This window comes from Xyrauchen texanus, chromosome 23, assembly GCF_025860055.1.
Source record: "Xyrauchen texanus isolate HMW12.3.18 chromosome 23, RBS_HiC_50CHRs, whole genome shotgun sequence".
Classification (NCBI taxonomy): Eukaryota; Metazoa; Chordata; class Actinopteri; order Cypriniformes; family Catostomidae; genus Xyrauchen; species Xyrauchen texanus.
Genome location: NC_068298.1, coordinates 20,401,235 through 20,473,323, shown reverse-complemented (window position 1 = coordinate 20,473,323; position 72,089 = coordinate 20,401,235). Strand labels below are relative to the sequence as shown.

The 72,089-nt window shown below is 37.3% G+C and overlaps 4 protein-coding genes across 7 annotated transcripts; 2 read left to right on the top strand and 2 right to left on the bottom strand.

Moving 5' to 3' along the window:
- Window positions 1-26,121: 26,121 nt before the first annotated feature.
- zgc:77938 (Alcohol dehydrogenase class-3-like) lies at window positions 26,122-41,179 on the bottom strand. 2 transcript variants are annotated; one of them, XM_052154793.1, is made up of 10 exons: window positions 41,032-41,179; window positions 37,962-38,037; window positions 37,755-37,856; window positions 34,532-34,682; window positions 30,949-31,036; window positions 30,582-30,801; window positions 30,228-30,488; window positions 27,299-27,431; window positions 26,980-27,118; window positions 26,122-26,654 (listed from the first exon to the last, which is right to left on the bottom strand). In XM_052154793.1, exons 2-10 carry the CDS (start codon window positions 37,977-37,979, stop codon window positions 26,630-26,632), a joined length of 1,137 nt encoding a protein of 378 aa, XP_052010753.1. In that variant the 5' UTR covers window positions 37,980-38,037; window positions 41,032-41,179; the 3' UTR covers window positions 26,122-26,629. The 2 variants fall into 2 exon arrangements, with proteins under 2 accessions (XP_052010753.1, XP_052010754.1); XM_052154794.1 differs by lacking the exons at window positions 37,755-37,856; window positions 37,962-38,037; window positions 41,032-41,179 and adding an exon at window positions 35,291-36,135.
- A 266-nt stretch (window positions 41,180-41,445) lies between these two features.
- Window positions 41,446-71,005, bottom strand: LOC127663287 (alcohol dehydrogenase class-3-like). Of its 3 annotated transcripts, XM_052154795.1 has the most exons (12): window positions 70,082-71,005; window positions 61,746-61,789; window positions 51,795-51,855; window positions 51,380-51,458; window positions 51,135-51,236; window positions 50,734-50,881; window positions 48,776-48,863; window positions 48,406-48,625; window positions 48,031-48,291; window positions 44,518-44,650; window positions 44,094-44,232; window positions 41,446-42,301 (listed from the first exon to the last, which is right to left on the bottom strand). In XM_052154795.1, exons 4-12 carry the CDS (start codon window positions 51,395-51,397, stop codon window positions 42,277-42,279), a joined length of 1,134 nt encoding a protein of 377 aa, XP_052010755.1. In that variant the 5' UTR covers window positions 51,398-51,458; window positions 51,795-51,855; window positions 61,746-61,789; window positions 70,082-71,005; the 3' UTR covers window positions 41,446-42,276. The 3 variants fall into 3 exon arrangements, with proteins under 3 accessions (XP_052010755.1, XP_052010757.1, XP_052010756.1); XM_052154797.1 differs by lacking the exons at window positions 51,795-51,855; window positions 70,082-71,005 and having other exon boundaries at window positions 61,746-61,772; XM_052154796.1 differs by lacking the exons at window positions 51,380-51,458; window positions 51,795-51,855; window positions 61,746-61,789; window positions 70,082-71,005 and having other exon boundaries at window positions 51,135-51,248.
- Window positions 52,556-56,836, top strand: tmem144b (transmembrane protein 144b). Its single transcript, XM_052155061.1, has 12 exons — window positions 52,556-52,565; window positions 52,882-53,034; window positions 53,106-53,228; window positions 53,301-53,400; window positions 53,861-53,941; window positions 54,517-54,598; window positions 54,748-54,821; window positions 55,064-55,182; window positions 55,300-55,419; window positions 55,701-55,798; window positions 55,905-55,958; window positions 56,610-56,836. The coding sequence occupies exons 1-12, from the start codon at window positions 52,556-52,558 to the stop codon at window positions 56,691-56,693; spliced, it is 1,098 nt and encodes a 365-aa protein (XP_052011021.1). The 3' UTR covers window positions 56,694-56,836.
- gask1b (golgi associated kinase 1B) lies at window positions 63,644-70,098 on the top strand. Its single transcript, XM_052154792.1, has 4 exons — window positions 63,644-64,957; window positions 66,107-66,321; window positions 66,466-66,692; window positions 67,886-70,098. The coding sequence occupies exons 1-4, from the start codon at window positions 64,123-64,125 to the stop codon at window positions 68,082-68,084; spliced, it is 1,476 nt and encodes a 491-aa protein (XP_052010752.1). The 5' UTR covers window positions 63,644-64,122; the 3' UTR covers window positions 68,085-70,098.
- Window positions 71,006-72,089: the final 1,084 nt, after the last annotated feature.

Sequence of the window (72,089 nt, the reverse complement as noted above, 5' to 3'; positions counted from 1 at the left end):
GGACCTCCTGTTCCCCAGCACGCTCGTTTGTTCCCATCTGTTTCCGAAATGAGACCAGTCCACCTCATGGCCAGCTTGACGTCTCTTTTGGAGCCTGAGAGCAGGATTAGTCATCGGAGAGCACACTGGCGATGACGGATGCCGAGGACTCCACTGGGCTGTCACCTTCATGTCTGCCCACCCAGTCTGAGGCTGACGCAGAGCTGACCGCCATGCTTCCCCTGTCAGCTGCAAGTATCGGGTTGGACTGGAACCCTCCACCCTCCCCTGAGCTATCGTGGCTTGATGATTAGTTCCTGGGTTAAGGGCGCCACTCACAGCCATGCCCCCGTGATGGCGGGGTGGTCCACGGGTACATGGAGGAGATGGTTGCGATGCACTTGTGCCAGCAAAACGTGTCGCTCCCCTCCAGAGCCTGTAGGACTACGTCATCTCTAATGACCAAAGCCTACAGAGCCGCTGGACAGGCTTCAGTGCAGGGCGAGTACACCTCCACCCAGCATGCGGAGATCGCAACCCTTCTTCGCAAGGGCGCGATAGAGCCTGTCCCTCCAGCCGAGATGGTGGAATGGTTCTACAGCCCTTACTTCATCGTACCAAAGAAAGGTGGTGGGTTGCGGCCAATCTTGGACCTGTGAGTTCTGAAAAGGGCCTTACACAGACTCCCGTTCAAGATACTAACGCAGAATCACATTTTTACATGCATCTGGCATCAAGATTGCTTTGCAGCGGTAGACCTGAAGGATGCATACTTTCATGTCTCGGTTTTACCTTGACACAGACCCTTCCAACGGTTTGCTTTCGACTGTCGGGTGTATCAGTACAAGGTCCTCCCCTTCAGCCTCTATATGTCACGAAAGTCGCAGAGGCAGCTCTTGCCCAATTAAGGAAAGTGGGCTTCCAGATACTCAACTACCTTGATGACTGGCTGATTCTAGCACACTCTCGAGATTAGGTCTTTTCCCCCTGAAAGAATAGGAACATATATAAGAATAGGCAAATAATAGCGTTAGATGGCCCTAGCAGGATCTAATACTCTGTGGAGAGAAAACATAGAGAGAAAAGGCGCAGCGTGCTCCCATGCTAGTTATGTTGCTTCCCCCCTCAGGGATGGGGAACTACATGACGTCTTTTTGGGGCATTGGGGGAGGTTACGTGCAGACTGATGCACCTGGTATTATGCACGAAGCAGTTTGCTTGCACCTGCATCAGCAGTTCACGTAACATGGCTCAGGCGTTTTTCTATATGGACCCCTAGTGTCACTACATCGACACAACGTCGAGTGAGTGACAGAAGGGGAATGTCTTGGTTACTGTAGTAACCTCCGTTCCCTGATGAAGGGAAAAATACGTTGTGTCCCTCTTGCCACAACGCTGTACTAGCCTCTGAAATGGCCAGACCTTGTCTTGGCTCCTCAGCACAAAACCTGAATGAGAGTGGGCATTCCTTCTACTTTTATGCCCATATGTCCTGGGGAGTGGCATGCAAATTTCGCTCGTCAATTCTCATTGGCCTTTTCTCAAAAGAATAGAGGCATTCGGGGCTCTCAAGATCGACCCACTAGTGTCATTACATCCACACAACAACTCATTCCCTCCATCAGGGAACGGAGGTTACGAGAGTAATCAAGACGTTTTTTTATCATTAATGTGAAAATAAAAAATAATATGAATTAAATAACAATGTTTTGAGGAGTGCCAACTCTTCTTCATTATGTTGCTATTATTATTTATGGATTGAGAATTTAAATTCACAGTTTGTAAAGAGTTTTTGATCTCAAAACATTTGTTCAGCTTTTTATACAGTATAATTTATTCTAATGAATGTGATATTATCACATTACTTTATCTCTGTGTCTGATTTAGAATGGGCAGAACTCTAGATCTAACAACTCGAAGGTAAAATTAACCATTATTTTTATCATTCCAGTCAAACTTTGCGCTAAAAATCAATGACAGCTGTAACTAATGAATGCTCGCAAGTGACCACGGTATAAGCGGGATAATCCATGGCTAGGTGTGTGTTAAATAATTTTAATCCACTCAGGTGTTTCTTTGTCTCCACTTCCTGCATTAAAATAATTTATTATATGGCTCTGTGGAATGCTCAATTCTGATTGGTCAATGGCACCATCCAGAGGTCAGATATTGCTCTGTAGCAACTGCACATCCGGATATTAAGATGTATCAAACCACTCATCCGTGTTCTGTGAGCTGTCTCTCCTGCTTCACTGTGCAATCTCTACAAGTAAACAAATAAAATAATTCAACTCAAATGGATGTGATATTATCACATTACTTTATCTCTGTGTCTGATTTTGAATGGGCAGAACTCTAGATCTAAGCTGGAAACACTAATCTACACGCCAAATTTAGGATTAGCCTGTTGAGCCAGGTGACCTCTGGGGTCTGCCTCTGATTGGCCACAGTGAAGAAAAGGCTGCAAATTTATTGGCTGTGTGGACTGTGGAAGTGCTTTATGTCTTCTTGTCTCATACATGTAAAACAAGCATCTCTCTATCTCTCAGAGTAGATTAAATGGCTCAAACAGCACTACAGTTGTTTCTTTTCTCATGTATACAGAACTCTTTACAAACTGTGAATTTAAATTCTCAATCCATAAATAATAATAGCAACATAATGAAGAAGAGTTGGCACTCCTCAAAACATTGTTATTTAATTCATATGAATGTATTTAATTATTTGGCAAGTAGTCTTGTAGTAGGCTGAATAATGAGGAGTCAGATGATAATTTTCACAAAATAAACACGAACACAACTCCGACACAATCCAGAGGTTGATTCTAGCTGTTCAGCAATTACTTTCTTCTCAAATTACATAATTTTGAGTTGGGGTTCTGATCACCCTGTCAGGGTTTACTGTGCGATAACAACCGTCTGACACTACATTATCCCTTACTTAACGAACGCCTAACCATGGATTATCCCTTACATATCAAAGATTTATAATGCTTAAAATGGATAATTAGTCAATAATTAAAGCCTTTTTTAACCCTTTAACAATGGGAACATTATTGTAAAGTGTTAAAAGTGCACATTGACCCAAAAATGTGAATTCTGAATTTGGATTGATTATAACTTAAAATAACTGCCACCACAAGGTTTATTGCAGTGGATCTATTCCATCCTATAAATGATTGAGCCATTACAAAATCGCCCACACATCCTTTTCCATCAAGCTCTTCACAAAAGTGGCTGAAAAGGGCTAATCACTCTCATTACTGTTTATCTCCTCCCTTAATCACCTTTGGCAAGATGCTAACAAATATTATCCCATTTTGCTAAATCCACTCTGCATGGCTACACTACCCACTTATGGCAGCTCTTGAGTTTACCTCTGGATTTAACAGGCTTGGGTTTGAGTGGCGGCGAAGCTGGAAACACTAATCTACACGCCAAATTTAGGATTAGCCTGTTGAGCCAGGTGACCTCTGGGGTCTGCCTCTGATTGGCCACAGTGAAGAAAAGGCTGCAAATTGATTGGCTGTGTGGACTGTGGAAGTGCTTTATGTCTTCCTGTCTCATACATGTAAAACAAGCATCTCTCTATCTCTCAGAGTAGATTAAATGGCTCAAACAGCACTACAGTTGTTTCTTTTCTCATGTATACAGAAACAAACTAAGAAATGCTGCTAAAGTGACAACAGTACAATATACCATACCAGACTATGAGCAGTTAGTCGGAGTTATATTCTTTCACAACACTCCCTCACCCCATTACCCCAAGTTTTATCGCCGACTCTTATGTGCATCTAACTATCCATCCACTGATAACCTTTACATGTTTTACATGCTTCATTGAACTACTACTTCTTAATGTCAAGCTCAAGTCACACTTTAAACATGAGGACAAGCATCTGTAGAGTTGTCAGAGGACGATTTCTTTATTTAGCTGATAACAAGCATTTAAAGGATTACGTGGCATCGACATTCAGAGCTGAGCTCTCTTTCTCTCTCTCTTTCTCTCTCTCTCTCCCTCTCTTACTTTATCTCTATTTCTCTTTGTATGGATAATGTTAAGACGCAGTTAATTATGTGACTGCATGAGTTTGAAATAAGAGTAATCCTATAAGAGTGGGCGTGAGGAATATGGCAAAGTCATTTCAAATAATGAAGCATTCTTTGAACATTAATTAATTATCTGCATGTTGTAAATGCCCAAAAAAAAAATGAAAAATGCAATGCTACCTGATGGATCACATTCAGTTTTTAAATGAACAGTGCAATCTTATAGGTTGAAGTTGAAAGATATTTTACTTATAATAAATTATATACAGTAATTTATGAGTATTTTTTAGTACTATGCAAAACAGCTCACAGAAGTACAAATTAGTAGAAGCTTATGTGCTGACAAAATATTTAGTATATTTTGGATATCATATGCATTAAATATGTTTGCATTTTGTTTTTCTTGTGGTGCTTCCAATTAAAGGGACCTGAATACATGAGGGAATTTAAAAAATGGTTGATGGCCAAGAGCTGATGGATGAATGCTGACCTTGATATTTGTTTAATTTTCATAAATTCTTACATAAGCTGGGACAAACATATTGAAACCATGTAAAATATGTAAACATTTATTTTTTAATATTTGAAAAAGCGTTACAACCATATGTATTTTAATGCGTACACCCTTTCCTCTGAAAGGAAGAGTAGAAACCCTTTATATATATATTTCTGTTTTTCATAAGTAATTTAGTAAGCATTGAGTTATAGGACAGGTGATATTTAGGGATAGTGAATGATAATGTTATAATTTTGATTCCATAAAGAGAAAATAAAATGTATACATTTTTGTTACAAAACATTCAAGTCATCATCTCTGGTTAATTTAAAAGTTGAAATGAAGACATTTTTCAATGATAAATTGTATTTATTTATTTACTTACAATTGTATTTCCTTAGTGTTTTAATCTTAAATATGTTCTCCTTCATACTCTGGCAAATTAAGGATCAGTTAAAAGAAATCCAAAACAGTTTGAAATGTTATATCATACTTAAATACATCACAGCACCCTAATGTTCCTATAAGAGCCAGTACATCTCCAGATATCTGATGCAACTTTTGGCTTGGGTCCTGCTGTATCTGGGAGACAGGCTTCTTTCCCATCCTCCCCCAGCTGAGTTGTAATGAACGAGCTGCCTTAGTCAAACAAACAGGCTCTCTGGAGAGACATCACAGCTACCCCTCTAATCCAGGAAGTTGCTCTTATCACAACACAAATGGAGAGTGAAGAAGGGAATATACAGTAAGTAAAACCCTCAGTGAACATATGAGGTATGGCAGACAAAAAAAAATCTAGGGCGAAAGAACCTGTAATATGTGATTACTGTATGTTACAGAGATCATGTGCCTTAGGTAATGTAAAAAATAAAATAAAATAAAAAACTTATTTTTTGTCTGTTGTTTAATAGCATTCATTAAGTATGAATTACATAAATGTAATATGATTACCTATTATAATTTTTTTTTGTTAATATACAATTGAAAATATGAATAAATATGTTATCAGTTTGGTACATATAAATTAATATAATCCTTTTGTGAAAGTGTGTGTGTGTGGGGGGGGGGGGTGGAAGAAGACCATGAAGCATGAAGGAGAAGACCACTGAACAGCACAGAAGTGAGCTGAAGTACAAAGTGTAATTTGCAGCTATAAGCAGCACACTGTAGTAAGTGAAGAGATCACTCTTGATTTACAGGCTTGCATTTAGAAAAGGTGTGTGTGAAATATCACTAAATTTTTAAACAGTGTAATTTTATTACAAATGACTTGACTACTCGTATGATTAAAGTACATAAATTGCACGAGGGTTGTGTAATTCATTTTCTGCACACTAAGGAAAAGCAGATTCATTTTGTTTATGGAATCTGGCTGTCTGAACCCAGATTTTCCAGAGAAAACAAAGCAAAATATATATTTATTTTTCTAACATCAGAATGACAGGTATGCTTACATTTAAAAGGAATTTGTCTTGGTGACAGGAGCTTCCAGTGCACAACAATAGACAGCAACAAGACAGAGATAATAATAAGAAAAAATTTAATAAATGAATGGATAAATAGAAATAGAATAACAATAGGAATACAAATTGGATAGAAAATAAATTATATATAGAATAAACAATAAGATAATTTTTTTTTTTTTAATTTAATCAGAAACGTTTTGTTTTATTTAAAAAAATATATATATAAAAATAACTTGTAAATAGTACAGTATATACAGTATATATAGATGCATGTATGTATTTATGTATATATATATATATATATATATATATATATATATATATATATATATATATATATATAAGTAGTTTAAGTAGTTTTTTATATCTATCTATCTATATCTATATATATATCTATCTATATATATATATATATATATATATATATATATATATATATATATAGATATAGATAGATAGATATAAAAAAAACTACTTAAACTACTTCAAAGAGTTCTCTTCAAAAAATCCTCTACGTGCAGCCATGTCAGCTTTGCAGATCCTTGGCATTCCAGCTGTCAGTTTGTCCAGATACTCAGGTGACATTTCACCCCACACTTCCTGTAGCACTTGCCATAGGGCATGTCTTGTTGGACACTTCTCAGGCACCTTACATTCTATCTGATCCCACAAAAGCTCAATGGTGTTGAGATCCATAACACTCTTACAATTATCTGTTGTACAATGTCTGCATTTCTTTGCCCACCTTTTTGTTTTTCTGTTTCAAAAGTGGCTTTTTCTTTGCAATTCTTCCCATAAGGCCTGCACCCCTGAGTCTTCTCTTTACTATTGTACATGCAACTGGTGTTGAGCGAGTAGAACTCAATGAAGCTGTCAGCTGAGGACATGTGAGGCATCTTGTTTAGTTGTTTAGATGTGGCCTTCCACATCTCTTTCTGTCCTTGTTAGAGCCAGTTGTCCTTTTGTCTTTGAAGACTTTAGTGTCATACAACTTTTTATGAAATCTTCAGTTTTTTGGCTATTTTAAGAATTGTATATCCTTCCTTCCTCAAAACAATGATTGAATGATGAGTTTCTAGAGAAAGTGTTTCTTTTTTCCATTTTTGACCTAATATTGACTTTAAGACATGCCAGTCTATTGCATAACGTGACAACCCAAAAACAAACACAAAAACAATGTTAAGCGTCATTTAACGAACCAAATAGCTTTCAACTGTGTTTGATAGAATGGCAAGGGATTTTCTAGTTCCAAATTAGCAATTGAGCATGATTACTCAAGGAAAAGGTGTTGGAGTGATGGCTGCTGGAAATGGAGCCGGTCTAGATTTGAAAAAAAAATAATAATAACCTTTTTTTAAATAGTGATGGTGCTGTTTTTTACATCAGTAATGTCCTGACTGTAGTTTGTGATCAGTTGAATGTCACTTTGGTGAACTAAAGTACCAAGTATCAATTTCAGTTGGTACTTTGTCACTCTCTCAGTTAACAAATTGCTTATTGTGATTGTGACTTTTGTTGATATGCTGCCATAGCGTTTGTTGAATAATTAAAAAGCATCAGTTAATAATTTGTTGCTGCTGCACTTTGAAATATTTGTCCAAGGGAGACAAACTGTCAAGAGATAGTGTGGCTTAAAACAGCTGTGTTTTTACAACCAGTGAAACTTTACACAGCACAACATTTGTTTTTCTCAAATATTCAAACAACACCTGTCATATCCATCTTAGTTTATAATGGCACACTGTGCGCGTGTGTGTGTATGAGTGAGAGAACCCTTGTTACATTTAATATCCTCTCCCGACATACAATAATTCCTTTGTTCCTTCCTTCGCTTGACTCAATTACAAGATACTAAATGAACATGCAGATAAAATCAGACTGAAAAACCAGAACCAAACTCTTTAGTTTGATTTAAAAGTTTTACTTTAAAATCCCAAAGTTTTGTGGAAATTTACTGCAAGTTTTTACAACTTTAGTTTCTCATTTACACACCACTTTTAGGTTCTAAAACTTGAATGTTTGCCCTGCCATCTTTATTACAGACATTTTGACCCCCTCCGGTGGAAATGAAATTATGCCCCCTGTTGGCAGATGATCTTGTGTGGATTAGGATTTTCAGATCAGATGGGTCAGCTGGGTCCTCCTTTGTCCCAAAAGAGGCAAAAATAAATGTTTATCAGAAAAGCTCTGTCACACAAATCACAGCCAGCCATAAGAGGAGGGAAGGCTTTAGGTATCAGATGTTGTGGGAAGGGGGGGGGTTAAGTCATCCCTGGTGTTTATGTGTGTATGTGTAGGAAAAGTAGTTCACTATGGGACAATAATGTTTGCTGTTTTCCCTGCCACCCTTACGTTGGCTGAGCTCTGTGCTTGCGCCATGTGTACCAGTGTCAGCCAGCACCATATACCCCGCCTCCACCTGCTCATTCGGGCAAAGCTACCACGGCGCCATCTGGTGCCCGGTGCAGCCATGTAAACCATGCCATGTTTGATCAGCGCATATGAGCAAACAGAATGAGCAGGCTAAGCCAGGTGGCAGAACCGGCTGCCCGTTTGACTGGGGGCCTGGGCGTTCAAACCCGGCAGGGGCATCAAAGCCGGCATGGGATTTACAGAGTAACCAGCCCTTAATCCACCCCCTTATTGGCTCCATTCATATTGAAATGTGTGATCAGAAGAAAGAGGCAGAGCCCGGTATGGCCGGAGAATAGTCCAGCACAGCTGCAAGGATAAAGTTGCACCATGAGAGCAGCACTTTATTAGACTGCTAAGGCATCATTGATTGGATTAGAGTTTGGGGGGTCATGTGTGGTAGTCTGTGTATATATGCTGGGTGTTTGGTGCTTTGAGGAAATGTCATTTTTCACATTGTCTTTGTTTGTGTGCATGTGGTAACCTGACTTGAGTACATATTGTGTTTGTGAAAGGTTTGTAGTGTTTTGGGTGGTACAAGACTTGGCAAAATGCAAAAGAGTGAGAGGAACAATGAATGGGTGAAACAAAAATGAGAGCAAAAGCCAAGGCCTTGTTTCTCTGCTGTGGATTGATTTCACTTTGGTCTCTAAACATGATCCTCTCTGGCATTAAGTTGTAGCGTAGGAGAGTTTTTTTTCTTTCTTTCATCATCAATTCCTTTTTGCCAGACAAGTGAAACAAGAATTAGCTGATGACTTAAAGTTTTTCTCTGTTTCTCTCTGTTTCCTTGCTAGGAAGCAATATGTGTTTAGGAGCGATTGAATGTGGCTTACCAGGGATCATAAATCTCTGCATGTGTGTGTGTGTGTGAGTGTGTGAGAGAGAGAGAGAGAGAGAGAGAGAGAGAGAGAGAGAGAGAGAGAGAGAGAGAGAGAGAATGTGGCTACATTTTAAAATAAATTTAAATTGAATTTCTGAATGTAAAGTGCTCCATTTGTCACATTGTCACCCTGTGATCTCACTCTGTCCTCAATTCCAGAAAGTATTATTTCACAGTACATTGTCTTCATATACAGTGTATATATATATATATATATATATATATATATATATATATATATATATATATATATATATATATATCATCATCATCATTATTATTATTATTATTATTATTATTATTATTTGTATTATATTAATCTAATCGCTTATGGCCACATCATTGTAAAATAGCAAACATTATATATAATTATATAAATATGAACATTATGAAGAGCTCAAAGGAAGTCTGATATTGTCTTCATGCACAGTGTGTGTCTTTATACATAAATACTATATTTTATTATTATTATTGTTCAATTTGATTTTATAATTATTTCTTATTAGTTGTTTGCTATTTTTAGATTTAGATTTAATTTAAAACTATTGTCTAATTAAGTAACAAATTAAGATTTTTAGAAGTACAGCTCTGTCAGGTCCTTATAATGTAAGTAAATGGGTGCCAGCAATTCGACGGTCCAAAATCAAATTTAGGCAGCATAAAAGCAATCCACACGACTCCAGTCAATCAATGAGTGTCAATTATAAGGACCTGACAGAGCTCCATCTTCTTCTAAAATCTTTATTTGTGTTCTGCTGAAGAAAGATAATCATACACATCTGGGATGGCATCAGAGTAGGTGAATAATGAGTTTTCATTTTTGGGTGAACTTTATTTTAAATAAAACCTACCAGTGAAACAAACATTGATTTCAAATTGATCTCCATGTTATTCTTTTATTTTTCGTCAATCATTATTTTTATTTGCCTTGGCTTACAATATTAAAACAAACATAAGATTCTTCAGATACATTATTATTTGTTAGTCAAAATGTATGCACGTTGATTGACCTTCTACCCACTAATGCATTCTGGCCAGATCTGAAGAGATCTGGCAACACAGTTCCTGTGAATACTACATTACAAGCTGCAAATACACATGGTTATATAACTGCATTTGAACCTTTTGTTCAAAACTTTTTCCTGGAAAACAGCCTGTTGAGATTCCACTGGCAGAAACACGGCTCCAACTAGCTCAAAATATGTGCATCAAAACAAAGCAACAAGCTGTGCTATGTAGCGAATCAGCTCTATATTCTTCCACCGTTAGGTAGTGAATCAGTTCTATGAAATATTAATAATCAATCATAACTTGTTATAATCGATTATGAATATTTGGATCAGTTAATCGGGTTAACTTGATGTAGCTACATTAACATTACAACCAAATACTCGGTTCATCCCGTGAACACTCAATTTTGGTTATTAATTAATTAATTAATTAATAGAAATGTACATTTCCGGGGCAAGGGAAATGTCTTTCTTACTAAGTATTAAGAGCAAGTAGTCAAAATCTATGATTAGGGACTTTAGATATGAGCTTGAGACACAGACAACTTTACATGTGACATGAACAAGACTTTATTAACTAGACTAAACATTTAAACTACTCTAACATACATATACATACATTCATACAGTTTACCAAGGGAAAGAGGGCTGAAACAGAATACAGGAAGGCAAGAAGTTATAGCATTGTTTGAAGTTCAGCAGATCAACAGCCTGAGCAAACCATCATATTAGTTCTGACACGCCCTTTTTAGAAAGGGGTTAAGGATACTTAATGTATCAAATAATGAGACTAAGTTTGATACTTGCATGTCCCATTTGAATTAAACTGTCCTGATGCAATTTGTTGAGGCTCCAGTTGATCTTTGATGATGTTGTCTTGATATCTTTGGTGAATGGTAAGACAAGGCTGTACGTAGCCTGGCACACGCTTGGGAGTCCTTGGGGCCTTTAGTTTGGCATCATTCAGCGAGAGAGTGAGAGAGCACAAGGCTCAGAGAGCCAGAAAGGCAGGAAGCCAGGGAGGCAGAACAGAGCGAAGAGATAAGAGGTAAGAGTTAAGAGAGCGAGAGGAAGTGGGCGCAGCAATTTTATACCCTCGGGAAACAGGTCCCACCTCTCATTGGCTCGACCAATGAGAAGGGTTTGGGTTCCAGGCGGGAATTTGGTTTATTGCTCTTTGTTGTAAAATTGCCCATTGCATGTGCAAGAAAGAAAATAGGAAATATACTGGTAATACTAATATGTTGTTTGTTATCGACATATCATGTACACAGTCATTTCAATCTTCAAAATACCAAGTTATAGAGACCAAATATGCCACACATATGATTTTGGTTAACCATAGTATGCAAAGTCTGAAACATTAACCCATTAGTTTGCAAGAAAACATAGATCAAGCACATTTAAGGGAAAATGTGAGATGGCACATTAGATACATGTCAATATTTATCACATGGATATATAGAATATATATATAGGATTAACAGGGTTCATTTCTCTTTCTCAGTAAGAGAATGAAGTGAGGATCAGCACTTCTCTGAACATTCCTTTCTCACATGGTACGGGTTCAGAAGGCGAAGTCACGAGGGTCTCTGGAGTGTCTCTCTGGGTCGTAAAAGTCTCCCTTACTCTGGGCAGGAGAATGATTCCTTTGTTCCGTCACGGCTCATTTGCATGTTTATGACAGTAAGAGATTTTGGGCTGAATGACTCAAAAGATGGCAAAACATAACGTAATATCATTCTACGAAGATCTTATATTCGAATTTAGCTAGGCCAAATCGTAAGGTTTAATTTGATACCAAGAAAAGTATATTTAGTACACTTAGAAAGGGAATATACACTGAGGCTATTAAATATGAGGCCTCAGAGTTTAAAACACACAACGAAACAGTTCTAACGAGTTTGATATACCTCAGAAATACACAACATACAGGGATTACACGTATTTCATTAGCAATATGCAGTTCTGTGTTTAACTGAAAAACACACACACACACACACATTTTTACGTTCAAAGTTTCCCCCTTCCTGTCCACACGATAAGCACGTGGTGAGCATGCAGATGTCACATGCGGTTCTCTGTCAATAGTTCATTGTCTCTTTGTCAATACATTTATTGTGCTTGTGGAGGCTGGTTGGCGCTATTTCAGTAATTAGGGGAGTTTTTAACAGTAAGTTCTTGTTTGTTCGTGCATCTGTTAAGGCCACTGATCCTCCGCCATACCTTACAGCTATTTTAAGTGCAAATAAAACTATTCTTCAAATTTCTATACTCCTTCCACCATCCTCTATGTGTTGTAAGATGGAAGGTAAGGTGTTGGTGGCCGGAATGCATTAGTGGGTCTGAGGGTCCAGTCTAATCCATTTCGAGTGTGTTTAGAGTCTCCAGCCAGCAGACCTCAGTGGAATCCCTGTTCAAATTCAGCCGGCACTGCCAACCAGCTAGCCAGCCACAAACTGAAGCCACACTTGATATCTTATTTAAAGCTTATTGAGTAAAAGGACTTTGTGCCAAGCAATTTCACAGTTATTTGCAAAAGATAAACTGTGGATCTGTAATCAGAGCATTGTAATCTGACAGAGTGGAACTGTTACCGTAGCTTAAGCTCAGGGTTTTTCTTCAATGAGGCGATGCTCTGAGCGCAAGTCGAAAGGGCCATCATTTTATTAAATTGACAACACGAGGAATCTCACGTCACATTGCATTTACATTTGTTGTCCCATGTGTATGTTTCATATCAGATGTCGATCGTAATATGTATCAACATTCCGTGTTTTCAAACACATGCCCTCCCTTGTCCCTGGCTGTGGTATGTGTCCTTACTCACCCTGCTTCAAAGGAAGATTTGTTACCCTTTGTGGGAGACTGAAGCATGGACAGGGGTCGGTCGATGAGTGTGTAACAGGGAGTCATGTTCCTCCATGGCAATCTAACGTATTCTTGCTCTGTAACATATAATCATCCTCTTACCATATGCTCACAATGGTAAAGGAAGATAAGGGACCTCTGCTTGTATCTCTCCTTCCTAATTCACTACTAGTTCAATGCTTGAATGTGAGTCCTGTTTGTTTGCTTAGCATTTTTAATTCTGCCCCTCAGATGAATTCATTTCTTAAGCCTACCATTAGTTAGACCTTATGGAAACCCCCCAGACTAGTCTTTACTGCATTATTGCATGTTGATTGACTTGTCTGTTTAACCAACTAAATCACAGTTTTAAACAGAAAGCAAATGTATGATATGAGTTAACTTCATGATTTTGTTCTTGATCTTTTTTTGGTCTTGAAACAATATTCCTGTCAAACAAACATAGTCCTAACCTACCCTTAATAAAATTGGATGGAAATAATCAAGTCTTGTCAAAATAATTTTAACTATTATTATGTTGTGGAAATGATCCTGATGAAATTAAATTATTTAATCTTTTTGAAAAAATTACCAATTCTGACTGGCTAAGGCTAAATTAAAAGTTAACAGTTTATTTATCCTGTATTCACATAAATAATATTTTCACACTTTATCATAATTTGACAAATTACAGCATGTATGGAAATAACATCCAATAAAATAATTCTGTACATAGTTTTAAAAATGTAGTAATTTGTATTTTAATCATGGATTTTCATGTTGATCAATGAACATGTCTTACTAAACAAAATCCTGGTCATTGCGATTATTTACAGCCATGTCTTTTTAGGTAGTCCTTTCAAACTAATTTTATTTATTTTTTAAGAATAAATATTTTATTGATTCCACCAATTGATGCACATGTTTGGCCTGAACACAAAATCTTTGATCCTTTATATAATTTACAGGTAAAAAAAAAAAAGGAATGACAAAAGACCAAAACAGAAATGGAAAGAAAAGAAAAAAGAAAACGAAAAAACTCTGCTCTGAGGCTTTTCGTGTATTACCCAGAGGACTGTCTGTATGAACACACCCCTGATGGAGTCATCTGTTGAAGGCACAGTGCTGTTTTTTGTTTCAGAATCATGGGAGATTTATTGTGGTTTCATTGAACCCACGCCTTCATGTCATACTCTTTTATGATATGTTTTTTCCAGGATAAAGATTTTTAAGTATATCTTACCTGTAGCATGAAAACTTAATTCACAGACCCTGTAACTCACTGTGCTGTGGCAATGTGCACTCGGTAGAACAATGTGCAAATGGGTAGAACAGACATATTGAAAGTATTACTGTAAAAGTGAAGAAGTCACTCACACTGATTGCTTGCACTTTTGAGTTTGACATTTACCATTTCATTTTTTATGTGGTTCACTCCATCTGGGTAGTTTGGCTGACATTTTTATCTTGTCAAAAGTTGGAACTGAACCAGTGTACAGTAATAACACAACATATTTCCCTTTTCACACATCCGCACATACACATATAAATATTTTTTGTTTTGGTGATTTTGAGGTCCTGAAGCTCTGGAAAATGGAATTAATCCTTCACAGTGAACCAAAACACTCAGTTCTTGTATACCGTATGTCCACCTCTATAGTACAACATATATTTTTCAGAGCAACATTTACTCTATTTTTTTATTTTTTATATATTGATTTTTTTTTAGTCCTTTGATTCACACAGCAGGCAACATTTCATCATGACTCAGGGGAAAAAACACTCTAAAGGCTGTATTTTTGATATGCACTTTAGCTCCCTCTTGTGGCCTAAGAAAATGACAACACCATCTATCTATCTATCTATCTATCTATCTATCTATCTATCTATCTATCTATCTGTCTGTCTATCTGTCTGTCTGTCTGTCTGTCTTCTATTAATAATTTTCTTATTGTCGTTGTTTTTACGGATTACGGATTGATCACTCCAGCGTTCCATAATTCAAGGCCTCTCTTAAGTAACTGGTTTTTATATTTCTAAATGACTCCATTAGAGTTTACCTGTAACTCAGGTAATTAACATCTTGTGCAATAGCAATTAAGCACACCTCTCTGTGGGTGGCTTTGGAGCTGAGGTGCTTGAAGAGCTTCCATTATATAAGCCTTCCAAAAGACATGCTCACTGCCGGCCACCCACACACAATAAACTTAATGCTACATTCCAGTTGGGCTGTAGCTCTTCAGTATTGCCACAGTAACAGATGTACAGTTTCAAACCAACAAAGAGAAACAGTTTTGCTCAGGTTTGAGAAACTTAATAGGCCTCAAGGTAAACATTTACAGCAATGATAACCACACAGCAACTTATGCCAGACATGTTACTTTGAACTCATCACAACTTTTTTTGAATGACATAAGGCCTCTCTGATGTTTTTGGGGCCTGGGTCTCACCAGGTGAGCTTTGAGGTTTTTTGACGAGGCAGCCTGTTGGGGCAGATGTGTGGGCACCTCAGGGTGGGAGTTGCCCTCGGGGCCAGCAGGGCTGGATTAGGACTCAAATCCTACTGAGCTCTTGCAAGATGGGTGGGGAACTCAATCATACAGCTTGAATGGTGAGAGACACATGAGTCCCACCAAAAAGCATTTGACTGGTTAACCATTTGGTTATAATACGGAAAAAGTTTGATTTTAATATTATGAATATTATATTATAATATAATATAATAATAATAAATAATAATATGGGCTGGAGCAAAAATTATTGAAACCGAAAGACATCCACAGAACAGGAAATCATGACAGACAGGAACCTGACCAGGAAACAACCATACAGACAAACCATCAAGACAATATGATATTTAAACAACGAACTGTCACCAGACAGAGCACAAAGGGAGATTAAATAAGGGAGCAAACAAGGAGGGTAACAAGGGAGGCAGGTGTAACTAATAACAGGGCAAACGAGGGGGCAGGGTTATCACTCAAGACAGAGGATTGTGTGGCAATGAGAAAGCAAAACAATATGACAAATGATAGATACAAACAATAGACATGAGTGCATGATGCCAGAATGAAATGAGAGCAATATGCACTCATGCTAGAAACCAATAACACAAGAGAACACATGACAAAACCAAAAGTTAAGCCATGTATTCTCAACACAAGACACAGACCAGACAAAACATGAAATCACACCACACGAAACAGAATACAAGTTTCTGGACTCAGCCACTAAGTAAATAAAACCAAACCACCTGAAACGGCTGAATCCAGATACAAGACAGAGACTAACAAGACATGAGTGTCAGGGCTCTGCCACAAAAGTCAGGAAGACAAAACTAAGGGCAAAACCTCTATTAGTTCTATTTAACCAGACGTTAAATGTGGTTAAATCGCACTTTCCCATATTTACATAAAGCCATTTTTATTTTATTATGTGCAATCAAACATATATAATGTTTGTTATAGATTGTGCCTTATTCACCAAAATTTTGTGTAGTGCACATTTTTTATTGATCATGGCAGCTGTAATTTACCTTATGATGGAGAAAAGTGTTATAACTGGATATAAAGTATATCTATATACACAATGTTGTTAAGCCAATTCAGGTATCTAGATCACAGTGGTGGAGTGATGCTGTACAGTCCTAGTAAAGTGTGCCTGATCGCAGAAGTTTGTTGAATCTTCCACAACCTAGCACTCAGAATCAACCCCCAAGATCAGAAATTGCACCATGCAAATTGTCTTAAGGACTGTTCACACCAAATCCATGATGACTTTGCGAGTCTAAAAAAAACCTTCAGATTGTTGGCAGATGATTTGTCAGACACGATGTGAATAGCGCCATAGGAATGTATTGTTACTGTACAAAAGCTTGTTCGGAACGAACATTCGTACCGAGAAAAAAAAATGGACTTGGTGTGAACAGGCCTTTAAGCAAATTTCTGACTAAATATACTTTAGTTTTTAGTTAGTTTTTATATTTAATGATTTAATTATTGAAAGTTTTGTTTGTGCAGTTACTTGATTTGCATTCTTCCTTGTGAATCAGGTGCTAAAACAACGCAGACAGCATGTACAAACTAACAATGCTATCAGAAGGCACAATTCATTCTAGAGAATTCCCTCCTTACATGTTAGTTGATAACTGCTCTTATCAATTTAAATAAAGAGACTGGAAAACTAAGAGGTTTCAAATCAAGGGAAATTCATGTATTTAGTGTCATGCAAGCTGTATTTGAGCTTTTCCTAAAAGCATAGACATAAGCTTGGCTTTCCACACTGAGCTCCAGAGGACCAAATAAAGCCTGTATCACAGAGTGGATATAGGTCATGTTTATCTTCTGTGACATAAACCTCTCAGTCTCACAAATTAAACCACCCTCTTACAAACAATGCAGTCCCATGCTTCTCATGCCCATCAGCTTTTTGTTTTGATGGGGCCTCTGAGCTTAGATTGGTGTTGACTTAGCGTTTCCCATCTCATCTTACTTACAAGACTGCATCTGCACCTGTTCTACCATTTGCTCAATTTGAAGGAATATTTTACCTAATAATTCTGTCATCAATTACTCAACCTCATGTAATTTCAAAAAAGAAATTTGAAAGAATCTCCATGCAGATCTTCCTATAAAATTAACAGTTAGTTACCATGTCAGTCAAGTTTCAAAAATGACTCAGTAAAACACAAAAAAAGTTTCATTAAATGAAGCCATACTACTCGTCAATGTGCCATTTTAAATGTTGATGATGCTTTTCGCAGAGGGGAAGATTATAATTATATTTGGACTTTTGGTCTGTTTCTTACATAAATGTACAAAATGACTTCAAAATACTTATTTAATGATGCTTTTAATTTAATTATTTTTTTAAAAAACTTGACAGACATGGTTATTATGAAGTATCATATTTGGAAAGGGCTGCATAAAGATTCTACTTTTGTGTTCCATTATTGTGAACAGCATACAGGTAATAACATAAGAGGGGTAAATAATGAAAATAAAAATTCAGATGAAAATTAGTTTCCAATGTTTAAAAAATGCTGCCCTCCTCTGACAATTGTGCATCTAATTAGTAAAGCTTAGTTAGACAAAGATCCTTACACACTATTTACATTAATACAATGCACACCCCTTCCGAATTGACCATTTACCTCTCTAATTTTCTTTACAACCTTTTTAAATTTGCAATATTTTGTGTGCCAACATGTAAAGTTCTCACACAGACAGTTCTCATGCAAGTGGAAGGTCTTTATACTAACTACGAGAGAAAAGTGAAGGATCTGTCCCCTAGAACTCTGGTATTGAGGAGGCATTACATATTCACAGGGGAGGATCTAATGCAATTATGAGTGTTTACTTACACCATGTGTGGTCCCCTTCTGCCGCTCTGTGCCACTGGCTGCCCAGACCAGCACAGAGGAGATGAAAGGAAAATGAACGGGAAGCCAGTGTGGCTCTGTTTGTTTTCAGAATTTAGCCCATCTCCCCTTGTGAGAGAAGCTATCTGAGAACCCTGCTAATTAAAGTTTCCTAAGAAGGGAAGGGGGAGGGAAGAAAGTGATGTGTTTGGATATGAACTGAACTCAAGAACGTTTTGAAAGTCAAAAGTGGGCTTCGGCATGGTGGAAAAATATACATTATGTATGATTTGACAGCAAGTAGCCTTGTTAGTCAAGTATGAATGTTTGTTTAAAAGATTAACGATGGCTGCTTTATTAGACACCATCTGAGGAGGTGTCCCTTTAGTGTCTCATTACCGATGCTGTGCACACAAAGGCCACCTAAATTACCTTAACCTCAAATATTGAGTATTAAACATGAGGGGTTTTATTATTTGTTTGTTTCTTATTTTATTTCATCCTTTTGATATTGGTCCCCTCGTGAGATAAGCTGTAAGTTATCTGCTGCAAGGACATGTGTGTAGACCTACTTTTCAAACTTAAACATGCCTTGCACCCTGCTTGTTTGACTTTTTTAATATTTTGACTTTGTACCTGGGGACCATGGTGACATTTAATAGAAGTGTGTTTGCAGCTGAGTTGATATTAAACAAATCTGCTGCTGCTTACATTTGCTCTTAGGGATTTTAAAGTGTAAGCAAGTAAGGTTTCTGACAACCTGTGGGGGAAGCATTCAATATTTGTTAAATGGATAGAGCTTTAGAAGGCACTCACAGTATGAGGTTTGAACACACATTACTTCCCCACAGGCAAACGTTCATATTCAATAAGTGTCATTTTTAAGTTTGAGCTAAAGTAACACTATACTCCTTTTAAAAAGAGTTGACATTCCATTTAAAACTTTTAATATTAAAAAGTTATGTTTTATTTGGAGGCATCCACAAATTAAGCGTTTTTGTGTTCACCAACAGCTAGATGCAGCACAACAGAATGTGACAATGTTGTCAATGAAAATAATGTTGTATATTGGAAAACCATCATCATAAAATCAAGATATACTGTACTAACATACACACAACATACCTTACTGAACCGTGCTCAAGTGGAAATGCTACTGGAACCATTCCGTATTGTGCTCAGAACCATTCGGTCCAAAGTGGATTTAGCCTACTCATTATATCCAACGGAGAGGGGGCCCTTGCATGATAATTTCGTCCTGGGCATTGTGAATGTTAATGTTATCAATGGCCCTGCTCATGCCACGAGATGCTAAAAAAATGCAGTAGGACTTTTTCACACTTCCGTGTTTCTCTTGCCCTCGCAGGGTAAACTTACTTTTGGTATCAACAATGGCTATAGAAACGTGGGCAAGATCTGCTGAAATCAAAGTCTTCACACAAATGGAATAGCGTGTAAATGTTTGATCTAAATTTTTGCTTTGTTGTTGACTCTTCAGAGCTTTAATTAGGATCTTGATTATGGTAAAAGAACATTCTGACAACTATGAGGAAGGCATAACGTGACTGAATCCAGCATATTCAGTGAGAATTTTGAACTGCTACTAGCCCTAGAATACACCGGTGATAAATAACCTGTGAATTTGCTATCCTTTTATTCTCTGTGTCTATTTGGGTCAGCTCTGTATTATCGCAAGTGAAAGCAGCATGTTGTGTGCAGAGAAAATCATTGGCACATGGGAAGTCTGCTCCACTCCCTGTCCAGCTCCAGAAGCAGCGTGTCTGATCTTTCACACCATATACACCTTCATAAACAGGGACACTTCTATCATATCTCTCTCTCTGATATTTCATCTCATTCAATTCTGACACAATCAGAAAACTGAGTGTGATAAATTTAATGTTCGAGTTGACATTCGGGATAATATTCATTTAACTTTTCACATCATGAAGCCAAACCAACTCAGATATACAGGTACAGTACATCTGCCTTTTTTATAGCACACTGCTCAAATGTAAAAATAAGATTTTTTATTGTTATTATTAATATTATTGATATTTATCATTCTTTGAAATAAAAGCATAGAATCATGACAGAAATGTTAAGGAAAAACATCAATTTCGTGACTGTGTCTTTGTGAGAAGTTTTTTATTTTAGTTTTTTTAAATTTTAATAATTTTTGATTAATGTAGCTAATATTCTTACTCTGTTAAACTATTATGGCACTTATGGCTGCTTGTCATCATCTAAAATATGGTGCTGAGATGGGTGCTGGCGAAGAAACCGTCGCAGCGCTGCATTTGAGCACATAAACTCAAAAGAGACTGCTGCCTAATTAGCCGAATCAGTTGAGAAAAGATGATAAATAATGTCTGCGTCTATAATGTTGTGACTTGTTGAAAAATAGAACATATAGAAGAGGTAAGAAGCATTATTAGAAGCAAATGTAAACTTAAGCAATGGCACAAACCCGTAGCAGAAGTAGCTTTACCCTGCGGTGACGTAATTTCCGATTCTTGTGAAAAAGCCAATACCCATTGCAATTGTCAAAGGCACTTCTAGCGCACATGAACCCAAAAACCTTTAAAAACATTACATTTAAAAAACACAAGAATGCGTCCTGTGCAAATGGACTCTTAAGCCAGAAACATACTTCTTGCAAGTACGTGTATGTAGACACAAGCGATTGGTTAACGCATTGTCAATGCGTGAACATGCTGCCGCTCTTGCATTACCAAACTTCTTAACAAACTTCAGTTCTCAAGGGGGCCATAGAGTTACCTTAAAAAAGACAGTGACATCAAGCTGAGTGTGTTAGAATTCCAGTATGTTGCTCTTAATATAAAATCGTCCTTGCTCAGCAATGTTCTCTTTAAACTGTTGCTCTTCTATTACAGTAGTTGACTTGAATGAGAAAACATACAGTAGACATAGACAGTTCACACTAATGTCCTCAATAGCGCCCCTGTCAACAATTCTGAGAATGCAATGCATACTAGCGTAGTGTAATGCATAGCTAAAAGCGTCTGCGGTCACATATTGCGTGAAGTATGTTTTGGGCCTTATGCTGTCTCTCTTGCTGTGTTCTAAAATAAGAAATAAGGAAAAAATGGTAGATCTTGATGTTGTGTGTTTTTAGATCAACAGATAAAGTGACAAATCCATTGGAAATCTCCAAGCAGCATATGGTGTAAGATTTAAGCCAAGGAGCTATTGAACCTAAGGCCAGGCTTAACTGAAAGTAACAGAGAGGATAATTGTAAATATATTTTGCAGCGTTTGTCTCTCTGTTGTGTGGGAGGTAGACTTAGTTGCTCATTTCTGTTTTATTTATCCCCCCACGCTCTCTTTTTGTGAAATTCTTCTGGGTGAATGGCAACAAACATATTTGATGGGCTCTCCTTAGTATGTAAATTCTGTTAGGCAACTAGGCAACAGTTTTTGTATCATTGCAATGAAAACAAGTACAGCTTGAGCCACCTCTTGAATCATGAGGGCTGAGGCATGTCCTCCCATTTAGAAGGCAAATGAAATGTCTTAACACAGCAATTGTGTAATTGTTCCACAAACACACAAGCAAGCACTCACTTTGTGTGTTATTTACATGGCCGTTCCTTAAGATCTATTACACAATATAACCTCAGATCTTCTACAGTAGCACTAGCGAGTTGTCATGAAAAAACTAACAGCATTGTCTCAAACCTTTCAACACAGATATCGCAGTGCTTTTAGAGAGGGAGGATCATTATATATGAAGTAGATATGTAGTCATTTCAACAGTTAATTAATTATGACTTACTGTCAAACTCTAAAAATCGCAAATGGGTTCTACTAATCCATTTTATTTCAGCCAACTTCAGGCAGGGAGATCCGCTCCAGTGCAGGTGTGCAACCTCGGTATTGCTGACCTTTTCTAACCCTTCCAGGCACATTTGATAAGGGGGTTCCCTTGCTAGAACAGTCAGGACTTTGTCACTGGATTCGAGTTTGCTGTGTTGAGCTTTAGGCTGTGGATTCTTTAGGCTGTGGATGCATTAACACTAATGGCCTGGATTTACTGCTAAAACAGGGCCTCAAACAGGGTGGTCTTTCCCGACTTAGGGAAGCATTCTTCCATGGCAGTTTGGGCTTTGTGTTCATCTGAACTAGGCCTTTCTCTTCGGTACTTATTTAAACGGTATCATTGCCACTGAAGCTTGAGTGTACCATCAATTAAGACAATCCCTAGGTTGTGTTTGTTCATGTTCTCTGCTGAACACTTTGAGCTCTGAATAAAACATGAAAGAAAACCTCATAGGAGTGCACCTCTTAAAGCAAAGAAATGCCAAAGAATAGAGACAACCAAAACTGTATTGTATGCCTCACTCAGCACCACAGAAACAACTTGCTCATACAAAGTTAAACATTCAAGGAGGCATTCATAGTTTGAATACTTCTTGGCTCAGGTGTTGATTCTTGCACAGGACACAATTATGTTTTATTTGTTAAATTGTATTTCCACCTGACAGCATGCCAACTCTATATCTTGGCAAAGACTTGGCTCAAGGTATGAAAATATGAATGTACCTGTAAAAATACATCACGCCAATTTCTAAGTAAACTGACATATATTAATGAGCGATTTGAACTTTACAAGTGCTATTGATGCTTTTTTTGCAGAGTAAAAACTTCATTCATATCAAACGAATCATGAGATTGCCGTTTAAGTCTCACAGCTTGCGCAATGTTGTTTGCAGCTGCGCTCTGTGGATTTTGACCCAGATCGTACATGGTCTTACCAGATGACAGACTCTTCATCAGCAGGGACTACCTGGGAAAGAACAGGCCTTCACAATGTTGCAAAAAAAGTATGATTATGGGAGTATGTCATATTTCGAATGCATGGTATCGTGTCTAGATGCAATATACTAATGCCATACTTTTAATGCCATACTTTTACCATACTAATGCCATAATGAGGTCATCATCGTGTGTAATTTCTAAAGGCTGATTTTGAGTAAATTTTATGTAATATTTAATAACGTATAATATGTTGCAAAGTCATGTAGCTACTGAGAATCCCTTAAATTGTAACACACACACACACACAGAACATATATATATATGTATACATATATATATATATATATATATATATATATTCATATAGACAGTATGTTCTGTGTGTGCATGAACATTTTGATTCAATATTGAATACATTTTTAATTGAATAAAATAAAATGTAAAATGAAGTGCACACTCATAACATAAGTTAGCCACAGTAATTGTATTTAGCTGAAAAGTGTAAACACTGTGATTCTGTATAGAGCTACCAAAACATTGCTATTTGTTTCCACATTCTCAACAGTCTGACACAGCAACATTGGCTCAACCAATTTGTAGCAAGACAATCTGATTTTCTGACTAATAGAAAGCAGGTTTTTTTTTGGGGAAAACTGTTTGAAAATAATCATTATTCTATTTGGTGACTCTAGTGGCACAGAAAATACACTTCACCTTTAAGGCCAGAAGATCTGAAAAAAGTTCTTAAATGAAGAAAACATATTTTTTAATTGTGTTATAATTTTGAAATGTGTAAACGTTAAACATACACACACACACGCATATATATGTATATATATATATATATATATATATAGTATGTGTGTGTGTGTGTAGTCAAATTATAGAGTTAATATATTGGTAAAGACTCGCAAAATAGCAGAAACTTTGTGTGTGCATTTGTCTTTCAAATGGTGTGAATGGCCATAGGTGTTTTTATGATCAGCTGAAGATCCACTCCCAAAATTCCACATTGGCTGAGGTTATTCAGGACTAGGATCTATGGCGCCGCCACCTAGCAGAGTCACAAGCAAGCTCTCATACAGACACACAGATGCACCCCCACTCCACTCACATTAAATATAATAATCAAGGGAGAAATCTTTTGATCCCCATCTAAATATTGAGGAAGGCAACTCAGCCCCTTTGACATTTTTTCTCTTCCAGGCTATATTTGCTCAGCAGTATTTACCTATGCTGGCATTTCTGCTGTTTGTCAATTTTCCTTATGAGGCTGTCATGTCTGTCGGAATGATGCACAGGCTGACTACACATTTGGCAGGGTAAATGCCTGATATTTGCCTGGACCAAGCACACGTGAAAGGAATGTGTCTCATATCTGTCATGTAAGCACAGAGAACAAATCGATATTCTTCATTAGAATTGGATACTCCATTGCTTTTTTGTTTTGTTTTTTGGCATTTCCACCTTGTATTTTCTGTCAGTCAAGTCACACCAAGAAAAAAACAGAAGGCGCCTTTTTGATGGGCATGCTATTTAAATTGGCATGGAATAATTTTTGAAGTACAATGGCATAAATAAATGATCATGCCAAGATAGTTGTAAAGTTGGGAGTTTTTGTTACATGGATGTCTGCAGTTACAGTGGAAGAACATTTGCATTAAATCAGTACTCCCTTTCATATGAAACCCATTAAATTGACTTTTCTGGTGAATGTACAAGGTCTGTTGTTCACAAGTTTTTTCGTCATCTTACATCTGTTACAACTGTACTATTCACACATCAGAACCAAAATATCTCAGTCATGTCATTTGCATTCTGTCCTTGCTTTTCTTTTTTTTTTTTGCAATGGTCATGCATTTTCAGAAATCTTAACCTTAGCATTTTTAGTTTACTGAAGTGGCTTTTGGTCCTGTGTATACCTCATTCCAGATGGAGGCTAGATATTTTATCATAAGTAATGGAATCACTTACTGCTCATGTAAACTGTCAAAAAAATTTTGTTCACACACAGCATCAAAACTGAGCTTTTCCAGTAACGCAAAACTTCTCACTCTGAGAAATTGCCAGAGCTAATTTTACAGGTATTTCCCAACAAGTCTTGTTCACACCTTACCTCTAAATGGAAATAATGGTGTTGATGATTGAGAAAAGGCTGTATGTGTGAAAGAACCTGACATCTTTGTCTCAGAGGACTGAGGGGATGCATTCATATAAGCAAGTTAATCTGCATGACCCACTTGAACAGGTTACACACAAACATTCAGAGCATTCTTCTTTTTAAGCAGCAGTTGTGTGATATTTTGAGAAAATTATTCAGAAAGGAAATGAAAGAGAAATGGACTGAAATATCATCCCTATCCACTATTTGACAACTATAGTGGTACTATAGTGGTGTGTTTGTGGCAGTGGTTCATAATAGAGAGTTATTCCCTATCAGCCTTTTGTCTCTATCTTTGATAGGCCACAACTGCTGTTCTAACCCTCACAAGCATGCTATATTAAATCAATACATAATATTACCAAGGTCAAAATGCAACTTGTGATCAGCTACATGTGTTTCCCCTACCCCCATTAACACAGACACATCCATCTTCTGATGACAAAATTATTTCTTTCTAGAGGCTTCTCTCACACAGCATGTCTTGCTAAAAGACAATGAAGGCACAGATGATAATATTTCATGATGATTTGGATTTAAAGGGGAATAATGGTAAATATTTAAGAGACTAGAGTTCTAGTGGTTTACGCTGAGACTGTGTGGTACAAAAAAACATGAACTCTATGGACATTCCGCAAAGTCACAATAAAATAAAATGATACTGGTTAGACTGGAAAAACTTTACTCTGTATGTCACAATGCAGACAACAGTGGTGGAATACTGACTCATGCTGCACACTAAGAAGAGAGAGAAAGTGGGAACGAATAAGGGTTGTTTATCAGTGAAAGCTTGCCATCTACTGCTGATAGAGTGCAGACACAACCAAATCAAATGCATCAGATTAAGATTTACTGTGTGGAACACAACAGATGGACAGAGAGTGTCTCAAGATATATTTCTTACAAATACAAATATTTACAAAGAACTATATCAAGATTCAGGAGTAAAACTTTAATATATCTATATCTATATATAGATATCACAATATGACATTTCCTTTCCTGTGTACAAATGTATTATTTTTTTCAAAATATCTCATCTTTTCTTTTTTGTAAATATGAGAAAACAGTCCATTTCACAAGACTACCAGGTATTCAATGGACAGTTGACAGACAGCACATCATCAATAAACATTTTGAACTTTCAAACACATTTGAAGGAGATGGGACATCACTTCTATTTCACATCTTGATCACTGTCCGAATACTGAAAGAGAGAGAGACTTATTAGGTATATACTGTAGATCTGAAGTGTAGTACTGTGATCTTTCATCATAACATTGAACATATAAATTGATGAATAATTGCATAACAATTAATTTTGCATTTCATGTGTTTTCAGGCATATTGTAAAATACATTGCTTCAGAAGATTATTAGGCACCATAATCTATTTCTTTTTTCAACTGATATTTGTGATATAAGTACATACCAACAGAATAGTTTTAAGCGTATAACAGATGCAATGCTTTCTTATTTTATCAGCACAATATAAATCATGATTGTATTCATTAGTAGATGCATAGAACTGACCTTTTCCCAGTGATCATGAGATCAAATGCCTCATTAACGTGATCTAGACTCAGTCTGTGTGTCACAAACTCATCCAGTAGAAGCTGTCCGCTCATATAGTCGAGCACCAACTTGGACACTCCCTCTGCACTCTTCCATCCTTTCCATCAGAAAAGAAGAACAGGGTAGTAACTTTTATTTTTGCAGATGTTATCCATCCAAACAGCTGAACAAATAGTATACTCATTATGGTGAAATTTGATCAAACATGATCGAACAGGACTGTAAATTCATATGCTAACTAATTATATAATAAATTGACAACAATGACAATCCTTACCACCAAAATAGGAGCCTTTTAGAGTTTTCCCCAGCAGGATATCCTCAGCGACCAGAGTAAGTTCCCCTACTTGAGTCCAGCCCACCATCACACAGACTCCCCCTGCAGGACTGCATGCTTCCACAGCAGCCCGCTGATCAGAAGACAGGACACTGTATTAGTTCAATTATCCATAGGCATACAAATCCACATCAATAATTTTCTCCTTTGACTACAAGATAACTTGACATGCTTACAACATGTGCTACTAACCCAAAGGTGTGTGGACACCTCCTTGTAATTGTGGTCTTTGGTTATTTCAGCTACAAACATTCTAACAGTTTCATAAAATCAAGCATACAACAATGCAATCTATATGTTTTGATATCAAATGTTCTAGATATACATACAATGTATACATACAATACGAGTGTGGTGTTCAGGTATCTGTATACTTTTAGAATGTAGTGTATGAAACATCTTTAGAAAATGTGTTTTGTATGCTAATATGCTTCAAGACACTTGCTTTTGCACATGTAGTGCCCAAACATACTTCATGCAAGTATGAAATGCAGACGCAAGCCCTTCACCAATGCATGGTCAACATGTGGCCCTGTTGTACATACATTACATCAGGGGTTCTCAACCTTTTGCAAGCTGGGCCCCCCCAAAGCTGGTTCATTGCAGTTGGGGCCCCAGTGCCCCCCGCCCCGCCCCATGCTTTATTGTTGTTATTATTATTATTATTATTGGCAGTAGCACCAGACTTCTAATGTGAGCTTGCAGGCATTATTATTATTATTATTATGAGTAGTAGTAGGCCTATCATCATTACTAGGCTATTGCTATATAATTATATGAGGTTATATGCTTTATTGTTCTTATTATTATTATTATTATTATTATCATCATCATCAGTAGGCCTATCATCATTACTAGGCTATTGCTATAATTGGGAATTGGCACCAGACCTCTGATATTAATTTATGCTTTATTATTGTTATTATTACTAGGCCTAATAGTAGGCATCATCTGCATTTTTACAGAAGCTTGCTGGTAGGTGATGTTAATGTGAGACCTGAGCCTGCTTTGCCTTGCAAAGATCCTCAATTCTTGGCTCAATGTTTGATAAACATAGCCTCAAATCATCCTCGATTTGTGCATGATTGCGGTATTTCGTTTTGAGTGCAGTCATTTTTGAGAATCCTGCCTCACACAAATATGTCGACGCGAAAGGAAGGAGAATCTTCAAGGCGACGTCACAGAGTTCAGGGTATTCCTGCATCAATGCTGCCCAGAATGACGAAAGAGGGCAGGAGCTAAAGAGTTCCTTCAGTCTACTGTCACTCTTCAGCTCAATAAGCTGTTCCTGCATATCAATTGATAGCTCGTTTGCTGTGCACACAAACGGATCTCGAACCCACGCAAAAGAGCGATAATCCTCTTTAAAGTACGTCGCAAATTGTTTTCTCATTGCTGACAGGTGCTCAGACGCTGATTGAAATAGGGAGGAGAAATCGTGTGACGTGCCTGCATCAGTGATAAAGTCTGCAAGGCTGGGGAACATGTCGCAGTTCCCTCGACTGATGCGGCCATGCCAGAGGTCTAGTTTTTTTGTGAAGGCGTGCACTTTGTCTGCAAGGAGCAAAATATGAGTTTCGCGGCCTTGCAAAGACAGGTTGAGGCCATTCAAGCGGTCAAATATATCGACCAAATAGGACAGAGACGCAAGCCACATAGTGTCATCCAGATGCTTCGCCAGATCTGATTTGATTTCTGTCAAAAACCACTTCACCTCCTCTCGCAGCTCATACAACCGCTGTAACACCCGCCCCCTGGAGAGCCAGCGAACTTCAGTGTGCAGAAGCAGCTGTTCGTGCCCTGACCCCATCTCCTGGCAGAGGACCCCAAACAAACGAGAGTTTAGCGGCCGTGATTTGATGAGATTTATTATTTTCATGGATTGGTTCAGCACGGAGTCAAAGAGAACCGGCATTTTTTTAGCAGCTAGAGCTTCGCGATGGACCATGCAATGTGTCCATTTCACAAGTGGAGCTACTTGCTGAACGCGAGCAGCTAGGCCACGCTCTAGCCCCGTCATTCGTGCTTTCGAGTCTCCAAACACCACAAAAGTCTCCAAAAACACCAGTAAAAGTCGCTGGATTTGTCGCTTTTGACAAAAAAAAAAGCCGCCAGGAGGATGATTTGTTTGTGTTATAATCAGTGCTTGAAGTGGGGGGAAAAGGTGGCGGCACTCTCTTTGCATTGGCAAATCATGACATTTTTACAGTGAAAAACAAAACTTGGAGATATTGCTGTTACAACAATGTATTGTTATTTATTTAGCATAGCGCATCTCACAGCAATACTCAATCGTGTTCTGAATGATTCAGTGTTGTGAACGAATCGGTTGAGTCAAAGATTCAATGACCCATTCACAAACATCTGTCTCATTCTTGATGAATCGGCCGTTTGAACGAATCGTTTGAATGAACGACTCAATGACTCGCTTAATGAAACCGCTTATTCTTATCACCTGCATTTGCGCTCACTATCGACAAACCAATCAAATTTGTTCAAAACTTTTTTTTTAAAATCAGTCCAAACACATTTTAATTTTTATTCAGGAGTTATGTATATACAAAACTATAACTGTTTATGACAGTAGTTTAGTGATAAAAAAAATGTGCCCAAAAAAATTTTTTTCCAGTTTTTTTTCCCTTCCATCGTAGCCTACTCGGTCATTAAAGTTGTTGATTGAAAAAATAATATTTGCTGTAGAGCCCCTTGCGGCAATGCTTAGAATACAGTGCATACTTGCATTAGGTAATGAAATGCGCTCTGACACATTTCACAATGCAACGACATGTGAAATCGAACTTGAGTAGCAAGATGCATTTGCGTACTTCCTGTATGTATGTTACTGAGCACACTGGTCATTTAAACTTACCATTACACCCACATTCCCCACACACTCAAGAGCATAGTCAACACCACCATTCGTCAGCTCCCTCAGCACCTCCTGAATAGGTTTACTGTGGTCTTTAGGGTTCAAAAACTCAGTTGCTCCAAATGTCTTGGCGATCTCAAACTTATTTGGGTTGATGTCAATGGCAATGATTCTGGTGGCACCAGCAGCCTTGCATCCCATGACAGCTGCCAGCCCGACAGCTCCCAAACCAAACACTGCACAGGTAGAGCCAGCTTCTACCTGGAAAAAGAACATTAAATGTCAAACAGTCTGATGCACTGCAAGACAGTGTTTTGTGGCATATAGCAATAGAAATCCCTCACAAACACACACTTTTCCTGTGTTCAATGCTGCCCCATATCCTGTAGATACTCCACAGCCCAGCAGACAGACTTTGTCCAGTGGAGCATCTGGGTGAATCTTTGTGACATTGTCCTCAGGCACAACAGTGAATTCAGTGAATGTGCTGATACCAATAAACTGATAAACCTGCTGATTCTTACAGGTGATCCTGCTAGTGCCATCTGCAAGAAGACACTGCTGAGTTTGTTCCCTGAGAACCAGGGAAGAGGAAATTGAGAAATTATCAGAAGGCATAATGAACAGAACACCATGACAAATTTGGATGATTTATTATTTCAAGAAAATATATAATTGCAGGAAAATCACATAAACATCAACAACAACAATATTAACATACCACGTTTTTGTGCAGAGGTTTGTCTTTGGGCTCAGGCAACGCTGACATTGTCCACACTGTGCCAACACCAGAGGAATAACTTTATCTCCTGCAGACACATGGTACTGCATGGTAATGCATTTCAATTGCTGTATATACTGTTAATATATATTAACATTAGTATCAATATATTATTATAATTATTATTATATTATTATAATAATAATTATTATTATTATTAGGGCTGTCAATCGATTACAATTTTTAATCGAATAAATTACATGGTGTCCCGGTTAATTAATCGCGATTAATCGCATATACAAATATTTGCTGAGAAAACCCCTCATATAATAATAATTCAATATATAAAGATTATAAATATTTATATCAATATATAATTATACATAGCTATCTTTAAATATTAAAAAATTAATATATATAAAAATATTCAGATAATTAAAATGTATTACATTCTTGTGGCAGACGAGTTAATCATTGATAATATAATACAAAAAGCGACTTTAGAATACAATGTATTGTTTACTACCATATTATTGATCATAAGACAATCATTATTCACAGCAATCCGTTTCACAAGTGAATTTGTCAATTAGTTGGAGATTTATTATGAGGGCTTGTTTAAGAGCCTGTCAATCTACACCTGCATCAGCCATGCTTGTGTCGCGTCTCGGGTGCATTGCGTCATAAACATAAAATGTTTAGGTCACTGTATCAAGTTAAATATAGTTTAATACTCAATCTTTAAACACATCTTGAGATCTCATAGTTCGCATTTGCACTCTTTCAAGTGTTTTGAAAGCAAGATCGTAAAGCACGTTTGTGTTGTTCTGCCTACTAAAGTGTTTTCTTCACTCTATAAACTGTGCATTGCTCATACAGCTGAAATTTCACTTACTGCCCTCTGGAGTAAACAGGAGGCACTACAAGCTTGCATTTCTCAGTAATCTTCCTTATTATGGTCCGGGGGCATTGCGATTAATTACAATAATATATATATATATATATATACAGTTGAATTGAGAAGTTGACATACACCTTAGCCAAATACATTTAAACTCCTGATTTAATTCCTGACATTTAATAATAGGAAACATTCCCTGTATAAGGTCAGTTAGGATTACTACTTTATTTTAAGAATGTGAAATGTCAGAATAATAGTAGAGAGAATTATTTCTTTCAGCTTTTATTTCTTTCATCATCATCAAGCTTCTCACAATAAGTTGCTGGAATTTTGTCACATTCCTCCAGACTGGAGTGTAACTGTGTAACTGATTAAAGTTTGTAGACCTCCTTGTTCACACATGTTTTTCAGTTCTGCACAAATTTTCTATCGGATAGAGGTCAGGGCTTTGTGATGGTCACTCCAATACCTTGAATTTGTTGTCCTTAAGCCATTTTGCCACAACCTTGGAGGTATGTCCAAGGCATTGTCCATTTGGAAGACCAATTTGCGACGAGCTTTAATTAACTGGCTGATGTCTTGAGATGGTGCTTCAGTATAACCACATAATTTTTCTTCTTCATGATGCCATCTATTTTGTGAAGTGCACCAGTCCCTCCTGCAGCCAAGAACCCCAACAACATCATGCTGCCACCCCCATGCTTCACGGTTGGGATGGTGTTCTTCGGCTTGCAAGCCTCACCCTTTTTCTTCCAAATATAATGATGGTCATTATGGCCAAACAGTTCAATTTTTGTTCCCTCAGACAAGAGGTCATTTCTCCAAAAAGTAAGATATCTGTCCCCATGTGCACTTGAAGTCTGGCTTTTTATGGCGGATTTGGGGCAGTGGCTTCTTTCAGATTATGTCAATATAGGACTTGGTTTACTATGGATATAGATATTGTCTACCTGTTTCCTCCAGCATCTTCACAAGGTCATTTGATGTTGTTCAGAGATTGATTTACACTTTTTGCACCAAACTACATTCATCACTAGGAGACAAAATGCATCTCCTTCCTGAGCTGCTTGTTCCCATGGTGTTTATACTTGCATACTATTAGTTGTACAGATGAATGTGGTACCTTCAGGTGTTTGGAAATTGCTCCCAAGGATTAACCATACTTGTGGAGGTCCAACATGTTTTTTTCTAAGGTCTTGGCTGATTTCATTTGATTTTCCCATGATGTCAAGCAAAGAGGCAATGATAGGTGCCTTAAAATAAATCCACAGGTACACCTCCAATACAGTACACCTCCTATCAGAATCTAATTGGCTAAAGGCTTGAGATAATTTTCTGGAATCTTCAAAGCTGCTTAAAGGCACAGTTAACCAGTTAAGTGTATGTAAACTTCTTAGCCACTGGAATTGTGATATAGTCAATTAAAAGTGATACAATCTGTCTGCAAACAATTGTTGGCACAATTACTCATGTCATGCACAAAGTAGATGACTTGCCAAAACTATAGTTTGCTATATACACTCACCTAAAGGATTATTAGGAACACCTGTTCAATTTCTCATTAATGCAATTATCTAATCAACCAATCACATGGCAGTTGCTTCAATGCATTTAGGGGTGTGGTCCTGGTCAAGACAATCTCCTGAACTCCAAACTGAATGTCAGAATGGGAAAGAAAGGTGATTTAAGCAATTTTGAGCGTGGCATGGTTGTTGGTGCCAGACGGGTATTTCACAATCTGCTCAGTTACTGGGATTTTCACGCACAACCATTTCTAGGGTTTACAAAGAATGGTGTGAAAAGGGAAAAACATCCAGTATGCGGCAGTCCTGTGGGCGAAAATGCCTTGTTGATGCTAGAGGTCAGAGGAGAATGGGCCGACTGATTCAAGCTGATAGAAGAGCAACTTTGCCTGAAATAACCACTCGTTACAACCGAGGTATGCAGCAAAGCATTTGTGAAGCCACAACACGCACAAACTTGAGGCGGATGGGCTACAACAGCAGAAGACCCCACCGGGTACCACTCATCTCCACTACAAATAGGAAAAAGAGTAATGGTGTGGGGGATGTTTTCTTGGCACACTTTAGGCCCCTTAGTGCCAATTGGGCATCGTTTAAATGCCACGGCCTACCTGAGCATTGTCTCTGACCATGTCCATCCCTTTATGGCCACCATGTACCCATCCTCTGATGGCTACTTCCAGCAGGATAATGCACCATGTCACAAAGCTCGAATCATTTCAAATTGGTTTCTTGAACATGACAATGAGTTCACTGTACTAAAATGGCCCCCACAGTCACCAGATCTCAACCCAATAGAGCATCACTGGGATGTGGTGGAACGGGAGCTTCGTGCCCTGGATGTGCATCCCACAAATCTCCATTAACTGCAAGATGCTATCCTATCAATATGGGCCAACATTTCTAAAGAATGCTTTCAGCACCTTGTTGAATCAATGCCACGTAGAATTAAGGCAGTTCTGAAGGCGAAAGGGGGTCAAACACAGTATTAGTACGGTGTTCCTAATAATCCTTTAGGTGAGTGTATATATACACACACACACCTGTGTACATTTGTCTGACAACTACATTCATGTATAGATATCTGAAATCCTGTTAAACTGTAAACACTTCATAACTCGTTAGTAGCAATATTAGTGAAAACATTATTGTGGTTTACCTTTGGCCAGCTTTGTGACACCTGGTCCAACACTCTCCACCACTCCAGCACCCTCGTGTCCCAAGACCAAAGGAAAGGGCTGAGGATTCATACCTTTACCAACCTCATACAGCATAGTCCAGTCAGTATGGCACACTCCAGATGCTACTATCTGACATGAGTAAGTTAAAAATCATTGTTCAGTGACATATATACTGCTTGGTCCTTAATACAAAAGCACAGTAAAATATTAAAACTAATTGGAAACTCCTAATCAGTGTGTTGGGAGTTTTAAGCCACACACATTACTGAAAGATACAGTATTTCAATTAAAGATCATATATACACTATCCTATCTTTTCATTATACATTTTAAGTAATATTAAAATTTACAGTTCATGGATGCTGATTAGTCACTATAGAATCTGATGCAAAACAGCTGTTCATAATATCACTGTGCAGCACCAATAGCTGATCTTTAATTTTGCTGACATTCTGTCATGTCAGTTATCTTCAATAAGAAGAGTGCACATAGTGAAATTGCTACATAAAAAATTACACCGTTTGGAAAAAATTAAAGAGACTGCCAAATTACAAATAAAATATTGTCATTTAGAGCATTTATTTGCAGAAATGTATGCCTTGCTGAAGCACCCCCAGATCATCACCGATCCTCCACCAAATTTCACTGTTGGATCATTGATGTTCTGGGGGTGTTTCAGCAAGGCTGGAATCTGGCAGAATCGTCTTTGTGAAGGATGCATGAAACAAGCAACGTACAAGGTTATCCTGGAAGAAAACTTGCTTCCTTCTGCTCTGACAGTATACTCTGAGGGTTGATTTTTCCTCTGCAGGACAATGCTCAATGCCACACAGCCAGGTCAATCAAGGTGTGGATGGAGGACCACCAAAGCCAAGCTGCTTGAATTTTTGCACCAGGAGTGGCATAAAGTCACCCAACAGCAATGTGAAAGATTGGTAAAGAGCATGCCAAAAAGCTGTGATTGAAAATCATTGTTATTCCACCAAATATTGATTTCTGAACACTTACCATACATTAGTATTGTGTTGTTTAAAATGAATCCAGAGAAGCTGGATCTTATATGCTATTATTCTCACCACAATTGAGTTACCCTAGACTTTGTCATTTCGAAACAGTCTTGCCATTCTCGGTTGACCTCTATCATCAACAAGGCATTTCCATCCACAGAACTGCCACTTGGAGTAAATTCTAGAGACTGTTGTGTGTGAAAATCACAAGAGCTCAGCAGTTACAGAAATACTCAAACCAGTCTGTCTTGAACCAACAATCATCATGCTATAATCTAAATAGCCAATCGTGTGGCAGCAGTGCAGTGCATACAATCATGCAGATATGGGTCAGGGGAAAAAATGTATCTCAGTGATTTGGACCGTGGCATGATTGTTGGCGCCAGATGGGCTGGATTGAGTATTTCTGTAACTGCTGATCTTCTGGGATTTTCACGCAAAACAGTCTCTACAATTTACAAAAACAAAAAACATTCAGTGAGACAAAGTCTATGGTAACTCAGGTAACTGCTCTGTACAATTGTGGTGAGAAGAATAGCATCTCAGAATGCTATTCAGAGATGCAGGTTGGGACTGTTTTGGTGGCACAAGGGGGACCTACACAATATTAGGCAGGTGGCTTTAATGTTATGGCTGATCGGTGTATATATATATATATATATATATATATATATATATATATATATATATATATATATATATATATATACTGTATATATACACTGGTGGCCAAAATTTGGAATAATATACAGATTTTACTCTTATGGAAAGAAATTGGTACTTTTATTCACCACTGGCATTCAGCTGATCACAATGTGTAGTCAGGTCATTAATAATGTGAAAAATTAATATTACAATTTGAAAAAAATTTAAAATGTCAGAACTTCTTAAACTACTTCAAAGATAATCCTCTACGTACAGCAATGACAGCTTTGCAGATCCTTGACATTCTAGCTGTCAGTTTGTCCAGATACTCAGGTGATATTTCACCCCACGCTTCCTGTAGCACTTGCCATAGATATGCCTGTCTTGTCAAGCACTTCTCAGGTACCTTACAGTCTAGTTGATCCCACAAAAACTCAATGGGGTTAAGATCCATAACACGTTTTTCCAATTATCTGTTGTCCAATGTCTGTTTCTTTGCTAATAATAACCTTTTCTTTTTGTTTTCCTGTTTCAAAAAAGGCTTTTTAATTCTTCCCATAAGCCTGCACCCCTGAGTCTTCTCTTTACTGTTGCACATGAAACTGGTGTTGAACAGGTATAATTCAATGAAGCTGTCACTGAGGACATGTGAGGTGTCTATTTCTCAAACTAGAGACTCTGATGTACTTATCCTCTTGTTTAGTTGTACATCTGTCCTTCCACATGTCTTTCTGTCCTTGTTAGATGAAGTTGTCCTTTGTTTTTCAAGACTGTAGTGTACACCTTTGTATAAAATCTTCTTTTTTGGCAATTTCATTGTATAGCTTTAATTCCTCAAAACAATTATTAATTTTCAGAAGGCATAAGTAGTTTCTTTTTTGCCATTTTTGACCTAATATTGACCTTAAGACATGCTAATCTATTGCATACTGTGGCAACAGTATATATATATATATATATATATATATATATATATATATATATATATATATATATATACTTGTGTATAACTTAATCAAATGTCAAATGCAATATCACATGCTTATGACTGCCATGTCCAATGCAATGAGTTAGCTGGTGATAAACCACAAACACTGGACAAATGCATCAGTAGAAATGAAATTTCATGTATCGTTTGATGGATAAATAGATTTGGTGGATACTAAGAGAGAATGCTACCATTCTAATAGCATGATGCTTCCTGCACCAATAGTACATTTGTGTGGAGATGGAATGACATTGAAGTTAACCCTGTGTTTGCAAATATGTGGAAACAATTTAGGGAAGGACATTTGTCTTTTCTGTTTTTAGCATGGCAATGGCCACATAATGAGGTCCATACAGACTTAAAAACTTTATTTGAGGAAGAATCTGACCGGCCTGCTCAGAGCACTGACCCTGTCAAACATCTTTGGTATTTAATGTAACTTCTACTTTGAGCCAGACCTAGAAATATGTCTATTAACTTTCTGCAAGTATACATATAGACTTTAAATATCTGTGTATACATTATACATTGCCTTACAAGGCCACTTTGTAGTTGACCTACCTTAATGCGTACTTCATGGGCTTTAGGTGGTGCAACCTCCACTTCTTCAATGGAAACTGGTTTTCCTGGTTCCCAAGCCACTGCTGCCTTGCACTTGATCACCTTAGAGGAGAAACGATGACATCTTAATGTGTCACATTCTAAATAATAATAATAATCTTTCTTTGATGACTACATCCTAGTCTTTTCTTTCACTTATGTCCTTACCTTGCCCTCAGTATCCATGGAAAACACACTTTTAATAGAGTGAATCTTTCCACTGTTGTCCTCTATAGACAGCCTCCTGGTGTTGCAAAGACAAAATATTTCATTACAATTATGCTGGATGGGAAATAAGATGCATTCTTCTCAGCAGTAACATTTTTATTTATAATTGCATGAAATGCAAACTATTTTAAATAATTGTATTCCTTAGATGAATTTCTCAATCTTTTCCTGAACTCCAGTTCTGACAGCTATATTTACAGCACTTTACCATATTATTACTACTACAGCTTTTACAATTCTGCACACATATATATATATATATATATATATATATATATATATATATATATATATATATATATATATTAGGGCTGTCGATTTAACGCGTTAATAACGTGTGATTAATTTGACAAAAAATTATGCGTTAACAAAATGAACGCAATTAATCGCAATGCTTTCCTGAGAAATTCTTGAGAAATGCAAGCTTGTAGTACCACCTGTTTACTCCAGAGGGCAGTAAGTGAAATTTCAGCTGTGTGAGCAACACACAGTTTATTACAACGAACAAAAACATTAACAACCTTTCAGCCAGCGCAAAACACAAACACGCGTTACGTTCTTGTGTTCAAAACACTTGAAGGAGAGCAAATGAGAACAAAGAAATCTCAAGATGTGTTTAAAGATTGAGTATTAAACTATATTTAACTTGATACATTGACCTAAACATTTTATGTTTATGACGCAACACACCCGAGACGCGACACAAGCATGTCTGACGCAGGTCGTATGGTCTTTACCTCACAAATATTTAATTACCAAAGAGGTTAAGAAGGTGTCCTTTAAACTGTTACACTGTTTTTACCCAGTCAATCTTTATTTAAGAAACATGCTCCCTGAAATAGATCCACTTTGCTCCTTCTGTAATGCTGAAGCTGAATCTGCCCCTCACCTTTTTTTGGGAATGTGACCACGCTGTAGTATTTTGGAGAAAATGTTGTTTGTTTGTACGTACCTCTATTTTAAATAGTTTTTCTTTGCTTTATTAAGACGTTTTATTTGGTTTTCAAAGTTTTGATAACTTAAGTTAATATTTTCTGATTAATCTGTTTATTTTTCTTGCCAAGTTTTTTATACATAAGTGTAAATTTATATCTACAAAGCCCCTATTTGCATTTTTTTGTAAAGACTTGAAATATTATTTAAATACTCTTTGTACCTCCAACAACTCCAAAGCATTGAAAATCATTGCACTATGTAATGAATATAATGTATTGGCATTATTGTAAAATATATCTGTAGTATTGTGTATGCATACCCCTGGCTTGTTTCTAAAAAAAAAGAAACGTATGGATTGCTGTGAACTGTATGCCAATGATTGTCTTATGATCAATAATGTGATAGTAAACAATACATTGTATTCTAAAGCTGCTTTTTGAATGGTTGACTATGACTAATTCTTCTGCCACAAGAATGTAATACATTTTAATTATCTGAATATTTGTGAATTTTTTATAAATATATATATATATAATTTTTTAATATTTAAAGATATCTATGTATAATTATTTCATCGTTATATATTGAATTATATTTATATGAGGGGCTTTCTCTGCAAATATTTGTATATGCGATTAATCGGGACACCATGTAATTAATTTGATAACAAAATGTAATCGATTGACAGCCATAATATATATATATATATATATACACATTTAAATAACAACACCCTTATGTACAAACATCCTATAATATTATTTTGACCCTGGAACCATATTTGATCCAAGAACATACAGCATGAATAATTTTTAAATGGTAAAGCAAAAGTGGTGGAGAATGGATCAGGAAAAGAGGATCATTAAAAAAACATTAATTAAAAGGCATAATAGTATCTATAATAGTAGAAATAAACAGTTATTTATATTCAATTGATCTTTTTGTATTGTATTTTTATATTGATATGGAATATTTTGTAAAGGATATGAAGGCTCGCCTTTTTGAAAATAATGCACTGTTTTATTTTAGTAGATAAGGATTACAACAAAATATACCAGGGTCAGAAATAAAAGTGGCACTAGGGCACTATATTGGGGTATAAATCAGCCTCAGTGATATATTCTTCCATTTAATTGGTCAAATCTGATATATTTCATGTTGTATTCTAGGCCGAAAACATTAGTGGTAATAACAATAAATGTATAAAATGTAAGTATTTTACATTTTATATATATCATTAGAAACACACACACACACACACACACACACACACACACACACACACACACACATACATACATACATATATATATATATGCAAATGTTTCCTTTAATGGAAAACTATTTCAGATACGGTATCAGCTCCTTGTTTTGAGTTATTTATTACTGTGATAATAAAGCATAACAAGAAAACATACTCCGCTATTTTACGCTTTCCTTATATGGAGCTGCCCCGTGAACGCGCAAATTGATTGACAAGCACAACGTGCTTAAAAGTCTTCTGTTCTGATTGGCCGCGGTCACATTTTTGTTTTCCTTGTGCTGTAAGCAGCAGATACTTAAGTTAGTGACGTCTGTCAGGAAATAGGGGCATTTTCTGCGTGCCATTCCATAAAGAAAAATAGCCGTGCTGCACTACGTGTGGAATTATAACATGTAGGCTATGATAAAGTTGTACACTGATGCATAGCTACTAAACACATTATGTTCAAGGTACTCAAATTTTACATTACAGAGCCTCAAAATACTATCTTTCGTCTCTCAACAGTAGAATCAATGCTCCAAATATTATTTTTAAGCACCTGAAACTGCGGTTAACATACGTTTAATTTAAAAGTGCAAGTTAAAATTGAAGCAAAATGTAAAACACTGCACCCGTTTTGATGATTCTGTTACTTTATCCAAAAACAGTTCAAGTTAAAAGCAGATACATTTAGAGCGTGGCCCTAAAATCTTAACAAACTTAGCATTTTTCACCCCATTTAAAGCAGCTATATGACAGCATGCAAATATTGTAGATATTGTAGAGGTTACTTTGTTCATACATAATGTTCGTATGGTATTAATAACTTACACTCGGAGCTGTTTTATCGCGGCTCAGCAGGACCTGTTGGTACTGCTAGTGTACTTTGTGCCACTGAACATATGCTAGTCTATTTGATTGTTGAGAATGTGTATTGCCGTCCAAAGTGCGGTTAACTCTCCACAGCCCTACAATGGCGTCAGAACCGAAACTAGTTTGATCATGATCGCAATCTACAGTAGCCGTTCAGAACTGAACAAACCTTTGTAAAATGTGTTATGTTTGTAATTTTCAGTAGAAATTAACAATTTGGGAAGTCCTTCTCTGATTAAAAAAAAATAATAATAATTACATAATTTGTTATTGACAATAAGTTTAATAAGATTGTATTTGTAACAGTAGTAAATTACATTATTTTATATGAACTAACAATAAACAATACTTTTACAACACTTACTCATCTTGTTTAATTATTTTTATTTTACATATACAAATATATTATATCAGTATACCGATGCATTTACTAATGTTAACGAATAGAACTTTATTGTAAAGTGATAACAAGGTCCTATTTTTTGTATTATGAAACATCCAGTCTTATCAGATGCATCCATCTCCCTGTTACACAACTCTATTTAAAATAGAATATATTTGATTCTAGAATATTCACATTCACTCTTAAAGCAGGTCAAAGACAATACAATATTTCCTTTATCTAGGAAAGTAGTTTTACAGGGCAATCACTGTAAATATTTAACTATTTACACTAATAGAACAAAGTACAAGTTTGCTCTGTGAAATATAATCTCTCAACCTCTTAATATATATTCTGCCAGGTCTAAATGAAATAAGTACAGTATATAAAATAATATGTAGACAGGACCGGAGAAGCTTTACGTCTATATGTCTCAATGCAGACAGCAGGGGTTGATTACTGACTCAAGATTTAATGTTTGGAACCATAGAAATAATTACTTAAAAAAAGCAATTAGCTGTGCCTGAAAACTATAGTTCCTACATACTGTATTGGAACTAAGGATGTGCCTGTGCATCAGCAGATAATAGTCTCAAAATATCTCTTTACCACCATTTAAAGTTTACAATGAACAACTGTTAGCACAACAGCAATACCACATTTTGTCCTTTTTAAACACTTATACATTGAGATGAAGTTGATTCTGCTCTTCATATTCTGACTATGAATGGCTCTAGAAGAGTTTTGGAAGGATCCTCTGAAAGTGTTGTCAATAATCTGAATAGTGTTCTGTTTGAAGGAGAAGGAACATCGCCTCCATTTCAGATCTCAATCACTGCCCGAATACTGAGGGAGAAAGAGACTACTGTAAATAACAAAGGTTTAACATTTTTAAAACGTGTGGCGATTTCCCACCCATATGTAGTTTTACAAACAAATACATGTATTTTAAATAAATTGGCTTTTTTTTTTTTTTGGTAAAGAATGAATTATATTTTTTTATTTTTAACCACAACATGTTACAACAACTGTTTCTTGACAAAAATGTTTAAGTGTTGTCACAGTGAAAGAATCCAACAGCTTTATCAGTCAATGTGATTTGAGTTATTCGTAGAGGTATCTGACATATAGAATAAATACAGAACATTATAAAGAAGTAAAAAAAACACAATCAAGCATAAAATAGTAACTATGCACTTTTGTTTTATCCAGTACAATACACACACACACACACACACACACACACACACACACACACACACGTCAGAAGTTTACATACACCTTAGCCAAACACATTTAAACTCAGTTTATCACAATTACTGACATTTAAACGTAGAAAACATTCCCCATCTTGGGTCAGTTAGGATCACTACTTTATTTTAAGAATGTGAAATGTCAGAATAATAGTAGAGAGAATTATTTATTTCAGCTTTCATTTCTTTCATCACATTCCCAGACGGTCAGATTTTTACATACACTTTGTTAGTATTTGGTAGCATTGCCTTTAAATTGGGTCAAACATTTTGGATAGCCTTCCACAAGCTTCTCACAATAAGTTGCTGGAATTCTGGCTCATTCCTCCAGACAGAACTGGTGTAACAGAGACAGGTTTGTAGGCCTCCTTGTTCACACATGCTTTTTCAGTTCTGCCCACACAGTTTCTATTGGATTGAGGTCAGTGCTTTGTGATGACCACTCCAATATCTTGACTTTGTTGTCCTTAAACCATTTTGCCACAACTTTGCAGGTATGCTTGGGGTCATTGTCAATTTGGAAGACCCATTTGCGACCAACCTTTAACTTCCTGGCTGATGTCTTGATGTTGCTTCAATATATCCACATATATTCCTTCCTCATGCTATTCATCTAATTCTACATGATGCTGCCACCCTCCATGCTTCACAGTTATGATGGTGGTCTTCGGCTTGCAAGCCTCACCCTTTTTCCTCCAAACATATTGATGGTCATTATTCCCAAACAGTAACATTTTTGTTTAATCAGATCAGAGGACATATCTCACAAGGTCCTTTGATGTTTTTCTGGGATTGATTTGCACTTTTCACACCAAACTACATTAATCTCTAGGAGACAGAATGCGTTTCCTTCCCGAGCGGTTTGATGGCTGCGTGGTCCCATGGTGTTTTACTTGCGTACTATTTTTTTGTACAGATGAACATGGTACCTTAAGGCGTTTGAAACTGCTCCCAAGGATGAACCAGATTGTGGAGGTCCACAATTTGTTTTCTGAGGTCTTGGCTGATTTTATTTTTAATTTTCCCATGATGTCAAGCAAAGAGGAACAGAGTTTTAAGGTAGGCCTTAAAAATACATCCACAGGTACACCTCCAATTGACTCCAATTAACCAATCAGAAGTTAATTGGCTAAAGGCTTGACATAATTTTCTGCAATTTTCCAAACTGCTTAAAAGCACAGCTAACTTTGTGTATGTAAACTTCTGACCCACTGGAATTGTGATATAGTCAATTAAATGTAAAAAAATCTATCTGTAAACAATTGTTGGAAAAATTACTTGTGTCATGCACAAAGTAGATGTCCTAAACGACTTGCCAAAACTATAGTTTGCTAATATGAACTCTGTGGAGTGGAACACACACACACACGATGTGCAAAACTGACCTTTTCCCTCCGACTATGAGATCAAAAGCCTGGTTAACTTGATCTAAAGTCAGTCTGTGTGTCACAAACTCATCCAGCAGAAGGCGTCCAATCATATATTCCTCAACCAAATGGGGAACAGCTTCTACACTTTTCCAACCTGTAAATCAGGAGGGAGGAACAGAGTCATTAGTTTTCAATTTATAGTTTTCTATCCAGGCTACCTGGGTTAAACCTTCTAAAAAGGCACAATGGTGATTGTAGGATTGCAAAATCAGTTCTAAAAATCACACTTACCTGGTCCTGCACCATTGATATTAGCATTAAAACTATTAGGCTACAACCACTGCAGATAAACCTTTTTCACATTTCCAGGTTTGAAATGCAGAGTAAACTTTATTGCAGAGTTCTATAAACTTTCCAATTTTAAAAACTTGTGCTTTACCTCCAAAATAAGTGCCTTTCAGAGTTCTTCCTAGCAGAATATCCAAAGGGGCCAGAGTTAGTTCCTCCACTTCAATCCACCCCACAATCACACAGATTCCCCCAGCAGGACTGCACACTTCCAAAGCAGTCCTCTGATAAGAAAACAGGACACTGTTGTGCAATTATGTTCAACTTTCTAACTAAATATGAAACTGAAGCCTCTAAATGTTAAATATCTTTTGAAAATACACAGCTCTGCTAATATACTTCCTTACATCTACATCTAAGATAGCGTGGCTACCTCTGTATTTAGCTCTCCTGTTCTTTTGTTGTTTTTGTTTGTACTGCGTTTAGTAATTTATTTCCAACCAGTTTTACCAGAGATAAGCTGCTGAATATTCGGTAGCACACGCCAGACAATCTTTTACTGGTTTTTGATTATTCAGATGTTCTATTGGACATTTTAGTCAGAGGACCAGCGGTGCTGTACAAATCACGTTAAAAGATGCAAACGTGGGAATCGAGCCAGCCTGCTGGTAAAACTCCATAAGCACAACTTTCGAACCACATTACCAAGCATCCATCTAACGAATCTAAACTCTCTTCCAAACAAAACAGATTAAAACTTCTCACCTGCAAAAATAAGGCAAATTCTACTGCATTGTGCTTTATGGCAACATGGCTGACAGAAGCCATTCTGAACAGCACAGTACATCTGCCAGGCTTCCAGCTCTTCAGAGCACATTGCACCGCAGAGTTAACATGGAAACGAGAGGTGGTGGAACGTGTTTTAATGTCAATGAATGTAGGTGTACAGATGTAACGACACTGAAGAAGATGTGCGTCCTAATTTAGAGGCACTCTTCATAAACTGTAAGCCTTTCTACTTGCCGCAGCTTTCCTTGCGTATTCTTGTGAGTGTTTATATTGCTCCACACGCGTATGTGAGCTCAGCGCTGAAACAGCTGGCTGATTAGATCACCGACATGGAGCAACAACACCCGGACTCACGTATTATTTTTCTTGGAGATTTTATCAAGGCAAATCTCACATTAACTGCCCAAATACAGACAAGCACATAACATACCCTACCAGAGACAGATATAATATGGATCATTGCTACACAACAATAAAGGATATATATCGCTCTGTCCCACATGCGGCTTTAGGATTCTCTGATCACTGTCTGGTTCATCTTTTTTTGACCTACAGGCAGAAAATAACCTGTAGTAAAGACTGTAAATATGTGGACCAAGGAAGCAGAGCTGGAACTACAAACCTACTTTGACTGCACTGACTGGAGTGTTTTTCAAGCTACAGCAACCAACCTGGACAAGCTCACAGATACTGTGACATCATATCAGTTTCTGTGAGGACATGTGCATTCCTACCTGGACTTATTTAACATACAGCAATGACAAAACACTGTTTACAGCAAAACTCAGGCTGCTTCGTCAGGCCAAAGAGGATGCTTACAGAAGTGGGGATAAAATCTTGTACATTCAGGACAAAAACACAATGACAAAAGGAGATTAGAGTGGTTAAAAGAAGCTATTCTAAAAGCTAAAAACTGTTTTCATCGAACAATCCTGCATCAGTGTGGAGAGGCCTTAGAGACATTACAAACTACAAGACATCATCCTCCAGCACTTCAGGGAATCAACAACTGGCTAAAGACCTGAATGTGTTTTAATGTAGATTTGAAAAGCCGAGTCACACCAGCTCTGGCCTTCACAGCACACAAACATTTACACCTCCTGCCACCACCCTTCTCCCCCCTCCTGCTACTGAACATGCACTTAAGATCTGTGAAGGTTGAATGCTGGTCTTCCATAAACAGAAGACAAGTAAAGCACAGGTCCCAGGTGATGTTTCACCCACTTGTCTAAAATCCTAATAATATATATATATATATATATATGATCACCACTGGAGAAGTGTGAAGATCCCTGCTGCTTCAAAAGCTCCACAATCATCCCCGTCCCATAGAAACCCCAAAATCAAAGTATTTAATGACTACAGACCTGTCGCGACTGACTGATCTGCGGTCATGAAGTCATTTGAGAGACTGGTGTTGGCCCCACTGAAGGACAACACTGAACCCTTTTCTTCAATTTGCTTATAAGAGCAAACAGGTCTGTGGATGATGCGGTCAATAAGGGACTGCATTTTATACTTCAGCATCTAGACAGACCAGGGACTTATGCAAGGATACTATTTGTTGACTTCAGTTTGGCTTTTAACACCATAAACCACACACTCCTATGAACCAAATTAACCCAGCTCTCTATTCCCGGATATATCTGTCAGTGGATCACCAGCTTTCTGACAGACAGGCAGCAGGTAGTGAGAATGGGAAATTCAACTTGAGCACATGTGCAACTAGCATTATTGTCCCTCTATACAAATGACTGCACTGCCAAGGACCCCTCTGTTAAGCTCAAGATGTTTGTAGATGACACTACAGTCATAGGCCTCATCCACGAGGTGGTTGAACAGTTGACCGTCTGGTGTAGTCAAAACAACCTGGAGCTGAACACGCTTCAAACAGTGGAGATGATAATGGACTTTAGGAGGAACTTCCCAGCATTAACCCCACTAACCATTCTGAAGAGCACGGTGGCAGCAGTGGAGATATTCAGGATCCTGGGCATTACCATCTCACAGGACATGAAGTGGGAGACCCACATTGACTCCAGTTTGAAAAAGGCCCAGCAAAGGTATTAGTTCCTTCACCAGTTGAGGAAGTTCAACCTGCAACAGGCGCTGCTGATACAGTTCTACTCAGCAGTCACTGAGTCGTTCCTTTGCACTTCTATAACTGTCTGGTTTGGTTCAGCTTCCAAGTCAGACATCAGAAGACAATTCAAACTGCTGAGAGAATTATTGGCCCTCCCCTACCCACCCTGCTAGAACTGTACACATCCAGAGTGACGAAAAGTGCTGGTAAAATCTCTCTTGACCCCATTCACCAGTACACTTCCTCTTTGAACTGTTGCATTCTGGCCTGCGCTACAGAGCACTGAGCACCAGAACAGCCAGTTACAGGAAGTTTTTTCCCCTCATTTCCCCGCAATTCACCACATGAACAGTTAAAACTGCCCCTGAATGCTTTCCTTCGGTCAATACAACCCATGTGCAATAATCAATCCATTCATTCCTACTTACTGTATATCTATACATAATTTTTATTCTTTAACATACCCTACCTCTTCTTCAATACATTATCTGCACATAACTGTATATAAAATATTCTAACAACATTATTGCGCTATTGTTTATTTCTAATTTTTCTGTTATATCAAATTTGTTTATTATTATATATTTTTAAGTCACTATATGTACTATGTACATATGTTTAATTGTATACGTTTGTATGCATGTATATACGTTGCATTCTCTTGCACTGGAAGCTTCGTCATCATGTCAAATTCCTTGTGTGCGTGTCTAAGCATACTTCAATAAAGATAATTCTCATTCTGTTACACCTGCTTTTCCACACGTACTCAGCAAATTAATTATTGAAATTTACCATTACACCCACGTTCCCCACACACTCAAATGAGTAGTCAACACCACCATTCGTCAGCTCCCTCAGCACCTCCTGAATAGGTTTATCGTGGTCTTTAGGGTTCAAAAACTCAGTCGCTCCAAACGTCTTGGCGATCTCAAACTTATTTGGGTTGATGTCAACGGCAATGATCCTGGTGGCACCAGCAGCCTTGCATCCCATGACAGCTGCCAGCCCGACAGCTCCCAAACCAAACACTGCACAGGTAGAGCCAGCTTCTACCTGGGAGTGGAAATAGAATGCCAAACAATCTGATGTTACAAGCTGGTGGCACATGAAGTCAGATCCTAATCTAACTGAAAGTCATATCAAAGAACATCACACAGAAACACACACTTTGGCTGCATTCAGTGCTGCCCCGTATCCTGTAGATACTCCACAGCCCAGCAGACAGACTTTGTCCAGTGGAGCATCTGGGTGAATCTTTGTGACGTTGTCTTCTGGCACAACAGTGAATTCAGAGAATGTGCTGATACCAATAAACTGATAAACCTGCTGATTCTTACAGGTGATCCTGCTAGTGCCATCTGCAAGAACACCTTGTTGAGTATTTGCCCTAAGAGGAGAACAGTGTCCATGAATTTTAAAGAGAAGCATATGATGAATTACAAAGGGAATTGGTACACAAAAGCATTAAATGACATACATTTTATATTTTCAATTTAAACTTCAAAAACAAAAACACTTGTTGTATTTAAATTTTCACCAGTTTTTTGTACAGAGGTTTGTCTTTGAGCTCAGGCAGCGTTCACACTGTCCACACTGTGGCACGAACAGAGGAATAACTTTATCTCCTGCAAAAATGCATAATGGTAGTCCAGTCAGTGTTTTACTGCGGTCACAAGCAAGGCTCTAAATGTTTACTTCACTAGATGAATCTTCTAGATAAAGTGATATGCAAATATCTGGGTACCCCTGGACAAAATTTCTGTTGTTGTGAATAGTTCAGTGAGAAGATGAATTGATCTCCAAAAAGGCATAAAGTTAAAGATGAAACATTCTTTTCAACAGTTTAAGATAGATATGTGTATTATTTTTGTTTTGCACAATTTTAGAGTGAAAAAATGGAAAGGAGCACCATGCAAAGGGTTGGGCACCTCAAGAGACCTTAATTAGCTTGTTAGGGCTATGGCTTGTTCACAATCATTGTTTGGAAAGGCCAGGTAATGCAAAATTCAAAGCTTTACAAATACTCTGACTCCTCAAACCATATCCCAACAATTTGCAGCCATGGGCGCCTCTAAGCAGCTGCAGTGTTAAAATAATTGATGCCCACAAAGCAGGAGAAGGCTATAAGAAGATAGCAAATAGTTTTCAGGTAGCCAATACCTCAGTTCGTAATGTAATTATGAAATGGAAGTTAACAGGAACAGAGGAGCTCAAGTTGAGGTCTGGAAGACCAAGAAAACTTTCAGAGCGAACTGCTCATAGGATTGCTAGAAAGGCAAATCAAAACCCCTGTTTGAATGCAACAGACCTTAAGGAAGATTTAGCGGACTCTGGAGTAGTGGTGCACTGTTCTACTGTGCAGCGACACCTGAATAAATATGACCTTCATAGAAGAGTCATGAAAAGAAAAGTTTTTGGAAAAATTTTGGCTGCAATGAGCTATGGTATGCTTGGAGAAAAAAAGGGTGCAGAATTTCATGAAAAGAACACCTCTCCAACTGTTAAGCACATGGGTGGATCGATCATGCATTGGGCTTGTGTTGCCACTAGCGGCATGGGGAACATTTCATTGGTAGTAAGTAAGTAAAATGTATTTCTAAAGCACACTCAAACACAGCAAAGCTGACCGCAGTGCTGTACAAATGGATCTACAATACATTAAAATAAAAGAAACGCGTCATGTACAGATGAATCAACAATACATTAAAATAAAACATCAAAAAAAGAAAAACATGAAGAATGAAGAATGGATTTATTGAAATACCAGCATATTCTGGAAGCAAACATTCTTCTACAGCATAACGATCCTAAATTCACCTCAAAATCCACAGCGGACGACCTCAAGAGGCACAAGCTGAAGGTTTTGCCATGGCCCTCACGGTCCCCCAACCTAAACATCGAAAATCTGTGGATAGACCTCAAAAGGGCAGTGCATGCAAGACGGCTCGAGAATCACAGAACTTTTGCAAGGAAGAATGGGCGAAAATGCCCCAAACAAGAATTGAAAGACAAAAAGCATTTACAAGCTGTGATACTTGCCAAAGGGGGTGTTAATCAATACGGACCATGCCAAACATTTGTTTCAGGCCTTTTTCTTTTTTTTAAACTGTAAAAGATGGAAATAAAAGTAAAATTGCTTAAAATATTAAAGAAATATGTCATTTTAACTTTATGCCTTTTGGAAATCAGGCCATCTTTTCTCGCTTATATTTTCACAGCAACAGAAATTTTTATCAGGGGTGCACAAAATTTTGCAAGCCACAGTATCTTTATCATATGTCCACATGATTTTTCAAACATGCACAAATTAATATAAAGCTTGTATATGCCACATGCGTAATAAATTAATAAGAAAGCACCTTTATCTAACACACTTGTTACACTTCATGTAATTGATAAAGTGCTTAAGAAATCTGAAATCCAATTTCAGGTTTCAACACTTCATATCTCACTAGTATAAAGGCTACAGTTTTCATGATAAATTGTTTGGTTTACCCTTAGACACCTTTGTGACACCTGGACCAACACTCTCCACCACTCCAGCCCCCTCATGCCCCAAGATCAAAGGAAAAGGCCGGGGACTCATTTTACCAGCCTCATACAAGTAAGACCAATCTGAGTGGCATACTCCAGATGCTGCTATCTGACAAGGGTCAATGAAAAATCAGTGCAGAGGAAAATAAAGTATGTGAACACCCCTTCTTTTTCTATATACCCCTTTTAATAACACCCCTTTTGTTTGGAATTAACACACCCTACCCCGGACAATGTATAAATGCAAGTACATACGCTGTACAAGCAATCACATTTTTTTACATAACTTTCCATAGCTGTCTACTTATAGACTTAATTTGACTACATAGCCTAACCTGGCCAATGTAGTGTACTCGGCCTACCTTAATGCGTACTTCATGGACTTTGGGAGGGGCAACCTCCACTTCCTCAATGGAGACAGGTTTTCCTGGTTCCCAGGCCACTGCTGCCTTGCACTTAATCACCTTTGAGAACATTTACATATTCAGCAGACACTTTCATCTAAAGTGACTTACAAATTAAGAATACAACAATACAAGAAATTAAAATGATTATTATTTTTTTTTTAAACACGAATCATTCATAATGTCTCTCCTTATGCGCTTACCTTACCCTCAGTTTCCATAGCAACCACACTTTTTTTTAGACAATTTCTCTTTCCACTATTTCCTGCTCTAGGCAGCCTCCTAAAAGTTTGCAGAGTGAGACAATATGAAATTAAACATTTATGACAATTAAAGTGCTGGCAGTTGTGTTAAAGCAACATTCTACAGATAAATGTAGCATTTAATTGACGCAGTGCATTAAAAGAGTATTTTCTTTTATATTTTTTTATCATTAAACCGGTCAAGAATGTATCCTGGCTACTATCTTCAAGTACTTTAGCAAATTCTACTGCCACAACAGCAACAATCTATGCAATTCTGCGTATGAAATCAAACATTCATGTATAACTGCCTAGAAAAAAGCTTTACAGCTGCATATGTATACATGTTTTCATTGAATTAATACTCATAACTTACACAATGCGAAGTGTTTTTTAGGGCTCAGTAGGAATTTGCTGGTCATTCTGTACTTTCATTCCTATTTTGACACACAAAATTTGAAGAAAAAAAAATATATTTATAAGATTGTCTAACCATCATTCTTCAGTGGTTGCGGAATCAAAACAAGTTTGAACGTGATCGCCATCTAACGTATCATTTTGAAAATGCGTTTAATCAAGTCCTGAAAAGATGCTCCCGAAAAGGTCTTCATCATCATTTCAGGCAACATGTAGTAAGTAATTCCACTTAGAAAATCGCATCCAGATGCTAATGAAAAGATTAGCATCTTATTTAAAACAAAAACAAAAAAACACTTGGAAACTTGAACAGCTTATCTCCGTGAAGTCCATATGAACAAGTATACCAATAAATCCAATGAAACCACAAGGGGCTCCCGCCAACATACAGTTTATGCCTAATGCCTAAACAATTGGGTTAACGTTTTCATTATGAAGGTGAAACATTCATTTGAATCATATACAATTATGTGATTTTTTGTTTTTGTTTTTGTTTTTGTTTATTTGCAATTGGTCGCCAAAGTCTACAGGCAATGAGTTAATTGATTCACTTGATAATTGAGATGGAACAGTGAGTCCAATTAATAACAGCTGGTTTACAAGCCACTAGGCCTCACAATAACATGTAGTGAGTGTATCACTGAGGTGAAATCTAACAGAATACTGATGGCTTTATTAGCTGTTGTTGTGCTGTTTGTTTTAAGATGCTCTAGCACATTGATGGCCGAAGGTAGATTTAAAAAAACAAATATGCAAAAAAGTCACATGTTTTGATTGAGCTGTGTTTTTGACTAAAAACATGTCTTTAAGATGATTGTGTGGCCTTTGGAGTGTCACTGTGTGGTTTTAAAAAAAAGACTTGCTCATTACAGATTTGACAATTGTTGTTGTTAATATGCTTTAAATATTCCTTTAAGAAAGTATTAGCCATAAGGGCAACAAGTGTCTTTTGAACATGGTCAAGGTTACCTATTTTCTCATGAGCCATGTGGCTAAGTTTCTTGAGCATGTTCTTGACTGATTGGTTTATCCTGTTTTATGTCTAGAGCTCCCTCGCACAAGCAAGAGCACTTATGAAGTTTTGTCCTCTAATGGAGCCAACACGACAGACACAACCTATGGCTTTGTGGCCTGTGTGTTTGCAATGCTGTTGTATGGCAGTAACTTCGTTCCTGTTAAAACTATTGATGCTGGTGATGGTGAGGAGTTTAACTGTACTTTATCCCCCAAACCATCATTCAACCCACTTCAAATTCTGTTATTTTTACAGGACTGTTTTTCCAGTGGGTATCCTGCTCAGCTATATGGCTTGTTGGACTGGTTGCTGACATATTGTTCCACCCCTCCAGAGTCCATCCTGCAGCTATGCTTGGGGGAGCTATTTGGGCCACTGGTATTGTGGGAGTGAATAAACATGTGTTTGATATATGTGGGTGTTTTTTGTGGTAACAGATTTTCCTTTTAGGAAATATAACAGCTGTCCCAGTTGTGAAGTTTATTGGTCTTGGTCTTGGAGTTTTGCTTTGGGGATCCAGTGGATTGCTATTTGGATGGGCAAGCTCAAGGTAAGTCTGCTTGCTGTTTGACAGAAGGAGATCACACTTAACCTGATTTAAAACCTTTGCTACAGCCCTGCTGAAGAGACACATTTAGACCAGCATGAATTTCCATACTGGTCCTGGCCAGTTTATGCTGATTAGTGGTGAACGTCTAGCTAGTAGACCAGGCTAACAATGCTGCTAACTGGCTAAATTTAGTTGGCGAGCTGGTCAACCTGCTGGTTAAGCAAGAACACCAGCTTTCCACGCAGTCGTCAGTTGTTATTTTACACTCCTAAAAAAAGGGTTCTTAAATGGTTATTTGCTGCACCTATAGGTCTTTAATATTGCTAAATTCCTATTGTGATTCTGAATGTTAGTTGTTCTAATACTTTTTATTTATTTTTTAAATTGGGTTAATGCTGTTTTTTTTTTTGTTTTTTTTTAAGCATTGTGTTTACTGTAACCTGCACTTTTTTTCATAAAGGTATGGTTGGTTTGGGCTTCATCCAGAGGAAGTATCCAAACCGATACTCAATTACTGTGGAGCTGGCCTCTGTTTGCTTAGGTAAAGGATACATGTTTTCTGTATTATTCTTCAAGCAAGGAACATGATGTACTGCAACATTACATCCAAAATGTTTGGTGGAAGACCATTAAGAGAATGTTTATTTGTATAAGTCTGTAAAGATTTAGGTTGCGATGCTTCTGTTTCTGAAATTTTACACGCATACAAAAAAAAAGTTGCTTTCAGTCCTCAACAGAGAGGATAGACACCACACATGGAAAGGAAATATTGTAAGCAAACCTTTTAATCTGGACAGACAATAATTCCATCCCCTAAGGATTTCTAGTATACTTAAGAGTAAGATTTCTCAAAGATGCTTTTGAGATCAAAATGCTGCTGTTTTACTCCCCTTAAAATCAGTTTCTCTGATATTGAAAATGCAATACTCCATCTAATGCGAGGATAAATCTCTTCCTAAGACCTGAAGTGAAGTTTTATTGGAACCACAGTTCCACCTGACTTCGATATTCAATAAAAACAAAACCTTGCCTTTTATTTATTGTGAGAAAAGCCCTTTTGAATCTAGTTAGGATTTTATTTTGTATTTTCATAAAACAATCATGCCTTTGTTTCAGTGCCATCATTTTCTTCTTTGTGAAAAGTGATGTTCAAAAACCTCAGTCTACTGAATACATGCCTTTGTTGATTGATGATAGGGTGAGTGAGTTTAAGTTTTCCACATAGATAGCCTTTGGATGTTACACAGAATGTTCTTTTTACGTGTGTGTGTGTGTGTGTGTGTGTGTGTGTGTGTGTGTGTGTGTGTGTGTGTGTGTGTGTGTGTGTGTGTGTGCTTGCACTTGCAGAGGTTGAATTCTGAGAGCGCAAGACCCAGTGATTCATGGGTGGACACTATTTCACCAAGGAGCAAGAGAGTGTTGTAAGTTTCTGCAGTTTCCCATTTCATTCTTCTGCTGTGTTCCCCAGACTATTTCTAGTTCATGTACACTGGAAGACAATTTTAATAAATAATTGCTTGTGATTGTATTAGCAGCATGCTGAGTTTTAGGGATTTTATGATTGATACATTTCAGAATTTATATTTGTCTATTATAGAAAGAAAATATGTGAAATCTACAAACTATCCAGCACTAAATTTTTCATAATATCCTCTCGTTATAGTGGCTGCATCTTGGCCATATTTGCAGGTGTCCTTTATGGCTGTTCTTTCGTGCCCATTTTATATATTAAAATTCATGCCACAGCCAATACAAGTGTGTTCACTGGATCCAGTCCGAATGGTATGTGCATTTGCATGACAAAGATTTTAGAGGGAAAAGTAAATGACATTCAGTTTGTGTTGTTGTTTAATAAATGTTATGGGCAATTCTTCTAACATGTTTTCCAATCCATTACAGAAATTGACTACTGCTTTGCCCATTACAGTGGAATATTCCTCATGAGCACAGTGTATTTTGTTGCATACTGTGCAGCTATGAAGAACAGGCCTAGGATCTATCCCAGAGCCATCTTGCCTGGTAATGTTGCTCACACGTCCCAAGGTTAAAATAAGAATGTTAATAAGTATTCTCCTGTGTCATCTTTATTTTAACTTTGAATGGAAGGTGTAGTAGTGGTTTAAAATACATTTTGCTATACCATGTTGCTTTTTCCACTAAAGTAAGACTAACTGTATTGCATCGAATTGTAAAATGTTTATAATCGGCCACTGAACATTGGTACCTCTGTTAAACATTCCACCTTTTTTTCAACCGAATAGGTTGATTTCTTTCATTGATTTTAAAGCTCTTTCATGCAGGTTTCTTAAGTGGCATTATGTGGGGTTTAGCCACATATGCCTGGCTTTTGGCAAATTTCTACCTCAGTGCAGTGATGATATTCCCTATAATTAATGCTGTAAGTATCGTGTAATATAATGGGCAAATCTATTGCATGTTCTTTCACATTTCACTGAATATTGTATGTAGTGATTCTACTATATGTCCCATGCATTTGCTTTCAGGGTTACGGGTTAGTAGCTGCTCTTTGGGGAAGTGTGGTATTTAAAGAGATCAAAGTAGGTAACAGTCGTTTTAATTCAGTATTTCAATTGATATTTGATTAACCAAAGATTCATTTTGATTACGAGAGCTATTAATTCAGAAAATGCATTAGCTTTTAATATGATTTGCATTGAAACCAGTGATTTCTATTTGTGTAGTGCTTTTTACAATACACCTAGTTTCAAAGCCGCTTTACAGAAAATGATGCTGTAATGTTTAAAGTATGTTGAGCAGTTTCACTGTAGAATGTCACTGAAAATCATGCCCTAAAAATTAGAACCCCAGTGGAAAAAAAGCCAAAGGCTATTCTGGTGAAGAACCCAAAACATAAGATGTTAGTAAATGGAGAGTAGTTAGCTATGTGTAATACATTAATTAATTGACTAACTGAATAGGTTTTTAGTGGGGAATTATTTTCAAACTAAAAGATTGTAATTGAACTAAGATTAATGAGTAAATTCCTTTTGAAATCCATCTTAAAATGACTGCATAAGTGCACATACTGTAGATGCAGTGTCCTTTCGCTAATTGGCTGACAAATGCTTTAGTTGATCATTTATTGTCTATGTATTCCATGTCATTGATTCATTACCAGCAACACTAAAGAAATAAAGTAAAATTATCTTCCATTTAGGCCAACCTAACATACTGATCTATATCCTCAGGGACTGGGGAACTTGCTGATGTTTGCTTTGGCATCTTGTCTTGTCCTGGCAGGCTCCCTCTTAACTGCCTATTCAAAGCTGTAAATCTGTACGTTGTATTACCACCAGGTGGCAATGGCGGACCAGGTTTTAACTAAAACTGCCTTCCAAACTTTGCCGTCTTGTCACATGGAATAGGGCCTCTACAGTTGCTTAGTTGCCCTGGATGTAATTTGCACTTTTTTGCTCTTGCATTGTAATTGCTGTCAAATTCTGCTGTTTAGTAATTTCACACATTTATTTATAGTAATTAAACAGTTTGTCTTACCAGCACAGGGTATGTATTTCTGCATTGTTGCTGTCTTGCTTGTTTTTAGTTCTATTTTCTGGAGATACCATAAAGCCGTGTTGGGCCAAAATTTTACTCCGGCCAATTTCTGACTCCCCACTACCTGACTGACCCTTATCCTTAAAGCCCACCCCCACACACACACACACACCACTAACGCTAACAGTCACTGGTCCTTACAGCTAAAGCCCATTCCTACCTCTAAACAAGGATGTAGGGAGTTAAAATTCGGCACGTGCCACACTAGCCGATTTGTCCAGTGATTATATTAAAAAATTTCAGGTGAGAGCTTCATTAACGTAATTCACCGGCCAGGCAGAGGGAGATGATGCGTGCATTAGCGATGCTAATCACTTGACCTTTAATGATTCCAGCAATGGAAAAGCACATCAAAACTGATAGAAAAAAACAATTCTGTTGAAGAGGCAGGTCTTGTGTTCTTGTCAAGTAACCAATGTGCTTGTTCTGAAATACAAGACGTCAGGCTGAAAGGAACGTTTCGATCACACTCTGCTACATGTAATCAAAGGTGTAAAGTAATGAATTACAAATACTCACGTTACTGTACTTAATTTACAATTCTTGTGGAAAAAGTAGTTTAAAATATTTATACATTTTAAATGCTATAACCGTACCTTTTACTGCACTATTTTCCCACCATCTGTGTTTGCTACTTCCCTGTCCTGAATTTAATTTTATCCATCAACTTAATTGGCTATGAGAGTCTGGTGATTGTCAAATCACAGTAAAAAAAAAACTTGAATCGCAGCTGCAAATCTGGCGCCAAATGTGGAGTGCCTCAAGCACAGTTCAACACCAGAACATCACAGCCACAACTGAAAGGGATTTTCGCAGTGAAAAAGGCCAATTGCTTATGTCATGTGAATTTAACTTGCTCAATCCATATAAAATCATTAATCCTGATTCCTGCCTCTAATTTGAAGAAACAGATCAAGGTAAATTCCATGTCTGCTTAGATTCTGTGCGTCTAAAACGTAGCCTGTAATTTAACTATCTATCACTGAGATTACTGGGCTGCTGTGAGAGATTTAGGGGGGCTTTCACACTTGGTTCGATTGCCTGTTCTGAACCCGAGTTTGATTGCTCCCCCCAATGGACTGTGTTCACATTATATATTTGTATCCGAACCGCGGTACGCTTGCGTCATCAAGCTGCAGCTGGTGCGTAATCGTGTTGCTTGATAACCGCGAAATGAAAAGGCGTCAAAATTCAATGAAAAGACTTGCTCTGTTCACATTTGTTCTTTTTTTTTAACCTTTGGTTTTGTTTTCAACATCAAGATACAGAAACACACTTGCGTCTGTCTGCCGCAAAAATACTGAAATCGTTCAAAAGACAGCGGGCTGTCCGCCGAAGACAATTTTTGCGAAGGCAAGCAGAAATCATCTCTCTGCTTGCAGTGCGTGTGCGTCAATCCCGCTTTTCGTCAAGGTAAGTGTGTATACACACACACGCACGCACGAAAGTAAACCCTTTCCGCTCATTTTGAAAGTGACGCGTGTGAGACTGACGACCACATTATACGTCATCAATAGCGGTTCACTTCCGCGGTTTGGTTCCATTGCATTCATATCAGCAGCGAACCTTAGGCCTACTGGAGTTCACATGAACCGTACCCCAGACCACCTTTTTAAGCGGACCCGAGTACGGCTCGCGGGTGCGCACCCGAGTTCGGAAGACAGCGTTCACATCATCCAAACGAACCGAACTCTGACGTCATTCGAACCGGGGTGCGCACCAAAAGTGCTAGTGTGAAAGCCCCCTTAATGTAATGTTATCAATGGGCCTGGGCCCTGGACAATAAAATGATCTACATTTATCGGAAAAAAGAGAAACTTTTCAAACTTTGTTTTAGTGTTATTTATTTAGCCTATGTTTTATATCTAGAACAGGGGTGTTCATTACAACTTGGTTAGTTGATCTAGAATCTTGATGAAATATAAAAGATTTACTTTTTATTTCCTGACGTCTGTAACTGCGGTACAAACACTAACCGCCGTTTGATTGACAGGCGGTTAATGTTTGTACGCTTTACATGCGCATGTGCTCCGAGAACGCGAATGCGGGTTCGCGCCTAAATGATCAAATGCACTTTATAATTCCCCCAATACCCGACTTGGAGAGGATTTCATGTAAATGCAATCGTGTATGTATTAAGTGAACTTTTAAACAGTGGGATAAAAAGCGTAATTTGTATCTCAATTTTGGACTTGTAACCGAATTGAGCACTATGTAGACAATGTCATAAAGGTTATTAATCAAACAACAATAACAAGGAAACGACTGGCTGAATAACTTGAGTAGCTTTAAAATTATTAATATAATAGAATAAATCAGTGACATTTTTAATAATATTTTAAATATTTAATAATAGGCTACCGACCCCAGATTTAGAGTGTTAATTGGTATAATAAATTACCATGAAAGAGATGATAAAATATATAATTATGCTTGGCCTTTATAAAGATCAACATTTGTACAGCAATACATCAGGCAGAACATTGCCATCCCTGATTTGTATTACTTAAGAACACAAATGAAGATTTTTAGAAGAATATTTCAGCTCTGTAGGTCCATACAATGCAAGTAAATGGTGACCAGAACTTTGAAGCTCCAAAAAGCACATAAAAGTGGCATACAAGAAATATACAACTCAATATTTTAGTTATAAATTCTTCTCTCTTCCCAGTTGGTGGCGATAGGGATGAAGAAAGTTAATCGCCAAAAACACCAGAAGAACAATGTGAAATTTAAAGTGGAGATTCACTGAGCAGGGAGGACAATTAAAAGGAATTGAATATTGATTTGTTTCTCACCACATCTGTCATATCACTTCTGAAGACATTGATTAAACCACTGGAGTCACATGGATTAGACTACTTTTATGCTGATTTATGTGAATTTTTTTTTTTATGAGCTTCAATATTTTAGCACCAATTCACTTTCATTGTATGGACCAAAAGAGCTGAGATATTCTTCTAAAAAGCTTAATTTGTGTTCTGCAGAAGAATGTCATACACATCTGGGATGGCATGAGGATGAGTAAATGATGAGAGAATTTTTATTTTTGGGTGAATTCTTTTAAGCGTGGTGTAGCCCCTATACCAAACCACTTTTCCCATGCCTGTTCCATCACTATTCGGCAGGACATGATGTGCCAAGTGAACCTGCTTATTTAGCATTTCTCTGCATTACTTGTATTGTTTTGAACATGTTTTATGCACAACAATAATGCTCTTTCGGCATTAATTTAGACCCTACTCACAAACTGATTTTAATGTAATTGTTTCATACATTACGATTTAAAATGTAAATCAGTGTATTGAAAATAACTTTTTAATCTTCATTTCTGTTATCATGTCTCCCTATTATTTTTTTGGGACTTAGATTCATGTAGTGTTTATTAGGGATGGGCATTCATTAATCATTTGGTATTTGAATATCTAAACTTAAAAAAAATTATATTATTTAAATGAAGGTAATTAATGAGAAAGAGACGTAAAATTATTATTTTTTTTTTTAGTCATAAAGGTTCGTAACTATTAAAGAAAACAAAAGCAAGCTTCTATCATGTCCTGTGTTTTTAAAAAAAATATTTAAACAGGCAATACGTGAAAACAAAAAAAGAATAGAACGAAGGTATTTAAGGTCACGCAAAGTGAAGAAAAAGAAACCGCTAATGAAGTAGACTGATGCAGTTAACGTATAGGATGAGTATAAACACTCTGCAGATAATAGTTATCATGTTAACATTGTATCTCATTTAATGTTTTAGGGGATTACGTTGCTATGGGGATGCTGCTTTCTGACGAGCTGCACATATACAAGAGTAAAATGTACACCGCTTATCCAGTACATTTAAACAGGAACCCAGCTTTCTCCCAGTAAGCCACATTCTCACAATAACCCGCTTTTCTGGTGTCCATCTGAATGTACTGATAGAACCGTTTGCTCAACAAATGTGATCAACTTGTGTCCACACTCAACAGCGCCACCCAGTGCATTGTTATAACTGGCAGTTTTAGTTTGTGTGCTCAGGATTTAACATGCATCTCACTGTATATATGGCCAGCACAACTTTGCGAAATTCAAATAGTATTTTTACTATTCGTATAATTATTGCATAATGAATATTTGACTACTCGTGTACATCCCTAGTGTATATCAGGTGATTTATTTTAAAAGCTGGGATACAGTTCATTATAATGGGACATCCAAAAGCTACCCTTTTACTCTTACTTGTAGTTTTTTGACAGCTACTTTTAGTCTACTCATACAATTTTTTTTTTGGGAAGTAACAGTAGGCCTACTTCTACTTGAGAATGATTTTTCAGTACTCTTTCAACCCCTGTATGTAATCAAAAATGCTGATTGTAATCCATAGTGATTCTGTCACCAAGCATTTTTTCTTGCACTAAAATGACAAAGCGGATTCCCAAAAGTCTGTTTTTATTGAACGTTAATAGTCTGACATAATTTATTTACTCACTGAAAGCTGCATATGGACATACATGTTCTATAGCAAGCCACAAGGGGATACTCCATGAATCACAGACCTGGCTCGTTTGGAGCATTTTCTTTTTTTTTTTTTGGAACCTGGTGCTTTTTTTTTCCCTTGGTTCGTATAGACATATATGAGCATTGCACTCTGGTCCACACAATCGGTCTGAGACCACTTGGACCAAATGCAAATGTGCTGTGGAGCGGTTCGAATGTGGTGAGCATGCAATCTAACCCAAAGGACTAATGAACCAGACAATATCCCTATAAAAAAAACATGAACATACCTGATGGATCTGCAGAGAAGTAATCTGTAGGTCAGCTCGTCACTCTAATTCACAAAAAAAAAATGGACATTGAGTTTGGCGACTATATTACATATAGTTGCACATTTAAAATGTGAGTTATTTAATAATTACTGTGATAATTTAGCACAATTGCTTCTCTCTTGTGGAAAGTGGCAGAACAGACAGGGTAGGATAGCATCAGCAACTTTTTGACAAATAAAAATGGCTTCACACTTCAGTGTGTATATGTCCATGCATGAGAGAGTAAGAGCTCCGTGACCATGAGAACAGGTACTATTCAATACAGAAATAATGCAAAAGCAACTAATGACAGATCAAAATAACCACAACGGAAATTATATAACTTAAACTTATCAATGTGTCGGATAATGTATATTTGCAGTGCAACCTCTGATTGGAGTGTGCATTCTGAACCATGCGCTGACATTTTGCATAACCATGACTTAAACAATTCTTTAATATTTGTGCACATTGACACTTTTTTTTTCAAATATATAATTTTAACTGGTATATTGAGCTAAATCATCAAGATGAAGAAAAAGCAACATTGCAACTATTTGCCTGTTTCAGAACTAATCAAGCCAGCTACAGGTCTGAAAATGCCCTAAATCACATTACAATTGTTTATGCTCACGGGGTACTCCTGTTACAGTATTTCGGCAAGCTCCATGCGACATGGAATCAGAGAGAGTTGCTGAGAGTTGGTATATTTGTTACAAGTCCACAATTTTGAATCAGCATGTCATACCTCTGACTTAAGAGGACAAGATCTCTGCAAAACAGTCTGAAAGTGTAACACCCTCAGACAAAATCGAGTTGTTTGGAGTCTGCTAGTGTGGTGCCAGCTTTGTATGGGTGTTTTGCCATACATACTCTGGTCTTTAGCTACCCGGGCTGACACATATCTATAACAAATGGATCTACAAAATGCCCAGTAGGTGTCCAATTTTTCAAGATGTTTTATTTTTCATATATGATGCAACAAATCTAGAACAAGATTAATTACTTCCACACTGAAATTACATGAGACTCAACTGGCTGTCAAACACATGTCAAGCTACACATGACTTCTAAGCAACACATGTATTTTCTCAGAGACATTCTGAGGCTAAATAGATAAATCACAACATGATTTCAGTCATGCACCAAAATCACAATAGTCAAATCATACGTGTGTTACACTTGCTATAGTTTACTTCCAGGTAGCTTTTTCATCAAATAGCAATGTGAAATGTAAAACGCAGGAAGCACTGAAACATCAGCCCCATCTTGAGTAAGAAATAGTATGTATAAATGTATGTGTACACGCATCTGGTAATTAACCATTGTCTCACAGGAAATCTAAGTGATGTTATTTGTATGAATATAGTACACATTTGTCTTTTAATAAACAAAAACATATGCTGTGATGGTAAACTTAAATAGATATGAAATAATCATAAAAATATTTATGGAAGTGCAAAAAAGTGACACTTACATATTGCGGATCTTTAACGACCCTAAACACTTTTTGAAAGAAAAAAAAAATATGTTGTTGTTACATTATTGTGTAAGATGTTTGGGCACAACTCTTTAAAAATGAAAATTGGATGAGGTTCAGGGGGTGGGAGAAAGTCCTAATGTAGCCTATTGCCTCATAGATTTAAAACTGGTAAATTCAAGAGCAGAACTTGTCAAAACAGATTTTGTTTACATGCATGTCTCTCCATAGTAGCGCGTGTGGAATTGCCATTATCTTTTATGCTCTTCCTGACAGAGCTCCTGGTTAATGAGACACTTTCCTGTGTTTGAGACGGTCCACAAAAGGTGGACCATGGTGTTTTGAAACTAGTTGGGCCAAGGCCATGTAAAATAGCCTATTGTGAGCAGCCACGCTGTCACCACCAACCCGAATTTTATTTTCAGATAGGCCTACATCAAACAGGATTGTTTGTTATTAAGTTTAGAACTCTAAATGATTACCTATACACCTGCAATGTAGACGGCTTTGATTTCTCTCGCTCACTTGCAGTGTAGATAAGCGACATTCCAATTAATTCGGGTTTGTTATCTCCGCTTATCCGACACTGGGACAGTTGTATTCATTCATTCTGGAGCTGTTGCGCTGAGCGGAGCGTCTGGAGTTGCATACCACCTAATATGTAAACGGCCGTTGAGTTTTGACCGCGTCTCGTTGTTTTTCAAAGTCTCGTGCAGGAGCGGCGCGTTTTTTAGACGCCACGTCGGGTTTAAAAAGAACGTCCACTTTTAAACGCGCTTCCCGAGACACTTGCGTTCTGTTTTGTCTAGCTTTCTTTTTAGCGCAATAACGCGTTCGTATTGAACGGCCCCTAAATCATGCGTAAAACGCATACCAATGGATACGTATTCGACTCGTTCTGCAAATATCGGGGACACTCTGATTTATTGCTCCATAACGTTTTTGAAAGTATGTAACTGCTGTAGGAGAAACTCCGCCTTTAGGAAATATTTGATTATAGCTCTTGTGTGTTTTGTGTATTTGTTTTTTACTGTTCATGTGTCTACTCACAAAGACAAACGTCCCGACCACTGGACTGGTAGTGTGTTTTCTCAGAGTAAAACTAATCAGGAGCCTACTGATGGGGAGGCGAATGAATCTTTCATCCCAACGAGGTCTAATGTGGTGTATATTACGCTGAAGTCTAAGCGGCACAAGCCTGCCATCATCAGGGGTACAGTTCGACCCAAATTCCGGAGAAAGAAAGTTAAAGTGAGATACCAGGGCTCAAAGGATAGCAAACAGGACAAAGCAAACAAGTACGAGGGACTCAAAAATACAAACGACAATGAGAAATCATGGAAACGATTAGGATATTCTGAGCAATCATTTAATAAACTGGACCGTTTTATTGGCAGTGATTATTCGGCCATCAGGATATACAGTCAAAGAGCTCCTCCATGGTTTAGCAATGATGACATAGCGGCCATGCGCTTTCTTGCCGACAGTAAAATAACGCATTTAGAAGAAGTGACACCTCGGGGGCTTTCTTCATTAATTTTATTTAAAAGTGTAACAAATCGCACGGACGATACTGATGGGTGTCGCAAATGTCGCGGTGTTGTCAAACGACCCTTGGACATGAGCGAGGTTTTCGCCTATCATCTAGACAGGGTCTTGGGACTGAACAGATCTTTGCCAACAGTCAGCAGAAGATTCCACTCTCTTGGAGGTACTGTTATTTTATTTGCACGTATTGCAATTATTTAATCTCCATTAAAGGTGCATTCAGTATTTTTTTCCCCCCACTATTAAAAACGTTTTACTCCTTAAGAAATTATTAGTAATTTTGAAACACATGTATAATATCACGAGTACTCGCGTGAGATGAGGACTCTAATCATATCAGTAATCTTAAAAAAAAAAAAAAAAAAAATAGTAGGCCTATTCTACATGGGGCGGGGGCGCCCTCATTGGGGCTGGCATTTTAGAAAAGCATGACCAGCTGAATACTATAGCTACTCACTTAATCTCAGTAACCGTCTTTTTATTGGACACTTCATGCTTGGATTATGAATCATGGCTGATTGTGAATAGTAAATTTATACAATGACATCTTTAATGGTTTAATTGATTTTGAATGATGCTGCATCCACACAACTGGGTGTCACTGTAAATCCAAGATGACACAAGCAAAAAGTTACTGAGTGCACCTTTTAGTTAATAGAGAATAAGCATATGTAGACAAACATTGGCTCCAAAAGAATTTGGACATTTTAGGCACACTTAAAATATATCAATGTCATTGAATCAAACCAAGTGGCATTTACTCTATTGTAGGAATGATGTTTTGCCTGAGAATTGTGATTGTACTATATCATAAAAAGCAGTTTGTTAGGTTTTAAATGATTAAAGAGTAGATGTACAGTTCAAAGTAAAGACAATTTGTTCTTTATGGTTGTCAGTCTTCAGGAAATTTCAGTCCCAAGAGCCAAATTAACATTGGACCATGGTTAATGTGATGACTAAACTCACTTGTGGTTATTCTACTAAGACACCGTGTTAAACTGAAGGGAACTGACTGCATGCATACATTAATTTAAATGACCAGCGGACCAGTTTGTTTAAAGTAAATGCAAAAATAGCAAGTAAAGTGCAGTTCTGAACAAAAGGTCTAACGACATCATATTTGCAAATGCCACTTACTTTGATAATTTGGTATATCTAGCAATGCAATTTATGCATTTAGTGTAAGTGAACAAATACTTTGATTGTTTTATTTTTGCAGTATTAATTTCCAGTGTAATCACACGCTGCTTGCTATGGAGAAAGCTATATGGCTGACGTTGATGGTTATACCAAAATATCCATCTCGTTTCAGATGGTCATCCTTGTCCAGTTGTTTTGTGGGATCCTTCTATAAGCCCAGTAGTTGATGCAGATCAACCCTCTGCGAGATTGACCTGGGGCTCATACCAAGCCTCTCTCAAGTACAAGTGCTGGCATCGGGGCATCACCCCTAAACCAGAATGGAGCTGCACCAGCATACACCACCATGAATGGAGCAAGTTGGTAGTTTTTGATTTCCTGCTGCAGGTACTTTACCCCACGTTCATTAATTTCTTTCTTGTAAGCAACATTCTGTATATTCATGGGGAAGTAAATTATTATTATAGTTTGAACTTGGTAGGTAATCTAAACCATAGAGCAAAAGTTAGATGCCATTGTGTATCTTCACAGATTTATGAACGGCTAGATAGTAACTGCTGTGGGTTCAAGCCACGCCCAGAAGACACCTGTGTTAAGCTTGGTCATCATGAAGAATGTAGAGACAAGGACAACACAGAACTCGCCCATATATTCCACAGACGACATGACCCACACCACCTGGTTTTCTTTAACAACAAAGGTTACTTTGACCGGGATGAGGAAAATCTGGACTTCAAACTACTAGAGGGGATTAAAGAGTCAGTAAAACTAGTACAAACATACTTTTTTCACAAAGAATGTTAAAGTTGAGATATGATCACTTGATCTTTCATGATATTTAGTTGCAGATAATTTGATTGAATTACAAACCTCACAAGTTTCTGTTAAGAACAAGAGAGGATAATAACCAAAATGTTTATTAACTCCAACATTCAAATGCTGTTGGCAATAATGTTTAATAAAAAAAAAACATATTTTGAGTATCTTCATCTCTTGTTATTTCTTGACAACATGGTTACTGTAATTCAATCTAACAAAATGCACCCAAGTATTAGTTCCAGTGAGGCCACAAGTTTAGATTTTCAGTTAGCCAACACCACTGAAGACATAGGCAAACACATACGCAAATATTCTGGCACGTGCTATCTGAGCTAAGGGATTCTGCTGGCAATACTGCTAATGTGATACCTCTGGGAACTAGTTGCCATTTCAGTCTGTGGAAGTGCAATCTCTCTTGTGTCATAACATAAATCAGAAGAGCTGGATGTCCATTACTGTGTTTTGAATGCCATAGCTCGCACATTCTATGCATTATGGCTGTGTAAAGCCTGACCAATATGCCAGTGAGCATGACTTTGTGGTTTAAGGGGGTTGTGAAAACTATGTAAGCATTGGGCTGAGTTTTAGAATTATTTATTATTTATATTATTATTTCCTCATATTCCGTAATAATCAGTATTAAAGCTACGGTTCACCAAAGAAATTGTAATTATCTAATTTACTCAGCCTTATGTTATCTCAAACTCATATGACTTCTTTTTTTCTGTGGAACACATAAAAGATATTTTCAAGAAGAAAATTGTGTTTATCCATACAATGCACGACAATGAGGGCCTTGCAATCGAGCTTCTCTCATTATCGTGCCTAGGAGAGTTACATTTTGATTCTATTGCTTCAGAAGATATGGATTAAATCACTAAAGTCATATGGATTACCTTTATGCTGTCATTATGTCCTTTTTGGCTTTTGGAAGTTTTGGACCCCATTGACTTGCATTATATGGATATAAATCATATCTTCATGTGAGTTTAAGATGGCATAATGGTAAGTAAATGATGGGAATTATCGTTATTTTCTTTTTTTTTATGACTTTAATTTGATTGTATTATGATTGGAGAATATTTAAAAAATTATATTGCATAACAATATTATTTTCCCGTCCTCATTTCAGGCTACCAGATCAGTCTGTATCTGTGTTGAGATCTCAGCGTCTCAGAGAAAAGCTCCTGCAATCTTTGTTCCTAGACCAGCAGTACTGGGAGAGTCAGGGTGGTCGTCAAGGCATTGAAAAACTTATTGACGTTATTGAGAGAAGAGCCAAAGTCTTGCTTACTTACATCAATGCCCATGGGATTAAAGTGGTACCTTGATGACATTCTTGACAGATGAAGCTTCAGGTTACAAGATTTCTGTCTACACTGTAAGGCGACCCATCATCCTCTTGGTTCCCAAAGAATGCTGATGTTTTCATCTGTTTGCTATGCAAAGACCTGCTGAATTTAAATTCTGTCAGTCAAAATTGTCTGCACTTCACTACATTGTAAATTTGTAAGCACAAATTTGTAAGCACAAGTTGAATATACAGTAGGGCAAGAAAATGCAATCAAGTCCCACTGAATTTTTTATAAAAAATGTTTGTATAATTACATAAAGCATAGTGCTAACCTTACATGGTACACCTAAATGCTCTTGTAACGGGGGGTTAAAATGGGTTAAAATTTCGGCCGTTTGGGAGAGAGAAAAGGGACAGCGGCCATTCATCCGCGTCCAGGCGGCCGGCAGTGACTCCTCCGTCCTGGGTGGACGGCAGTGGTGAGGACTCCTCACTCCTGGGTTTCAGCACCAATGTAGCAGGGGGGGTTAAAATGGGAAAGTAGGAGACGGGAACCGGACGAACCATTCCAATAATATTGAATGAAAACTTAAAAACATAAACACACACATAGCAGCTGCATGTCCGCATCCGGCTTGTCTTTATTGCTCTCCTTGGCTGATTAGCACGATTGGGGCCTGGGCGTGTGCCCTCATGGCCTAGGCTCACCCTCCTCATCACAGCTCTACACAGAGTCCCCCACAAACCAAGACAATATTCACATGGTGACTGACAGGAAGAGAGTTCCTCAAATAATTCTGATTGTCTATACAATACAGTAGCAGTCAGATTATGTTTGCTGTCTACAGAGCAGTTGTCACTACAGTTCACAGAGATTGGTGTTGTTTTTCAGGACACCTGTACTTCAGAGACATGCTAGGAAACCTGTTTCTTGGATATGTGTCAGGTAGTAGGGACATTTTCACTGGTATACCTTTAATGTAAAAAATACAATAATCACTTACAACTACAACAGCTTTAATTCCAGTTTGTAATCAATGCAATATTTAGCCTCAATATTAAGTCACTCAGCAATTCTGCTTTTAAATATGATGTCTGCTATAATCGGTGTATCCATGTGTTTTGTCAGCTGCAATAGAGGTGTTTCGTTCTGACAGTTCCAGAGTACCACCAGTGTTAAATCACCCTGGTCATGTTGCACTTGTTTAAGATTTTTCTATCATGAAGATGGTAAATTAGAATTATTAATATAAATGGTTGTTTTCGGTATGCTCTCAGAAGTTTTTATTTTTTATATAATGTTATTTGCTTTTATAAATCAGACTGGAATAAACAATGTTCCAAATCAGTCCATTGCTAATTGTAGTGGTATTGAAATGTGTGACAAATATGTGGAGATGGAGGATGAAAGGAGTATAGTAAATGCTTTGCAGATTAAGGTTTGTGTGTGCTATCTGCAGTATTTTGCATTAAATTACTTGACTAGATTTGAGAAAGCATGTTAACCATATAAATACCACCTGGTCTCATAGAATCACGTAACTTTAGCTTAATTTTTACTAAATGATTTGTATGTGGCTTGTTATACATTTTGCAGCACTTTCCAGTTGAAATGAAGTCTACAGGCACTAGAAAAACAATGACTGTTATTCTCTTTTACACAAATCACAAGTAAAATGACAGATTATCAGTTCATAAACGCTTACTTTTCACCCTGTTCCACACACAATGCTATCTCGTGACATTTTCTATATTGCATAACATAAGGCGAAACCTACGTTTGCATTACATAACCAACTACATTCAAAAGCATTCAAGTGTGATCAAATTGAGTGGTAGCTCAACTGATAGAGTGTTGTTGCACTTGCAACCCGAAGGACTTCACTTGACACATGAGCACAAAGTGTCAATCATGTGGTTGCTTCAGCAATTCTGTTTTCCATGACATATTTGATTTTTATGACAATACTGGTTACATTAAAGGATTAGGGAGAGGGCTTGTTAACCTAAAACTCAATAGAGCATTAACCTCACCTGTTTAGGAGAAAGTCTAACTCACTTTTAGCACCACTCAGTGAGCATTTCACCTCAGAACTGCTGCAAAACCTGTAAGGAACCACGGAATGTAATTTTACAAAAATGTCACCACAGTCACAGTATTTTTAGGTTGTTAAATGTTCACAATTATCAAAGTATTAAATACTGTGAAAAGCACAGATGAGTCACTGACAATTAATATGGGTACAGTATTTCATTCTGTCCTGGAACCAGTATAGCGTGCCTGTTCAGTTGTCTAGTGAGTGCAGCTATACTTCTGTAGAGTGCATCTGAGTTCATCTGTCATGTTTCCTTCTTGGCTGGTCCACTCATTTGCATTTTGGTTTGCCAGCCAATTTCCAGTGCAGAAATTGACCCCTTTTGAAAGTGATAACGTCCCACAGAAAAACAGTATGCACACACAAGGGCTCTTTTTATGAGTGTGAAATGACTTAATGTTTGGCTGCACTCTCCTTGCGTGGGCTTGCTGTGTCTTGCCACACTCCTTTTCCAGGCAAAATCAGGTCATTCAGAAAGTCAAATTGCTACTTCTCTTCTGGATGATGAGAAACACTTCAAGAAAAACACTGAAATGCACATGTTTATCATGCTGACTAATGAAAACTAATTTTCCATACTGCAGTTGCTGTCTCAAATCAACTTTATAGCATGTTTAACCTAAAAAGATTTGAACTCTGTCTGCTAAATAAATGTATATGTTCTTTTATACAAAATCATAGATATTTCCTTTACTGTAAACAAAAAGCAATGCTGTTGGCATCATTTCATGTGTAGTTCTCCCTGGTGTATAGGGAAAAGATTTTGCTCATGGCCTAATTTTTGTGAAGTGCAATGACATTCCTATGAGTTGACACTTTGATTCCAATCGAATCACTGTCTGTTTCTTCAGCCTGATTAAACAATCTAAAACATGTCTGTTTTTACTGGTAACATACATCAAGACCACACATCTTGGCATCAATGTATAGTTTATAGCACTTTACCCCCTTTTTTAATCCATTGTACTTCCTTTCTAAGTATCTGGTTTGATTTTCTGGACATTTTGCATCCCAACAAGGGGCATTTATATCAGTATACGTGCTAAAACACTACCACCATTTTCCCTCTATCAAAGTAGTAATTCTTCTCTATTTCTGTCTTTCTCTGCCTAACATAGCTTGTTACCTTTTATTTCTCCCCCTTTCTCCCAATTTGGAATGCCCAATTCCCACTACTCAGTAGGTCCTTGTGGTGGCATGGCTACTCACCTCAATTCGGGTGGCAGAGGACAAGAACTACAGATCTGAGATATTATTTAAAAAATTTCAATTTGTGTTCAGCAGATAAAAGAAAATCATACACATCTGGAATGACATGATGGTGATTCATAGGTTTATTCTCCAGAGAAGTGTAACACTGTTGCTTTCTTAGCGCTATCAAATTATATATATATTATATTTTTATTTTTTTTCCTGACCAGTCAGACAAAACAACATTGGCTCAACCAATGATGTGAGTTTGAGGCGGAACTATCTGTTTGTGTGACAAATGAAAGATGGGGGAATTATTCTTGGGAACCGTTTGAATGTCATTATGATGTTGACATCCTAACTTATCTTGCATTTGTGCACTTTGAAACTACAGGGCATTATATGTCCTTTCATTTGAAAAGTATGGAGTGAAAGTATGGAAATGTATTTCAGACTGAGTCTCTTTCATTTTATTGTTGCAATAACAGCATCAGCTCAGCAACATCCCAGCTGGGTGGCAGAAAGATGTATTTGGGTTTCAGAGAATAAAATAGGGGTAAAAATCATTAGATTAGAACACAAGCAATGATAACATAGCATGAATGAAGCTATAGACATAACAAGAGAACAGCCCCCTCAGTTACTCATCTGGGAAAACGAGTCTTGCTCAACATTAAAATGCTCTAGTTAAGCCAAAATTTTAACAGATGCTACAGATGGTCGAGAAGGGGGATTGAATCAAATATCTCTTAGCT

Excerpts from the sequence above, each read along its gene's own strand:
- zgc:77938 (XM_052154793.1), bottom strand. Across the intron at positions 31,037-34,531 it reads TGTCACAAAGCTGGCCAAAG|GAGATAAAGTTATTCCTCTG; the intron begins GTAAACCACAAT and ends ATGTGTCTGCAG. Across the intron at positions 30,802-30,948 it reads AACCTCTGCACAAAAACGTG|GGAACAAACTCAGCAGTGTC; the intron begins GTATGTTAATAT and ends CCTGGTTCTCAG.
- LOC127663287 (XM_052154795.1), bottom strand. Across the intron at positions 48,864-50,733 it reads TGTCACAAAGGTGTCTAAGG|GAGATAAAGTTATTCCTCTG; the intron begins GTAAACCAAACA and ends GCATTTTTGCAG. Across the intron at positions 44,233-44,517 it reads GAAAGGCACTTATTTTGGAG|GTTGGAAAAGTGTAGAAGCT; the intron begins GTAAAGCACAAG and ends CCTGATTTACAG.
- tmem144b (XM_052155061.1), top strand. Across the intron at positions 53,942-54,516 it reads GCTGGCCTCTGTTTGCTTAG|TGCCATCATTTTCTTCTTTG; the intron begins GTAAAGGATACA and ends CCTTTGTTTCAG. Across the intron at positions 54,599-54,747 it reads CTTTGTTGATTGATGATAGG|AGGTTGAATTCTGAGAGCGC; the intron begins GTGAGTGAGTTT and ends TTGCACTTGCAG.
- gask1b (XM_052154792.1), top strand. The coding sequence starts at position 64,123 with ATGGATACGTATTCGACTCGTTCTGCAAATATCGGGGACACTCTGATT. Across the intron at positions 64,958-66,106 it reads AAGATTCCACTCTCTTGGAG|ATGGTCATCCTTGTCCAGTT; the intron begins GTACTGTTATTT and ends ATCTCGTTTCAG. Across the intron at positions 66,322-66,465 it reads TTTTTGATTTCCTGCTGCAG|ATTTATGAACGGCTAGATAG; the intron begins GTACTTTACCCC and ends GTATCTTCACAG.